The sequence below is a fragment of the Pogona vitticeps genome, chromosome 1 (genome assembly GCF_051106095.1).
Source record: "Pogona vitticeps strain Pit_001003342236 chromosome 1, PviZW2.1, whole genome shotgun sequence".
NCBI classification, from domain to species: Eukaryota; Metazoa; Chordata; class Lepidosauria; order Squamata; family Agamidae; genus Pogona; species Pogona vitticeps.
In genome coordinates this window covers 217422980-217487784 of record NC_135783.1, presented here as the reverse complement: position 1 = coordinate 217487784, position 64805 = coordinate 217422980, and the positions used below count along the sequence as shown (strand labels likewise).

General features: G+C 41.6%; 1 long non-coding RNA gene across 1 annotated transcript; it reads right to left on the bottom strand.

Moving 5' to 3' along the window:
• Window positions 1–4661: 4661 nt before the first annotated feature.
• On the bottom strand, window positions 4662–57064 carry LOC144583307 (uncharacterized). Its single transcript, XR_013537028.1, has 2 exons — window positions 35748–57064; window positions 4662–33680 (listed from the first exon to the last, which is right to left on the bottom strand). It is a non-coding gene; the product is annotated as an uncharacterized LOC144583307 (long non-coding RNA).
• Between the last annotated feature and the right edge of the window lie 7741 nt (window positions 57065–64805).

Sequence of the window (64805 nt, the reverse complement as noted above, 5' to 3'; positions counted from 1 at the left end):
GCCTTGGCATTGCCTATCAAGAGGAGACATACAGATCATCTGGTCACAATGTCCTCCCCACCCATTCTCGCCACTGAATAGCTGTGTATTTCTATTTGAACAAAAATAGTTGGCTAGAAATCCAGTTGATGTTTTGTGCTTGTGTAAGTGAAAATGCATAAATGGCAGCAGCACATGGCTCTAATTAACTAGGTGCTGGTTGTGTTCCTGCGCATGGACAGTGGTGTGTTTCCTTATTTGGGTGACAAGACAAGGAGCCATCTGAGAGAAAAAAACCTCTTTGTCAAATACAGTGCTCATTCATGTTCAGTCGCCTTCACATAAGTTGCTGGCAAGAGGTAGGATGGGTGCAATAACAGGGCTGTAAACTCATTTCTAATTAAGGAGTTTGATAAGTGAAATGTATTTTGACTGCCGTAAAGGAACGAAGTAGTGTAGGAGTACATTAAACAGTGCAGAGCAGGCTTATAAGCAAAAGCAACAGGGGAAAAAAATCTAAGTGTTTCTTTATCAGGGGAGATGCTTCCTAATTACCCAGCCATCAGAATTTGCTTGCTTTCCAGCCCACATAATTGAGTCATGGATTCCTTTCCTCACACTGAAATCATATATTTTGCATAACACCCAAACACTTTTTCATCTCCTCTAATGTTTGCTGACTTTTTCTCTCTGGATCTTTCTCAAAGTTTAGAGGGAAAACCATCTTTTTGGACTGCATTTCCAAGAATCTACAGGCCACCATGGCCACTGCTAGAAGTACAGCCTTCCAGAGGCTGTTCAGCTACAACACCAAACAACCCTAGGCAAAAGAGCCAATGTGTTGGAAGAGGCAGTACAACTACCTCTAGAAGCCTGTACTTTGCCAATTCTTAATGAAATCGCCTCTTGCAGGGAGCTTTCAACACGAGGGTCCTACTCCTATAGGACACAGAGCCTGGCAAAAGCCAAACTAGGGGACTGAAAATAAAACAGCTAACATAATAATGCCATTGTACAAAATGCTGGTAAGTCCAAACCTGGAGTATTGAATACAGTTCTGGTCACTGCAGCTCAAAAAAGACACAGTGGAACTGGAAAAGGTGCAGAAGAGGGCAACTAAAATGATGACCGGGCTGGGGCACCTCCCTCATGAGGAAAGGCTACAGCGTTTGGGTCTCTTTAGTCTAGAGAAAAGGCACCTGAGAGGGGAAATGATTGAAATGTATAAAATGATGCAGGAAATGGATAAAGTGGATAGAGAGAACCTCTTTTTCCTCGCACGCAATACCAGAACCAGGGGACATCCACTCCAATTGAGTGTTGGGAAAGTGAGGACAGACCAAAGAAAATATTTCTTTACCCAGAGTGTTGTTAGTCTGTGGAACTTCTTGCCACAGGATGTGGTGATGGAATCTAACATAGATGCATTTAAAAGGGGACTACACGATTTCTGGAGGAAAAATCCATCACAGGTTACAAGCCATGTTGGAGATGTATAATCTCTGGGTTTAAAAGGAAGGTACCTCGAAATGCCAGATGCAGGGGAGTAGTATCAGGAGACAGGCATCTAGTTGTCTCATGTGCTCCCAGAGGCATCTGGTGGGGCCACTGTGAGATACAGGAAGCTGGACTAAATGGGCCCTTGGCCTGATCCAGCAGAGCTCTTCTTATGTTCTTATGTAGATCCCTTTCAACCTTATTGGGCCAGTAAATCAACTGGGCATTCAGAAAATAAGGATCTTGTGAATATGTAGGTGGCTTCTGACCAAGTTCACCCCTGAAATTTGGGTGTAAGCACGCTCCCCTTCAGGCCATCAGCCACCCATACATGAATAGCCCCAATTCACCATTGCTATGAGTAAGATGTGAGTATATCTATTCAAAACAGTCCTTTTCCCTTGGGCATCCTCAAACAGTACTCATCCCCAAGGAAAGGATATGCCTCTTTTGATGACAAGATTTTCAGTTGAGAAAACCACTTTGCTAATACTGACCAATCTCATCGACCTGTTCTTGACCTTTTTGTTTACCTTCCATGGCCCTCTTTGTATTTGTAAGAAATAGGTGTCTAGGGATAGTGGCACATTTCCCTTCAGGAAGTACATATGCACTGCTCTAATACATTTTTAAAGGCATTTCCTTGGCCCCTCCACAGAGGAGCTGAACAAATGTTTAATTTGCCAGTATCCTGAAGTGGCTCTCTTCTTAAGCCACTTCAGGATACTGGCAAATTGACAGAAGACTAAATAGAGTTGGTTGAGGCCCATATGCCATTTGGATACCAGATTGCACCAAATGACGTACCAAACCTCCTAGTCTCCCTATTAGGCCAATCCAGCCAGCTCTAAAATGAGTATATGGACAAACCCTAATAAGACTCAATAGCACCCAATATTTTTTCCCAAGAAAATGTATATTTAAAGCTCTCAAATACTTTCTGAGGCTTGTTTCCTTACAGCTTATAACCTTTCTCCTCTATGCCCTCTTCTTGAGGTGCATGTGTGTTTTGGGACAGTCTGGGTCTGTTCTCAAGCCAATTTGCAGACAGTAATCCATTCACTTAGTGAAGCTAGAACGTATCCCTTTGACTTGGCATCAATGCAAGATGTTTGTCCATGTTCATTTTCATATCATACAAATAATTCTTGGCTATACAATTTCCATATCCATAAACATAGATTAATAGCAATTTGAATGATGGTTCATTATAAATTACATATAGATTTTGGAGTAATGTCAAAATAAATTCATCAGAACTGTTCACAGACAGCAATAGAAGCCATGTAGATTATATTCTAACACAAAGATTTAATTTGGATTGTGTTGATTTTATCACAAGGAGCAGGACAGGTTTATGCAGGTTTTCTCAGATATATGGTCACTCTTGGCCTCCAAAAATTACCATTCTGAGTCACTCTGCAAAGGTGATGTTTCCGGTTGGTGAACCACTGTGAGCGAGCATCTAGTGCCATGGGAATTGGACTGATAGCTGTGACTTCCCTGTTCATTGCAGACAGCCAGGATGAGAACAGTGAGGTAATAACAACAGGTTTCTCTGCCTGTCTCTATTGGGTCAGGCAGAGAACCACTGCCTGACCCAACAGAGTATCCGAAAGCCAGAGGCAAGAGACGCCCCATCCACATCTCCAGCAGCACAAGGGAGGGCGCCAGAGGGGGTGACCCAGAAGGTCTGGGGGGTGGGGAAGGGAAAGCAGAATGGGAGCCAGCTGAGGAGCATTCATAGTCACGAGCGCTCCTGGTCTTCAAGGAGAAGGCCCTGCATGTTGGACAGGTCGTAGGGTATTCAGTGCCCACCCAACAGGACTGAGGATGGCAATTGCCTGGCATGTGGTCTCCTGTAATGATAAGCCCCATCACCCACAGTGTACTTTCCGTAGCATACTCCAGGGTGCACATGTTATGGTCCTGCAAGAAGAACTCTTTAAGTAGGGAGGTTGAGGGCAAGCTTCCCTATTAACCACGTGTCTGCTCAAGCTCCTCAATAAGTTATTCCTTTTTCTTGACAAACTGAGTGGTGTGCTTTCACGCCTAACTCCACTGGCTATTTTGACACTCCACAAAGGCCCAGAGGGAAGGAAATCACTTTTGTGAAACGGCTCAGCAAGTGTTTCATGAAACAGCCAAGAAGCAAGTTCTGTGCAGTGACCTGGTGACCAGGCCAAGGGGAGAATTGTACAGAGTGAAAAGATCTAGTGAAAGACAACTTTGTCTTCAATCCTATACACAATCCTGAATGTACATGAGGCTTTCTTCTGAGCAGACATACAGTATATGGGATTGCATAGTTAGTCATATGACTAACCTTTGCTACTTTCTCATTTTCTTGGTTTGTGCTGCAAGACTCCACACCCTTGCTCAGGAGCACATTCCACTTATCTTTAATTGTGTTGTAACCCTAATCCACCTCTTGCCAACTTGTTACTATCCATAGGCACCCAGCCCACACATAATTATGTTCATCACACTTGAAACCTTGTCATAAATGATGCCTAAAATACTTATGGGTGAGCTGTAACCTTTTGTTCACACAAATAAGCAAGTCTGTAAAATATCAGATACGCAAGAATGTGTATAGCACCCACAGGATCTATGGGAAACTACCTTGATAACTAAGGCGAGTAAATCTACACAATTGGTGAAAACTGATTTGTATTATTTTCTGTTGACTACACAACGTATAAGTCAATGTGAATCAATCCAGAGTTTTTCTTCTCAATCTAAACCTCTCCCCCTCACTGCTGGGGTTTCTACCTTTTTCTCAAATTGAATGGAATTTGCATTGGTTCAGGCAGTGTGATTTCTTGAGCTGATGCTAAATGGATAAACAGAAGCTGGCTCTCCCAGTTTCCAAGCTGAAGGAGGGAAGAGGGACACACCCCTCAACCAAGTGCCCCTTGTTTCCAAAACATTTTTTTAATGGCTTGATGCAACCACTGGTGTGCTAGGACACCTAGATACCAAAGGGGAGAAAAAAGATCAAGGAGTCAGCAAAGAACAAGAAGGAAACCATTGCTAATCAACAAATTATTAAGGCAGCTCTTGCTAAGTGGCAGCATGTTAAAGTAGATCTGATATGGCCATGCCTCCTGCAAATCTAGACAGCTACAGCAGAGCTACCTTAACAAGTTGCAAACAAGGTGGATTGCTAATTTCGCTCTCTCTCTCTCTCTTCTTTCTGCTGACTTCTCTGTGGTTGGCTAAAGAGAATTCACCCAAGGAAACCTAACTTCATGGGTGTGACCTCACAGCAGACCCATTCTCATTTTTTCCTGCTAAATAGTTGCACCCTAAATCTATTGATTTATGAGGATTTATATGTATGTTGGAACATTTATTCTATTATGTTTGAACTGTGCTCTTTCATATTTCCACACAGAATTTACTTCTGGCATGTAAGACTCATGAAAGCTTTCCTTGGTACCTGTTATGTTTCTGTGCCCACAACCTTTCGGTATAGCTCACAGAACTAGTGAAAGGAATCTTTGGATTCCCGGAATCCCCCAGGAGAAACACAACTTTTCCAAGCTCTAGATTGGCCTTACAGCCTGTCTTCAGATGGTTCCTTTTTCTTTTCCTGCTATCAAGGGTCACCTCAAAAGGAACAGCAATTAACATCTGCCAAAGGGGTAGCTCAGCAATGCAGCATACCTACTATCTACCACCCAATATTATTATTATTACCCCTCTGTCTGTAATGATGAGAATGGAAAGCCCACCTTTACCATTAGCTAGCCAAAATATGGTCAGGAGGAGAAACAAATTCATTTCCTTGGCTATCATTGTATTGTTCCAAAAAAAAAAAAAATCCTGTGGAATTGATGTCAGATACACAATGTAAGTAAACAAATTCTCTCCAAAGTTATATTTACCCAGAGAGGGTATGCTGTAATGCTCAATTCACAAATGCTGTAGCTTGAAAGAGTATCTAGCTCATGAGAGCAAGAGGAACAGTCAAACGAATGCACCGGTATCACATTATGCCATGTCTGCAGCCGCCTTCCAACTCCATCCCTTCAAGATGCCTCTATTTTAATACCACTGCTCATTTTACAGTGACCAAGCTTCACTGAAACCTGTTTATGTGCCAAGGGTAAGCCACAGTTTTCCAATCAAGAGGCAAAATGAGGACAGTTTAAGCTGTGATCGAGGTGAGGGATGAATGGAGAAACTTCTTGAAGAGAAAGAGAGAAAAAATGAAATATCAGAAGCATGGTTTGGAGGAGTCTTCATTGGACAAGAGTTAGGCCCTGGTCACACAAGGAAAATGTTCTCTAGTTCTTCCAATACTTTCCATACCTGTGCTGCACTCATTCTCAGTCATGTGGTGTATATATACCCGGGTGAATATCCCAAAAACATTTAGTGGTAATGATTTATTTCCTCCTATTTGAGCCATTAAGGCCAGCTACGTCATTATATTAGTTTATTCTCTCTCTTGCTTCAAGGGGCAATACAGCCCCTTGATTTATGATAGATTAGATAGATAGATAGATAGATAGATAGATAGATAGATAGATAGATAGATAGATAGATAGATAGATAGATAGATAGATAGATAGATAGATAGATAGATAGATAGATAGATAGATAGATAGATAGATAGATAGATAGATAGATAGATAGATAAAGAAGAGATATCTGTTTGAGAATACGTCCTCTATTATGCTGGCACCCCTCTGCAACTGTCTCCTCACAATGACTGGTGAAAAGCGGCATGTCAAAATGCAGGTACTGCAGCAGTGGCTCAAATTGCTCTGTGACATACTTTTACCAATGTACTGATGTACTGGCCACAAAAAAATATTTTAAAAATTATATGGGTGCCAAAATAATGGCAGCCCCCTTCCTAGCTTCGATTCTGAAAGGAAGTAGGGCACATCATGCACACAGGCAATTCTGATAAGGAAGGCACCAACACAACAGAGGTACAAAATAACACAACCCTCCCAGGCAGTGGGAAATAAACTGCACCGCTGCCATGGAAAATGACTGTGCATTGTGTGATCAGAAGAAAGAGAAAAAAAAGCAATGATCTAACTGGGGAATCACTAGAGAATATTTCCCTCATGTGACCAGGGCCTTAAAGGAGAAATAAGAGACTCACAGGTTTAGAGTTTCTCTAGATATTTTTATATCAGAGACTTAGGTTTAGCATTCACCTTCTTCACATCAGTTGGGCCTGCTGGCAAACTTTTTACCACCAAAGGCATGAAGGACAGAGATGGCCTAGAATGAACTTGAACTGAGATGGCCAAAATAGGTATTTCAAGTCCTAAAGGAAAACACGTCCATGGTATGTTAGCAAGCGACTCTTTTTAAATCTCAGAATGTTTTGGAAATGAAGCAAATTTCCATCATGGCTACTTTTCCAGACAAGGTTGGTAGTAAATCAAAGGCCAGCCGCCCATCAGTTAAATCCAGAAGCTAGCCAAGTCAAGTGTTCTGGGTTGCATCAGCTGAGAACTAGGGACTGAAAAGAATGGAGTGGCAAAGAATAGGAGGCATCCCTTGGCATATGGAAGGTATTTTGCTGCCTGACTCTGTCATTACGCAACATGCTTTTCCTGGCATTGGGGAGCCCGAGACAAGCTGGACATTCTTCGGCATAAGTGGGCCTCCTACAACACACATATAGCTCTTGTGCTAAATACCTGAACTAGTTGCCAGCTAAAAACTGAGCCAGGTTCAGTGTTACTTTGAGTTTATAAGGCCCTGTACATTTAGGACCAGAATGTGTGAGAGTCATATACAAGCAGTGGTTCTCAATCTTGGATTCCCCAGATGTTCTTGGACTGCAATTCCCAGAAGCCTTCACCACTAGCTGTGCTGGCCAGGATTTCTGGGAGTTGTAGTCCAAGAACATCTGGGGACCCAAGGTTGGGAGCGACTGATATAAAGCAATGTAGGATTCATTAAGTGACTGGCATGCCATCCCTTTGTCTGTGGAGGAAGGGAGAACGTCAATTGACTCTATATCCCCTGAAGTGAAACCTGATCTTACCAACATGCCTCAGATTAATTTTTTTTTTCAATCTTTATTTCAGAACTTCAGTTTAACTGTAATTCTAAAGTTTCAACATCTAGCCAAGATGATTTTTGGACTTTCCTGTCATTACAGTTCCAATGAAGTCCTGAGGTAGAGATTAAAAAAATTAATCTGAGGCATGTTGGTAACATCAGGTTTCACTTCAGGGGATATAGAGTCAACTGACGTTCTCCTTTGGGTCACCACACCAGTCACTCACAGCCTCCCAGTTTCTGAAAGCCCAGCTTCAGGATTCCGCAGCTTGCCTGCTTATGATATCTTAGTAAAAGTATTATCCAACTCTATGTTTGAAACTGAACTGAGAAGCCTCGATCCCCCAGATTGCCCACCTTCTGTTCGACTTGCTCTATTGACCTATATCAAAGTGCAGCCTCTAGGAAAGAAAGTGTTTTCATCACCATATCTTGGGTCCTGAGCCATACAGCGTCTTATAAGGCAGAACTAGCACCCAGAACTAAACCAGAACTTGGTCCTGCAGAGAAGTGCTACTATTTAAATGGATAGAAAGAAGCATATCAAAGAAAAGAGAGAAAGATCCGGTCCTAGCGCTGTCTGACTTCTCCAGGCTTGCAAGCAACATTAAAAACATGAACGCATTGTTGTTGCCTTTATTCACTGCCAGAGAAGGAAAGGGCCCATCTATTAACCTTGCCACTCCTTGACACAGCTCTTGCTGAGACTCTCCCAGAGCTATCGTCCTCTGCATCCCCTACACACAATCACATGCACACAGATACACACACCTTCGCAGCTGCCTTGGAGCATAAAAGGTACATGATCTAATAATGTCAAAACCCATACTGAAGAATTGGGTTTCCAGTCCCCTTCCAAAGAAAAGGAATGACTAGAATAAAGATCTTCATTCTCCCAAGCCCTTGTCCTCTTGGTACGTGGTCTCCCACTCAAAGTAAGTAAGTTGCGCATTAGCTCCGAGTACTTAATCACATCAGGTTGAACGATCTGTACTGAATTAAGGAGGAAAGTGTTCTCTGTGTGGAGCAGTGGAAAGGGCATCCATGACAGATTCCAGCTGAAGGTGCCTCTGAGACATCGGCAGAATGGATAATTGTGTACTCTGGGGAAGGGACTGAGTGTTGTTGCTACAATCCAATGTCAGGAGGGCACATGCTGAACATCCAAGGGCCTCAGCCGTAACGTTCCTCTCTCTTTGTCTTTCTCATTCTTCTGAAGGCAAAGCACACACAGCAGAAGCACAACTCAATGGCACACACATGCACACGCACACACACAGAGAGAGAGGTGGGGTACAGTGGGAGGGCGTCTGTTGCTTGCTGCTCCCTGAGGTGAGACAAGCCGTGGTACCATTCCACTGATTGGCTGAGACATGGCCAAGGGACTCAAGGAAGCACTCATAACAGTGTCATCTCTGCACAGGGGACAAGATCCAAATTTCCCATCCAGTTTCCATCTTTAATATCAGTAGACTGTAGACTGTGTAAGCTCCTGCTATAGTAAAGTTATTTCTCTTTTGAGGTGCCACACAACTCCTTATTCTTTTTTGACAACTATCTCCTGCCCCTCTACAGGACCAAGGTAGGTCTTCCATCTTAGCAGTGTTTCCAACTACAGAGAATCCCAGGATTTATCTATGTTCCAGTGGAATTGTTGGGAGCCCCCCCCAAAAAAAAAAACAGGTCTTAATACTACATATATTTCAAACTGATATTTCTTCCCTCATGTCCGAGTAGTTTGGCATGTAGTTTATTCAGCAAATAAAAATCTGAGGCACATGGAACTCTTTCAAACATAGCCAGGCATATATAAAATAGTCTCTTGATTCAATAGAGATCCAGCATCCAAGCAGCAGTGGTTGATGCCCATTATGGTTGGTAGGGTGTAAAACAGCCTACCATTTGCAGGCAGAACAAGGGGTGTCAGGCAGTGGTGAAGTGGAACCACGGTTCACAGGATTGAAGCCCTGAGATTTTCTGAAGTGCAGGGATGATGACACCAGTTGCCAACCCCCAGGCTTTCCTAAGAAATTGATTTCCTAGGAACAGTTTATTGCTTCAAGCACTCCCTGTTGTCAGGCAAACTATTTGAGAATGGGTTGGTCTTGAGTGGCCCATTATGGCTTTACAAAAGATCCCCTCTTGTAGAAACCTAAATTGCTAGAATTCTTTTGTTGATATAGAGCTATACAGCTGTCATTTTTGGACTTTCTTTGGGGGGGGGGCTAGCTAAGACACACAAACAGCCAGGTAGACAGGAAACATTCAACAAAAGAGCAAGAAGGTAACACATTTGCCCTAATGGACCAGCTTTCACTCCATCCAAGTGGCAAAATTGATGCTCTCATGTAGTTTTGGGGATTTTTTAATTCTGCTGTTGTGTGTTTAGCAACCAATACAATACATGCCATGATCTTTCAGGGGGGCCCTTATCTTACACCATGCCTTAACATGGGATACTCACGTGACCATGACTGCATCTGGATTCCTCAAGGACATGGTCCATTATAGTCTAAAAATATATAATCTGCAGAAAATCCTGATGATTCAAGGAAAGTCTTAAAAGAAAAGCGAAAATTTGGTGTCTTTTTCTATTTAGAACAATCCACAGTTTGCATTTTTCTGTGGTCTGTCTTTCTCTCCCCCCCTTCCCATCTTTGTTGCAAGGGCCCTCTTTCATATTTAAAGAACCCCAGATTGTTCAGGCTTCTGTATGTTTTTCATGAAACTATCCACACCTGCTGGCTAGGCTATAAAAGTGTGGTTTCAAATGTGATGCAATAAAGTTCTGCAATTAACTTAAGAGTAGGCCCACTATTCTAGTTATAGCCTAAATTCACACAGTGACAACAGTCCTGCCATAAAGCCCAGGCTGATTTTTTTAAAAAAATTATATTTATAAAGCACATTTTAAACCAGCGATCCATCCCCTCCTCCTTTCCCCTTCCTCACACACCCAAATGTCCTATTTTCCTTCAACTCTTCTTTGCTAAATTCCATATACACTAGATGCATAGTGTTGCTAAATGTAGACCCTGTGATGAGCCAGGCTTCACAAATCTAGCTTCCATTTTGAAATGGGCAATACTTCATTTGGAAAGGGGGGGGGGGGGAGAGAGCTACTTTTCCCAAATGAACCTTGTGCAGGTTTAACTTCCTGTAATTATATACAGCTGGAATCTCTAGCTGTAATATTAATGAAATTTAAGAGCAGATGTAATTGCTGTGCCATGATCTCATCTTACATATAACTGTCATTGTTTTGTGTGAAATGGGTTCTATAAGGACAAAGAAACACACAGCCATAGTCACCACGTTCTGTATACAACAGACCTTTTGGACTAGAGTTCTAAAACAAAGGTGTACAGTGATAGACACCTTTTAGTCGTCATGTGGCTACTTCTTCAAATATGCATGCGGGGGGAGAGGGATTGTTTGTGTGTCATACCGGAGTGACAGCTAGATCAGGCCCACGGCCTGAGGAAGCATGGTTTGGATAGTTTCTAACCAAACTGTGGAGAGAGCCACATGCATGTTCACAATGCAATGGAGGATTACATTGGTGTTAATGGGAGCTTTCCTCTCATTGTAAAAGGGACGAGGAAGACAAGAAGCCTGATCCGGACTGTGGGACCATGAGTGGGTCAATGGTTTACAGCCCTTGTTGTCCTCAGGCTATGGGCTTGCTCCAACTCAGCTCACTCTCAAACCAGGCCAGCAATTTAGTTTTGAAATGATAAGCCACACAAAACTTTAAAAAAAAAAAAAGTACACACCATCACATCTATTTTGGCCTTAAGAGTCCTGGCAGAAACGGAAAATTCTAGGAAAAGCAATAACAACTGATAATACTAACGTTGGAGAATCTGCCAAAAAAAAGAAAGAAACAAAGAAAGAAAGTCTGTTTCATCCATACAAAAAAACAAAACACCACATTGCAATCTCAGAATCCCTATGGTCAAATTATACATTAGAGGTATCCCATCATTAAAACAAGGAATTCCTTAAGTGTGGGAAAGCATCTGATTGTCAGTGGTAGAATTTTTCCAACTGCCTGCAGTTTATAAATGAGCTTGCTTTGTTTTGTGGTGGGTCATCAGATTAACACTGGCTTTGTTTACAAGTATGATTGCTCAGTCACAACGGCCTAAAACACTAATACACTTCAACCTCTAAAGCCAGGCTATCCATAACATACAACTTGACCTCTAATGTTATACTTCTAAAATGCATACATAGAAATATATACATAAACTTGTTTCTCTTATGAGCAAACTCTTGTCAGCTTATTATGCTCTTCACATTACACTAATGTTCAGTTTCTATGAGCAACCAACTGGGAAGCTTTTTTGGCTCATTCTATGTCTTGAAATTTGATAGACTGAATCAAATACATTAATTTCAATTAGCTGTTTCTACTTGAGTGTGTTGATGCCAACAGCATCGATCCTAGAATTGAATAGCTCATGGAACAGAACAAAATAATACATGAGACTTAGCCAGGAGAAGAGTAGAAAGTAAGTATAACTCATATTTACCATTCAGTGATAGTCTCTGGTCCAGCAAACCAAGTATTTTTACAGAGCAGTCTCATCATTCAGCTGGAGGGAGAGGGCTAATGGCAACATAATGACTAGAATCCTATTACTGTATGCAGTTATGCACATAGCGTAATTTGTAGTGGTGAATTGTCTTAAGTTAAGAAATCTCTGTAGGCCTTATCTGTTGCATGCCAAAGTTTTTTAACATACTGAAAATCTTCTCTAACCATTATACCATTTGCAAAGCTATCAGTAATGGTATCGTTAGGATATAATGAACTCATCGTCATCGTTTAGTCGTGTCCGACTCTTTGTGACCCCATGGACCAGAGCACACCAGGCCCTCCTGTCTTCCACTGTCTCCTGGAATTGGGTTAAATTCATGTTGGTCACTTCGATGACACTGTTCAACCATCTCATCCTCTGTTGTCCCCTTCTCCTCTTGCCTTCACACTTTCCCAACATCAAGGTCTTTTCCAAGAAGTCTTCTCTTCTCATGAGATGGCCAAACTATTGGAGCCTCTGCTTCAGTATCTGTCCTTCCAGTGAGCACTCAGGGCTGATTTCCTTTAGAATTGATAGGTTTGTTCTCCTTGCAGTCTAGGGGACATTCAAGAGTTTCCTCCAGCACCACAATTCAAAGGCATCAATTCTCCGGCAGTCAGCTTTCTTTATGGTCCATCTCTCACTTCCATATATCACTACAGGAAAAACCATAGCTTTGACTATTTGGACTTTTGTTGGCAAGGTGATGTCTCTGCTTTTTAAGAGACATCACCTTGCCAACAAGGTGCAAAAAAAAAAAACAGTCTGAAATTCAACATAAAAAAACTAATATCATGACCACTGGTCCCATCATCTCCTGGGAAAAAAAGGGGAAGATATGGAGGCAGTGACAGATTTTACTTTCTTGGGCTCCATGATCACCGCAGATGGAGACAGCAGCCACGAAATTAAAAGATGCCTGCTTCTTGGGAGGAAAGTTATGACAAACCTTGACAGCATCTTACAAATGAACTCATAGAGGTTGATAACTTCAGTTTTGGAAGGGTAACGAATCAGCTTCAGTTTTTAATCGAATACTTTAGGAGCTATCCAAAGTGCTGAATCCTGCCTTCAAAACAGGGCTCGGCACTGTTTAGCTCTGTTAAAGTTCAGTTGAAAACCACAGTGGACCCACCACCCCAGTAACACTGGTGTCACCAGTCTTCACTACTATAAAGTGCCAGCAGAAAAAGGGGAAGCAGAATGATGTGCCTTCAAATAAAAGTGAAAGGGACCATGGAACGTTAGCAAATATATTCAGAAAGGTTGTAGCAGTATTTTTGTCCTCGTTACATAAAAGGAGTCTATCAACACACAGGAATTCCAGGATGAATTTATTTTTCATTTATCAGCCCTACCGATGTTGGACTTCGACCTCTATGATCCCTGACGTCTACTATGCTGGCTAGGGATCATGGGAGTTGCGGTCCAACATCTAGTTGGCCATAAGCTCTTCACTCCTATTAACACACTTACCTACTGCTTTCTGCTGGCCAAGCCATCTCTGTTGGGACAGAGATGTTCCACCAATGACAGCCAGATTGTCATGAAAACAGAACAGCTCAGCCAATGGTAATCCAAGGGCTTTTTGTGATATACTTCTCCTGTGACAGCCAGACAGGCTGTCGAGCCAAACTCTATCATAGGCTCATATAACCAGCACAGAAGTCTTTCACACCGCCTCCCACATCAAAGCAACCACAGTGGGAACTTCTGGCAGAACATATCCTAAGACAAAGCTTGATAGACAACTGCCCAGATTTGCTTTCTCCACCTTAAGAGTCTGAAAGTGGATTAGTAACATCTTACAGACTATTTAGTGTAGCTTTTAAAAACATATGATATCTTCACCATAACTGAGCATATGATGGTAACTGGCCTGACGGTGTTTGGAAACCTTATTAAACACATAACCCATGGGTACAACATTGTTTTCTAGCTCCTTCATGGGAGGCTAATTAATGGCCTCACTGTAGTCTGTGTTGCCTCCATTTACAAAAACTTGACAGATGCCATCCTCTTTAGGCTTACACTCCACCTCTAATTGAAAAAGCAATTAAACACATAGGAAAGAGATGGAACATGAGGGAAACTTAGTAAGAGTGCCTTTATAGAAACAGTAGCCTTGATCCCCAAAGTACTCCTCTGACACATTTTCTGCTGAAGTGCTCTAAAAACTGGCTTGGTTGCGGTTGATCTGTATCCACTTGATGAGAGGTGCTCTTTAAGGCCAAGTAAAGACATTACCAACTCAATCTTTATGCTTTTATTTGACTAGTTCCTGCAGTTTTGAACAAGAAAAAAGAATTGGAGAACTCTAGTGTAACATTTATATAAGCACCATTCCACCCTGAAATATAACCTCTTTACCACTCTTGATTCTGGAAGCTAAGCAGAGTTGGGTTTAGTCAGTATTTGATCACAAGGGCTAGGAGGAAAAATTGCCTGGAATCCAAGAAAGAGAGAGAGGGGGCCACTGCCAGTCAGTGTTGACAATATAGGACTTGATAGACCAGTAGTCTGACTGCCTGTGTGCCTACGCTGTTTGCTCAAACACGGTGAAGCTCCTGAATCTGAGCCTTTAGCATTTGGCAGCAAAGATTTAATGTTCATGGGTCTGTCCATTTATATACTGTCTTTTCTCCAGTGACTTCGAGGCAGGGGAGATGGCTCTTGCTTCCTCCCTTTGCCCTCACAATTACCTTGTGAGGCAACTCTGGCTAAAAGAGTGTCTAGACCAACATTATGTACTAGGATTGGTGGTTCACAGAGTAAAATCTGAACACTCTGTGTCCCAGTCCAAAATCTAAGTAGTACACTTTGCCACATCTGACAGCAGGTAAATTACTACTCCACAACACATACAAGGTTGCCACAACAGCTATGGAGCCTACACATGGTTAGTTAGGTTAGGCATCCTTCAGTCTCGAAAGACTATGGTAATGTGCTCTGTGTGGAGGACTTGGAACAGCGTCTAGTGTGGCTGAGAAGGCCAATTCGAGAGTGACAATCCCTTCCACACTGAAGACAAATCCAATCTGTCCCCATGGTTACCTTCTAATTAATTATTGATATAATTTTAATTAATTATTGGCCAAAATCTTATTGTGTAACTACATGCAGCTTGAGGTAGTTACTATAGTTCTGAGGCAGAAGTGCAATCCATGAAGTACTTCTGCCAACACATTGCACAATTAGTTGTGCTGGGGACACGTAGCTGATTGTCCAACCAAATAGCACCATTCCTCGTTGCAAGGCAGAGTGTCAGCATGAACTGGATTTTGCCCTTTGGAATAAAAACAGATATAAAATGTGCATCATAAACAAATTGCTAATTTCAAATATTATAAATAATATCAACAATTTTAGAAGAAAAATCATCCAAAGGATTGGGGGGTGGGAATACTTTCTATCCACCGATACAGAAAGGAAAATTTATCAGCCAAGTTGGGACATTGCTCTATTTATTTTATTTATTTACTCACAATATTTTCAACCTAGCTTTCTCCTTAAAAAGGACCCAAGGTGCCTAACAATTAAAAGACAGTATTTAAGTTAATAACAATGAGTATAGTATACTAAAAGAATCAATGAATACAATACCAAAAACATAACATAACCAAAACACCTTCAATGCAGTAAGATGCAATAATGCATTTTAAAAACCCCACTCAGCAGCCATTCACTCAGGGGAAGCTTTCCTGAAAGGGCTTTCGCCTGCTTGCAAATGGACAATAAAGATGGGGCCAGCCTGGCCTCCTGTGGGAGGGAGTCCCATGTCCACAATATGGGATAAGCAACAGAGAAGGCTCTCTCCTGTGTCCCTACCAAATGCACCTGTGAAGGTGGCGGGACCGAGAGGAAGGCCTCTCCTGATGATCTTAACACTCAAGCAGGCACATAAAGGGAGATGCACTCCTTGAGATAGTTTGGACCATGCCATTTAGGGCTCTTATAGGTTAGGACCATCACTTTGAATTCTGCCTGGAAATGGATGCAATTCTCAGGGGACCAGAGAGCAGGGTGTGGGGATGGGGGACAGAGAAACAATATCAGGGCAAGTGTCCTTCAAAATACAGATGGCCTAATTTTTGTTTGTGAGGTGGCTTTAAAATCTTGTGTTTACCTACTCCCAGATAGGGCTCACAGGCTCAATGCAAATATGTTTTTATGGGTTCCGTTTCCATGCAATGTTATCATCATCATCATCATCATCATCATCATCATCATCATCATCATTTTAAAAAGCCAGGAGGGAAGAGTGGTGGTGATAGAGTGGCAGCCTGTGAACCTTCTTGTTGCCACGTCCTGGCAGCACCAGAACAGAGTTTGGAGGAGGAAGACGTACTCCCAAAGGACTGATCATAGACCTTTCGCTGGTTCCATTTGTACAAACTCCCTACATATTGTGTGTGCTCTTGGTAAGACTGTACAGAATGTGAATCCTCACAGGACGGCTGGCAACAGCTGGATATATTTTTCTATCTACCCACCTGCCAGAGAATTCAGGGGGACGGTAGAGTGTTTCCCTTAAATGTGCATTGCCAGCGACCTGATGAGGAGAGGAGAAACAGTCTTTAACTGTTGCCTTAAAGCTGGCAAAATTGGTGCTTCACTGAGGATGAAAAGAATGAGGGGGCTACCAGAGAAGAAAAAAAGGCTCACTGTCTCATTGCCACTCTCCAGGCAGCAACCAGAAGCGGTACAGTGAGAAGAGTCTGGTGGTGGCTGCTTTCACGAAACCACAGCGGACACTAAAAACCTGGTTTGTCCAGGTTTGGAAACAAACGATATTTATTTGAAAACAGAGGCAAAAGCTTCAAATGTCTTTATCACAAAGATGCCAGGCAAGGATTGAAGAGGGGAACTAGAAAAGCCCAAGCCTCACACACACAAAGCTAAACTATGGTTATGCCTTAGCTGGCTGGCTGGCTCAAGGAGTTAGGTATCTGGCTGTGGAGGCGTAACTTGGGAGTTCAATTCCCCCACTGTGCATCCCAGAAGAGCCAGCCCGTCTGGCCTTGGGCAAGCTGCACAGTCCCAGGATGCCCCCCAGAGGAAGGTAATACCCTGTTTTCCCAAAAATAAGACCTAACCTGAAAATAAGACCTAGTATGGTTTTTCAAGATGCTCGTAATATAAGCCCTACCCAAAAAAAACAAGCCCTAGTTAAGTGAAACCTTGCCCTCCACCATTGTGCAGCAACCAGAAGATGACATGACTGTAAAAGTAAACATCCCCTGAAAATAAGCCCTGATGTGTTTTGGGGGGCAAAAATTAATATAAGATCCTGTCTTATTTTCAGGCAAACACAGTAGTAAAGTACTTCTGAGTCTTCTCTACCTAGAAGACCCCGAAATGGGTCACCGTAAGTCAGAATTGACTTGATGGCACACAGTTATTATTATGGTTATAGCTTAGGTGCGAACATGGCTGCTCACAAGGACAGGGCAGCCATGGATGCAAATCAGTAACAATTTCTATTCCAAACTGCATGGAGTTAAGGCTTCCTTAGGACTAAATTCCACTGAATGGAATGGAACTTGAGAAGGGGCTGTGCGTACAGTATCTCCTAAGTAAACCAGAATAACTGCACAGTCTTAGCAGGAGAAACAAGTAGTCAAAACATGCATAAATTCAAGATTTAGAAGAAAAATATGCTATTAACTTGGAGGGCGACCAGACGGGCATATGGCTCACTACAGGGTATTTGGTTCACTTCTGGTGTGGTTTGGTTCACCCTATTTTCTGACAGCCTCATGTGTTTGCAATAAGAGCAATCCATCCCACCCCTTTTACAAGCTGTCTGGCTTTCTCTTCTGGCACAGCACTAGGGCTGTAGTTTATTTGGTACAATTGAGAGCGCTCCTGATTATCTTGTTCTGTAGCCCATGCTGTCGGTTAGTTTGCACCCAAATAGAGCTGCGGGTGGTGTTATCTGAGGTGACAAGCCTGTGATGTATTCAGTGGGTTATGATATTAAAAAGGAGAATGGACAACCCCCCTCTATTTTCATCTTCATCTATATGTATTGTGCTGCAGTCAGTTTTATCTTGCACTTGAGCTATCCTCCCAATCACATAGGAGATGTTTCTTCTCGTATGAGAAGGATCCAGACAACTGGATAGCTCCAATTAGTCCCCCTTTTGATTACTGATGCCACCAATCCCCACCCCTCTCTTGCCCTTTTTGTGCAGCCATCACTTCATCAGCCATGGCAACATCCCCTTTAAAAATAAAATAAAGCAAGTGACATAGCACTACAGCAATGTATCAACCTAGCACAGTATATAAATTATATATATTGTACCAAAAGATGCCTCCAACATATTAGAATTGTACTGCATGCATGCATGCACCAAAAATAAAAATTTTTTAAGTGCCAACCAGATTGCTCCAACTTCCCCATCTGGTCATGCCTTATTGTATCTCTCTTCTTTTGTGAAAACAATGAGGATTGGGGAAATAGTCATAGTTAACACTGGGAGTTGTAGGGCATTCCAGAGGCACGTATTTTTTTTAACTTACATGCTTCATTTATATATTATTGCATGAGAAATAATTCATAATTAATTTTTGGGGCCGTCCCCCATTCTATTGAGTCAGAGCACTGGAATCAAACATTCCTGTAAATATAAAATATGTCAACTTGTCTTTTTTCTGGCATTTCAACAACACTAATTGCCCTGTCCCCTTTCTCTCCAAATGCTCTTTGCCATATTTCTTAGAAAACAGCAGCTGTGTTTATTCAAATCAGCAACACTCTGATGACCTAACGAGAGGGTAATCTCCACCTATTCCAACTGTGGCAGTCTTGCATGAATCCCTTGAAGGACACTAGACAGCATTATTTAGGTGATAACAAACTCTTGGACAGACTCCAATGGTTTTTCTTCAACTGGATAGTTTTTCCTTTCTTTCTTTCCTTAAGCTGTTTAGTTCGTTGAATTTTTTACTGCGTGCATCTTTTTCTCCTTCCCCTTTGGTTCCTGAGGCGTAATTTCCCCATGCATCATTGTCAAAAAGTAATTCCACAAGATGAACAGTTTCACTCCAATAACTTCTCGGTAAAGGGACTTAAGCATTACTTTGAATTACAATAGAAACCAGGCTCTGCATTCATCTGGGTATCACAGCAAAAAAAAATTAGCATGTTTGTCAGGGCGCCTTATGAAACAATGCACGCTTGAATGCCATAATAACTTAACAGAAAGTGTACATACTATATCAAATGATGCATGAGAAAAGGAAACATATGGATAGTGGCATTCACCATTTACATTTAAAGCACAACTCCTGCAACCTGTAAACCATGCATATAAGCTGGAATAGAAGAGGAATGTTATGATTGAAAAAAGAAATTGTCACTTTTTTTCCTTTGTTCAAAACAGAGGAATAAAGGGTTGTCAAATGTTCACAGATCTCCTGCTCTTGTGCTTTAGCAGCAGCTTTATAAGCAAGAGATAACCATGAGAAAAGTTCCAGACAATCCTCGCGTTTGTGTAGCAGGTAGCTGAGAAACCCAAGAGCAGTCCAGCTGGGGCTTTTTTATGGCCAATTGGGGATCTCACAACAACTGCCTCAGGTAGCTTTTGCTACAGCCTAAAGCAAGATTTTGCTCTCTGTCCTCCCCAGGGTGTGTTCCCTCACAGACATGTTTTATTCACTGTGCGCACCTGAAGTACTGGAAGGGTTCTTTGTTAATTTCAAAAGTGAGTTAGCTGGAAACTTACTTCAGCATAAGATTGCAAGCAGAGGACATGATCACATGGGGAAATAGATCATATCTTGGACTGCCTGTGAAGCTGTCCAAGGCAATCTATTTCCCGGAAATCATGCACTGTACGGGGAATTGCACTCCAGCCTGTCCCCAATCTATGCCCAAACTGGAGTTCTTGGTGCATTTGTAGGGGTGCTGCTTTTGCAGGCTAGGCTGGAGTGATTCCCCCAACAGATGAGTCACTTTAATAATAGTAACAATCATAATCTTAGAACTGTGGAGGTGGAAGGGACTCTATGGATCATCATCTCCAGCCCCTGTCAAGGGGACACAGTGGGGGATCGAACTCCCAACCTCTAAACCACTGAACTATCAAAGTTCATGGGAGATCACTCCCTGCCAAGTGGCCCTTTCCAATGGGATCAGGCACGTGTATTTCCAGCCTTCTGATCACACCCAGAGAATAGCTTAAGAGAGTTAGAGCCTATGTAATAAGGCATGCAGTTCACCCAGCATGTCCATTCCTTTATTTTTCTGTCACTGTTTTGTCTGGGCCATAAGATTTATCTGGGTTCTAAATACCACAAAACTAGCACAACCAGCTAAGGAGAGACCAAAAAAGGACAGAAAGGAAGATGAGGACACCATGGGCAATAGTAGTTCTATCAGTTCAGCAGGTCACTGGAAGCAAGTGACTCCAAGATCACAGGAGATGATGAATCCACTCTGGGCTGAAGTCCAAACTTTTATGGAGTGGTCCGAGGTACTAAAGCTATTTTGCACATGGGCCCGAGCACCTTGGATAGTACACTATAAAGTTTGAATTAAAACCCAGAGTGGACTTACAATTCGACGATATTGGATTCTCCAGCCTCTGTTTGTCTTGGGAGAAGGTGAGAGCCCCCTCTTTGATATCTAGCTACAATTGTTCAAGTCCTCATATTCACATAGCACAATTATACCATTGCTACCAAATTCTACAAACAGTAGGTGAAAAGTTGGAGGTTCCAGTGAAACACAACCATGTCCACATATGCTTGTCCAAAAGAGCATAATTTGACCTTGTCATCAAACCTTTGAATTTTCCTTCTCTATATACCCAGCCGGCTCAGGATCAGCTCTGATGAGGAATCATGACACGTCACAGGAAGAGCTTGAGCCATACCTCACAGGCCCAGAGCATGAAGGCTTGCCCTACATCGATATCTGCCCATTTGCCTAGTCAACCAATATCTCGGAAGGCAGTGAAATTTGACCGCCATGAAAGGAAAAAAAAGAAGCAGAGCTTGGAAACTTTGCTTTTTGAACACTGGCCATGCTCGCTGGGGGATTCTGGGACTTGTATTCCACAGAAGCAGTGTTTTCTGGTTCATAGGAAGAACTAGCAAGATGAACATCCATTGTGCTATTCTGTTTTTGCTCGTTCTGGTCTGGTTCTTTGTTAGTGTGGGCATTTTAAAATGAATATTTCAGAACAGCCTTGCTCATATATATTTGGAAGCAAAGTACCATGATGGTTGTCTGTCTTGCTAACTTCTCAGATGGAAAAGAGGGTTTTTTGGGGGGGAGTTATTATATTCCCCATTTCAAATGAATTTTACCCGCTGTCCTCATTTTGTAGGTTGAAAGACTACTGGTTTACAACAGTCCTGCAGTGTAGTGCACACTATCCTTCATGTCAAGTGCTGCTTGACTTGTAAGAGGGGCATGCAGAGAGAAAATCTGGATTTATGCATAGATCTCTGGATGAAAGGAAGATGATCGGCATGGATTTCTGAATCCCAGCCTCTTAACAGTAAGAACTACATTTACTTTGGCAACTATGCCAATGGAGAAAATTACACTGCTTAAATATGCATTTATATACAGTTTGAAGGTCTGCTGATTCCAGGATTTTAAAGCTCATACATTCTTAATTATGTAGCTTTTCCACTTTAGATATGTGTAATAATTTTATGTACACAATATGCCAAAATTCTTAGATCCAAACAGAAAATATATAGGCCAGAAATACCAATGCCCCAGAGCAATAAGAGACTGGGAAGCTGTACTTCCCTGCACCCGAGAAAGGTCTCCACAGTTAATAAAAGACCTCCCTGAGCTTACCCATGAGTAGCTACATGGAACTTGCTGCCTTGCTCCTTGCTAGAAGAACATAGCTTTGGCTATGAGTTGCCCAGGGAATAGAGAACCAACGAGAATTACACTCTGGACCGCTAGCAGCTTGTTGTTGTTTAGTCGTTAAGTAATGTCCAATGTTTCATGACCCTATGGACCAAAGCACACCAGGCCCTCCGGTCTTCCACTGCCTCCCGGAGATGGGTCAAATTCATGTTGGTTGCTTCAGAGATGCTGTCCAACCATCTTGTCCTCTGTCGTCCCCTTCTCCTCTTCATACTTCCCCAATATCAGGGACTTTTCCAGGGAGTCTTCTCTTCTCATGAGATGGCCAAAGTATTGGAGTCTCAGAATCTGTCCTTCCAGTGAGCACTCAGGGTTGATTTCATTCAAAATGGATAGGCTTGATCTCTTTGCAGTCCAGGGGACTCTCAAGAGTCTCCTCCAGCACCACAATTCAAAAGCATCAATTCTTTGGTGGTCAGCCTTCTTTATGGTCCAGCTCTCACTTCCATATACCGCTACTGGAAAAACCATAGCTTTGACTATGCGGGCCTTTGTTGGCAAGGTGATGTCTCTGCTTTTTAAGATGCTGTCTAGGTTTGTTATTGCTTTCCTCCCAAGAAACAGACGTCTTTTAATTTCGTGGCTGCTGTCACCATCTGCAGTGATCATGGAGCCCAAGAAAGTAAAATCTGTCACCGCCCTCCATATCTTCCCCTTCTATTTACCAGGAGGTGATGGGGCCAGTGGCCATCATCTTAGTTTTTTGGATGTTGAGCAGCTTAGTCATCAGTTATCTTGAGACTGGACAGAAATCTCCTAAATCAACAAGCTATTTTAACATAGCTTCAGATTCTCTGAATTCTTCTGCAGAATCCTAGCCACTCACATCCACAAAAATCCCTTTCAGACTTACTACTTCTCTGCTTTTTCCTGCCTATCCAGTAGCTTTCCTCTTGTTTCCCAGGGCAGTAACAAACAAGACTCCCACTTTATAATAAAAGAACTGCCTTAAGAGTTAAAGGAGTTTGTTTTTTTCGTACCATGAGGTTTCACAGCTCTGCACATTGCAAATTAGTTTGCTTTGTTGTTGTTGTTCAGGGGAAATAAACAGGCTGCAAACTGATTTGGCAGACTCCGAAGATTTGAAAAATAAATGCATCTTTGGAGGGATAATGTTTCATTGCCCTTTAATTCCGGTGACTAAAGAGAGGCTGTTGTACTTTGGGCACATCATGAGAAGGAAGGACTCCCTGGCAAAGTCAAGAATGCTTTCCCCTTTGAAGGAAGACCAAACATGAAAGAGAAAGGAAGGATGGCCTTGAGTTTGTAAGACCTGAGCAGAGCTGTTAATGGTGAGACCACTTGGAAGGCACTAATTCATTGGGTTCATATAAGTCAAAAGTGACTTGACAGCACATAACGATAACAATTACAAAGCTCCCAGCCACATTTTATCGGCGTTTCTCCCTATCTCCTCACACATCTTCAATTCTGTTTGCTGTTTCCATGCATAATCTAGCCAGGAGGAAATAAGGCTCAGAAGCCACAATTTTGGTACAGAAGTGCTTATACGTGTATGTGGGTGTACATGTGTTTGTGCACATGCGCACTCACGCAAACCATCTTATTCCACTGATTTACTACAGCCATGGGGAATGTCTGGGATGGACCCAGCTCCACATCTAGCTCTCCAGTCTCCCCCTAGACCCTTGTACCTTTCACCAGTACAATGGGAAAAGGAACAGAAGGGCCCATGGATAGAGAGACCACTCTTTCCCTCTGTAGCCAGAGATCATGGTGGGCATAGGATTCTGGGACTGTCAATCCAAAAGAAGCAACTTTCCCAAGTTCCATTTTGAACAAGAGTTGTTCCCGTTTGTGCTTCATGAATGGAATGGAGCCATGGTTCCACATCCAGACACATCTGAAGGGACCCACTTTCTCCTCCTCCGCATGTAATCCTAGGAACAGAGAGCAAAGGCTCCTTTTTTTTTAAAGGCACATCATCTGCGGCTTGCATTTTTGACCTCCATGGAGACATACGCTCTGTGCTTCCTCCCTCCTTTCCTCAGCTAGACATTACTATCCCTTTTACAGAGGTTCCTTACCAGGCAAGTTCATCCTGGTTTAGGACTGGCTGCTTTATAGGCATTTATGAGGAACCACACCACATGTCTTCACGTCAGTGCATTAATGCTGACCTTTGACCTATCTTCGGGAAGAACAGCAGCAATGGTATCTTGGCAGCTGTAAGTCTTCAGCTAATTTATGACAATGGAGTTTTGTTTAATAAAAGGTCTTCATACGGAAATGCTTACACAGAACAGCAGCATTCTTTTAATTTTTATTTATTTATTTATTGCAGCCCGCAAGCCTTAACGCTGTGCTCCTTTTTATTATGATGATTAAACCCATTTGTTTCACTTGGATGAATGGGGGGAAAATGTACAAAAACAATCTCATCTGTGTTTCCCTTCCTTGTATCGACTTCAGACAGCTATAATTTACTAAGCAACCACCCCGGCTCCACCGGACAAGTTCTATGTCTATGCCTTTCCATTACTGCTTAGCTGAGAAAGTATTTTAGGTATGCCAAATGTGTATAGGTGGAGGGATCAATAGGGAGATGGGGGATGGGGGAGTAAGGAGGGACAAATTAATCAAAAGCCTTGTAGCAAGGTACCCAGAAATTAACTGGATGTAATCCCTACCTATTACTGCTAGTTCTAATCTGGTGCTATCCAGGTGTTTACAACCTCTTTTGTGTTAGCCTCATGTGACCCGAGTCTGATTTAATTGCTTAGCAAATGTAATTTTATTAAAGAGATAAAGATATAGCGAAGGCTAATAAGCTGCCTTTGAAATATAGAAGGCCTTTCACGATTGGATTTTTAGTTAGCTTGTTCCTCTTTCTTTAGAGACTAATTGATTTTCTTGACATCTCTTTAGCCTGGCAAACTGCCCGCCTAAGTACTTTACCTGACCTTCGGGCAGCCTGCCAGCTATTGATCCCCTATCTATAACGACGACGTTGTTGTAGCCGCTCTTCCAACTTTGATAAGAGCTAATGTACCAGGGTCGTCAAGACAGGAAGTCAATGATTACAAAATTTTCTATCATTCTGCCTCTGCACACTGCCTCCTTTATGGATTGAGTCCCAACAAGAGCTTTCAACATATATGGCTCATTTTGTGTGTGTGTCAAAGGATATAAAGGCAAAGAGGAAAATAACTTCCTCAGTGGGAGAACCCTAGGAAAAAAAATATTTCATTTTCAGTGCCAAAGTATGCACCCCATCCGCATAAGGACCAGAAAAGAATACAATTCTATGGTTACTGGGAATGTTACAGTTGGACTACAAAATGGCCAACTGACCTGTCACACCTGATCAAAAATTCAAGAACTGCAGAAGTAGATGGGCATGTGCTATGGGTGTGGGCCATATGCTTCACTAAAGGCAGCTCCAGTATCCCATGTTGCAAGGGAAAAAGCTTGTGACACTGAGAACAATTTCCAAATCGATTTGTCAAATAGGATGATGTCATATGGCACAGTGCCCAAGTTTTTCTAAAATAGTTTTGTGGGGGTTTTTTTGTTTTGTTTTGTTTTAAAACCTGACCATTAAATCTCCCTCAACAAGGGAAGCTGGGAGCTAGCTGGATGTAGAACATCTTTCTTTACAAATATATAATAATCATAATAATAAAGTCCTGGCATTTCAAGGAAGGAATGAAGGAATCCTATATACCATTGGGAAAGACAGTATAGAAGATCCTGTATGGGACTGGAAAAGATCATATAGAAGACCCTGAATAGGATTGGAAAAGACCAGTGGCAGAGATTATAAAGCAGAGTGGATAGACTTCAGGCTTCTCTGTTTCTCACCACCACAGAATCACAAGATTTATCCAACCGAATGAGGTGCAAAAACATCCATTTAGAATGTTAAAAGGGGGCACTTCTGAGAGCCTATTCAGAGACCAAGAGTTTTGTTTTTGATACCAGAACTGAACTCTGCTCATAGTTGTTTCATATCTAACTCTACTCCTGGTTCCTATGCAAGCTTACTTCCATTCTAGAAAGTTTTGTTAATTCACCTAATTTATATAATGAAATAGATTTTACTGCTGGAATTGTAAAACAACTGGGAATTGGAAACACTTTCAGATCTACAGCAGATCACCCAAGATCTAGCACAGGATCTTGCTCAACCTCCCACCTATCCTTCTGTGGAGAACTGCTGTGGAGAGTAAGGGTAGATATTACACCAGGTTGAGAGACAGAAGGCTTCTAAATCTAAGACGGCAATGGCTGGGTTTGGTTTTAGTTTTCTTTGGGGGGGGAGGCAGAAATTAGCCAAATTGGTGGCCATCTTCACACAATATTATAGTTCAAAAAGGTAACATTTCCAAGCTTTATCCAAAGTACCAGTTCCTGGAGAGCAACATAGAAGAGAAAGATGGCATCCATGTCTTCTTTGTAGACTTTTCAGAGGCAGCTGATTAGCTTCAGTCGGAAACAGGATGCGGGACTAGTCGGGTTTTGGTTTGAGCAAGGAGGGCACTTTTTATGTTACTGCTCTCTAACTATTCATGCTTTAGTAGTAGTAGTAGTAGTAGTAGTAGTAGTAGTAGTAGTAGTAGTATCAGCAGCAGCAGCAGCAGCAGCAGTAGCCGCCATGTGATTAGCAAATTGCTAAACCTATTTTACTATGTGACTGCTTACCCTGTGACTGCAGATTATCACTCCGGAAATTGTTTGCATCAATGCTCTTGTTAGAAAAATACAGATCAAACATTGTGACACCTTGCAAACTAACAGGAAAATAACTAATATGTTCACAAGATTTTTCACTGAACCATTGGTTTTAAATGGGTAATTGTACAGTACAAATGTACTGAAATCATGTGAAACTCACCAAAGTTCCTCATAACAATGGGCGTTTTCAAAAATTCCTAGATCGCAAAATCAAGCTGCCGTAGCCAACACAATGACAAAGGCACTGTTTGTATTGCTCAGCATTTTCAGTCAATAAGAGTTAAGAAAATAGCATCTCTTGAAACTGTGCTGCCCTTAAGAGAGAATAAGGTGGTCTTTGGGAAACCCAGAGATTTGTGTCTGCTTCCACAGGCTGATAAAATATATTAGCAATCTAATATCCAAGTGATTTTTGATCAGTGTTTCATTTTGGTAAGGTGTTGTTCTTGTTAAAAGCAATGTTCTATTATTTGTTCCTGAACTGCTGCACCACTCTTTGAATGAAATACACTTGGCAGTGGAATTAAGCAGCAGGACCACTGGGAAACATGCATCAGACCAGCCAGTAATTGCTGCCTTTAGAAACAGTCCTCCATAAATTCATTTCTTTGTCACTCTTTCATATTTTTGTCTTTGTTTGTTTAATAGCCTACCTTTTCAAAAGACTGCCACCCAAGATAGCTTACAATATAATATATCCAGAAGTAACCCTTGTTGTGTTTGTCGAGAATTACTTTCTGCTGCTGTATTTCAGCCTGATGCTTTGCCCAACTATCTGACATATTTATTAATTGTATATTGGTGGGCCTGACATGAACAAAGAAAGACAGCATGAAAGTCCACACTGCTCCCACAGAATGCGAAGGGGCTCCTATATACATAGGAAGCTCATGAATGAAGTGGGAATGGGTACCTTCCAAAATTCAGAGCTCAGGTGCACCCTGTCCTAGGCCCCACACACCTGGCCATGCAGATTTTATACACTCTGTTTTCTATAACTACACTATAACAGTACTGCAGTGAAAACTCTGTTCATGATATGAGTTTGATCCCGGGCTCAACTTTTCTCTCTTTCAAAGGTGGTAAATGGTATACCCAGCCCATGGGGGGTGTGGCAATGAGTAGCCTAATTAAATTGTAAGCCACCTGGAGTGCTTTATGCACACTTTTTAAAACAAGAAACCAAAGGACTTGGAAAAGTCTTTTCCCCTGCCGTTCCCCCAAATTTGCTAAGCTAAGCTAGCTGGGAAGATTTTGGAAGCTGTACTAAAGAGAAGGCAAAAAGATTCTCCCAGCTCAGTTTGAGATCAGCAATACATGTGCATCAGTGTCCCTATAGATTGTTCCCTAGGTCTAGCAAAAGGGTGGTGATGTATAAGAACCCACCCTACTGAAACTCACCATCTAAAAAAAAAAAAGGAACAGAGTAAGAAAGAAATGATACTTCTGGAGCAGTTTCAACAAAACAAGACTCAACGTTTGAAAGGATGGCCTCCCTTTCCATTTGACAAAGCAGGGTGGGTGTTCTCAGTCTCCTGATTTTAGCTTCCATGGAAGAGAAGCAAATTGTTAGTTACTAGAGTAGGAAGAGGAGTGCTTATAGGATTCTTGGTCTCCAAGGTCAAAAATCTTTACCTGTCTTGCCTCAAGTACTACCTGGCTCGCCTGGAGGAGGGAGTACTGTCTGTTAAACTCCTATAGAAAGGAGAATATTGTTTGCCAGCCCTGAGATAATTTATGCTTGCCCAAAGGTGTTATGGATAAAATATATATATATATATTCCACAAGAATGAGTGTTGGTTAACAAGGCACTCAGACTGGAGGAGCAAACTGACAAGAAATACAGAATCATAGCATAATGGAGCTGGAGGGGGGCCTACAAGGCCATTGATCCCAACCTGCTACTCAATGTAGGGACACTACTACTTGAGTGGAAAGCATAGCTAGCGCTTGGAAAAGTTGTCATTGATTACTACAATTCCAGAAGCTGGATGAATAGCTCAGTGTCGCTGTGACTATGCTGCCAAGCTGAATCCAAGCAATTTGGCTTTGCTACAGCTTGAGCCACAAATTATTTTACACTTCTATTTGAACTACGTGATTGCACAGAAACTGCAGATTGTCTCGGTACCAATGGCCCCTCAATCTGATGTGGTCTAATCCACACCACAGCCCCCCCCCACATCTTTGATCCTGCCCTCTGCTGATACCTGGATCTCCTTTTATGGTTCATTGTAAAGCAGGTGGATGGTTTAAAGTGTTACATGCTGTTGGAGAAAAGGACAGCTTTCCTAAGTTCTTCATAACATACAGACATATACCACAAAGACACAGTAGTCCACCGTAATTCATCGGAGTTGTTTCTAATGCATATCGATGTTTAACTTCTCTCTTTTTTGTCCCTGCAGAAATGACCTAGGACTATACTTATATATCAATGTAGTGATAACGTGATCTGGTGCTAAGCTCGGTAGCTTATTTATAAAAATATTTTACAAATTTAAAAAACTTTTTAGAGTGACCAAAGAGAAAGTTTGCAGGGGTGGGTGTACGTCATCAGAACACCACCCACAGTCACGTGGCCTGTCCTTTTGGAGAATTAAATAACTCATGACAAAGAGAAAAGGCCATTTAAACTGCTCCAGCTTGAAAAAAAGTAGAAGCCTACAGCAGCAAGGGGGCGGGGGTAAACTCCACTGCAGAAGCATAAAGTGCCTGGCTGTGTCATGTGTTTGATATAAAAAATTAGAATGCATCCATTTTACTTCCACAGTAAACCCCACAGTATTTACCTGTGTAGTCACAGCCTTAGTTTGGTTTCTGCCTGCTGAGCCAGAACTTGGGAGTTTGATTCCCTACTGTACATCCCAGGAGAAGAGCCAGGTGGTGTAGCTTTGAGCAAGCTGCACCATTGCAGAGCAACCCCAGAGGAAAAGTAAACCACTCCTGAGTACTCCCTACCTAGAAAATCCTACAAAAGGTTGCCTAGTAGTAGTAGAAGCAGCAGCAGCAGCAGTAGTAGTATTTCAGAATCCCCTGGTCAATCAGCAGTCATTCTTGGGAGAGCATTCTGCAAGTCACAGCCACAAAAGTAACTTTTCTAAATTCTGATACAGCCCAACTTCTTCATCCAGCTTCAAACAAGGTAAATCCATGCACATTGATGCCCATTTTTTTCCCTGCAGAAACCTGCCTTCCTGTAAAAAGGCATCCTGGTCACACAACACAGAGTCAAAAATGCAACATTTTCTTGGCTAGCGATGTTACTGCAGAACATTCCCCCATTGCCAGGAGGGTTATGTTATTTGTACCTTTGTTGCACAAGTGCATTCCTTACCAGGATTGTCTCTGTGAATGACCTCTTCCCAATTATTTTCAGAATTGAAGGCAGGAAGGCGGCCACCATTACTGCAGCTCACACCTTTTTTTTTAAAAGATGTTGTGCCCAATACATTGATACATTGGCAAAAATATGTCACCAGAGGGGCTGCCGCCATTGTATTACTGGGAAGTACTAAATTTTTTTCCTGTGGGAAGATACAGTGCAACGTTGGTATGCCCGTATCATGGGAGAGGTGTGACTGCCGGTACTGCTGCGTGGCTATCCCAAGTCTGCTGTGTGCAGGAGCAGCCAGTGCAACAGAGGGACACTCTCCTAGACAGAACCCCCTTCCTGATCAAGGTTCCCTCAAATTTCCACCCACTCCTCTGTGTGCAAGTCCATCTACCCACGTGGGGTTCTGTTGCAATCAGAAACAATAGCTGTGGGTAAATGAGGGAGCAGGAAAGCTGTGTGGAGGGGGAGAAGGGAGACTTGTTTCTGATATATTGATGGGGAGACAGAGAGACAGAGACAGAGAGAGAGAGAGAGAGAGAGAGAGAGAGAGAATAACCCAGTTAACATGGTGTTGCCAGCCATAATGATACAAATAGAAGGAAATAAATCAGTACTGCTAAAAGTTATTGGGAATAAACATCCTGGGATATAAACCACGTGACCATGATTTCAGTACAACAGAGGTATGGAAAGTATTGGAAGAACCAGAAAACATTTGCCTCGTGTGACAAGGGCCTAAGCTGCCCTTTCTAAATGGGTACCCGATGGAACAGCTCCTTCTTTCCCTGTCTAAGGACAAGGCAGGGGAAAGATGGGCTTCACTTGTTTCAAAGCCGCCTTTTGAACGTTGCTTTTTGAAAGTTCTGGCCGATGCCTTTGCAGGCTTCCTCTTCTGCCCACCTGCATTCCAGCATTAATGCTATCTCCCCTTCTCCCACACAGGCACTCATGTCAAAAGATGTACTTGATTATGCAGCAGGAAAGGGGGAAGGGAAACTCTTTTCCACCCATAGGTTGGAAATGTTGCTGTAACTGTCTGATCTGGATTCGTCTCCAGCTGAAATGTCTCTGGCCTCGTGGAAATGCTGCAGTGAAGCCTCAGACATAAGTAGAAGTGGAAGACGCCTCTCAGACTATTTGGCCCTGGCCCAGATAACCATCAGCAAACAGACAAGCTCACAGAGAAGCAAGGGAAGAGCTGTGATTTGACTAAGTCTGGCTGTGGTTCTGCTTTATAAAGAGAAATGCCTCTGACAGCAAAGTCATCAGCCGAGAACAGAAAAGCTAACTGAAGCACTGAGGGGCAAGAGGTCCAACATCCATTCTTGAACTCCCAGGTTTCAAAAGCAAGCTGATCCTCTTATAAGAACCCCTTCTCAACATTTCCCATTTCAGGAACTTATTTTTGTGAAACTCACAAATGCCCCCCCCCTGTGGTATTCAAGTTACTTTTTCTGGACTATAACTTCCAGAATCCCGCAGCCATTATGGTCCTTAGAATGGCTGTGGGAATCTGCCTTCTCTGCTGGCCAGAAAATTCTTTCCCAGGCATCTGAGAAGAAGCCTGCAAGACTGAGAGCCATCCCAACATTCTGCTTTCACTGTCACTTGCTTTCTTCACGTAGTGTCAGCATTTTAAAACAAACACTTCAAAACCACCTTACTAATTCAAATGCTGATGATAGTCCCCACTTCACATGGCTGGTTGGGAGATTTTGGGAAATCATGCCATGTCAATAAGTAACTTTTCCAAGTTCTGATTGAAGAGCATTTGCACAGAGGATGAAGCCATCTTTCCTTCTCGGCTAAACCTGATAAATCTTAGGGCTTGGGAATTCCTAGACACCACCCCATGCCTTACACTCAGACATTTTTTTTCTTTGCTACCCAATACCTGTAACAAGCTGTCTCATATCCTGATAAAGTGTCATAAGCAGAGTGCCAGGCCAAGCACATCATGCCAAAGGGGTGTGCAGGAGAGGGAGATACACAGCTGGGACCTGTTTTGAGTTACTCCCAGTCCCTCCAGCCTCTATGAGCTTCAGTTTTCCAGTCCCCAACAACCCTATGGGGTACGTCACTCCTGGCTGGAATCTGCTGCAGGACTCAGAACGAAATGAATGAGACTCCCTTCTGAATAAACACGGTTAGGGTTGCAGCCAGGAATAACAATCCTTGACTAAAGGCAGCTGGCTGCTCCCTGTTCTACTGCTGACTGGACCTTGACTTACCGTAACTGAGCCGAGAGAAGTGATCCTTCCAGCTCCAAAGACTCATCATGCCAGCGAAAGGCAATGGCGTCTCTAGAGTGGGGAGGCAGCAGGCAGCTTGTTTACCTCCTCTGAAAGCCATTCTGATTGACTAGCCTTGTCAGAGTCAGCAATGGTCTCCCTCAGGAAAAGAGTGCTGAAAGTGTGGGATGACCCGGGACATGGAAGTCACCAGTTACAAGTGACAGAGTTACCTGTTACTGGCTGTTTTCTGAAGTAGCTAGAGTGTGGCAAAGTTACATTCCAGAAGTAATGCAATAAGTAGGAACAAAATCACATTATTGGTACAACGGGAACTGCTTTCTAGTTATTTTCAAAAGTTACTTTTAAGGGGCATTTTATGGCATTTTGGAGGCATTTTGACAATAATTTTTATTTGAGGCCATTTACTTACTAAGGTTTTTCTCTCTAAAGAAAATAACAAAACAATGAACAGCACAACATGTAACACGGAACGTTATTTTTCATCACTGTAACATGTAACAGTAAGTGACTTTCCAAACAAGTTGCAAGAAGCAACAGCAATAAATAGCTTTTTAAAAATAAGGCTTCCTAATGTTGTCATGACCCTGTTTTAGCCATAACATTCTGAAGTGTTCATTTCATGGATTTACCATTAGCAGCTCAGTAAATCAGAGCACCCCAAAGTGTAGTCAGACGTCAGGACTTTGAATTCCCCACCTGGCTTCCCAGGAGAGGAACCAGCCTGTGTAGCTTTGGACAAATTGCACAGTCCCAGAATAGCCCCAGCAGAAGGAATGGTAAATAACCTCTGACTATCCTATGCCTAGAAGGGGTTGTCAAAAGTCAGCTTCAACTCAGCGGCATGCAATTATTACTGAAGGATGCCCACTCTCGGGCTTGGCAACAGGCAGTGTCCAGCAAAAGGAATGGATTCTCACAATCTTTGAAAGGAGGGCTGGGAGATCCATGGGTCAAATGATGGGAGCTACAGCAATCTTTCAGCTAATGTGTAACAGGTAGACCAGCACTTAGGTCAGAAAAATGGGATATATCACCGGCTCCATCATGCAGGGGTTAATGAACCAGTCTCTTTGGCTCACTTAGAAGGGTGTACCTCGTCCTGCCTCTCTAACATTGCTTTCTTCACCTGATGACAGGAAGGGATTTCCACTTGCCTGTAGCTTCCACATGCCAGCGAGAACCCTGGAAGATCTGCATTGTTGTTCATGGAGAGCATCTACATCCAAGCAGGAATTTCTCTTCAGGCTCCTTCATCATTGCATTGACAGGGAGCAGGGCTAGGAGCTCTCCTCTAAGCCCGGTTAACAGACAAGATTCATCAGTCCCTGAATAGTGTTACCTTGACATGGAGATACACAATCAGTTGATAGGTGTTTCCAATCTAGTTGGCCCAAGAAATAAATCCCATAGAACAATACAAAAAGAAGCAGATGGATGATTAGTGCTTGGCTCATGAAAGCAGGGACCATTTGTTTTGTAAAATAATTTGAAATAGAAGCTCTCAACATATAAGAACTTGACTGACAAAAGTATTGGTCAAGTTTGGAAAAAGACATATTGGGTCCACTTTCTGGAGAAACTTTCTTGGCACCTACCCGCAGTGCAGCTGCCCTGAAGTTTCTTTTCTCTCTCTCTCTCTCTTTTTTTTTTTTGCCAAAACTGAAAGTCCCTTGAAAGCAATTTCATTCATAACAGAGCTGTTTCAATCATCATTAGATCAATGAGACAATTGTAATATCCATTTAAAAACTAACATGAAACCATTTGCCGGATATGAAGTCCTTTTTAGTTTTAATTATATATCACTCTCACTCAAATCTTCTCTCTCTCTCATTCATACACACATACACATACACATACACACACGCACACACACACACACACACACACACACAGACACACACACACACACACACACACACACACACACCAACACAATCTTATTATTATTTAAATTTTCAGCTTGGTAACTCACTCAGAAGTTGCCAGGATAATACGATGGTAAAAGCATTTTGCCACCTTTGCCAATGCTTCACTAAATTCATAAGGCTGGCCAATATTTAAAAGATGTAACTACACCAGAAATAAGTCATTTAATGGTGGTTCCTGGTAAAATTAGCTGTAGTAAAAGGAGATGCCTGCAAAGGGTTCAGTTTTCAAACCACTTACTAACTATAGTCCAGTTTTGTTGACAGTGAGTGGAAGTGTTAGGCCATAAATGCTGTAAGAGCGTTGCTGCCCGGTTGGTAGAGTCAATGTTGTTGTTTTTCACCCTTGTCAACATCATGCATTCTCTGGGTTGAACCAATGATTGCTAGATGAGTTATAATTCAGAGGAAACAAAGTAGCAGTTTGTGACGGCGTCTAGTTTCACTACTAGCTGATCCACAAACAAGCAAGCATGTGCACCAGATATATTTTCCTCTAGTTGTCCAGTTACTGTTACTGCTGTGCAAAAATTGTTTTATATATATGTATTGTTATTTTATGTTGTTAGCCGCCTAGAGTGGTCCTAATCTGACCAGATAGAAGGGATATAAATAAATAAATAAAATAAAATGAATAAATGAATAAATGAATGAATGAATGAATAAATAAATAAAATACTGATCTAGTATTATTTATTTATTTATTTATTTATTTATTTATTTATTTAACTTATATGCCGCCCACTTTACCCAAGGTCTCTGGGCGGCTTACCACAATTAAAATACAATTAAAACACAATAAAAGATAAAATGATTAAAATACAATTAAAATATCCATCAGGACCCACGGTACTAACTACTGATTCCTTCTTTGGGTTCCCATCAAGGAAGTTATACAGTATTCCCATTAATAATTAGCTGGCATGCAGCAGACCAACAGTGTTTTCAACCTGATACAGTACACTGTTACTACGGATAGGATTTTTGGATTGTTGTAAAAAAAAAAAAAAAAACCTACAAATCCCATAATTCTCAATTCTGGGAGTGGAACTGAGGCTATGAGGCCTAATTGGGCTGAGCTCCACCCAAGCTTCTGGCTTCTGCTCCAGTGGCAGTGGGAGCTTTCTTTCTGAACAGGAAGCTAGGTCGAGCTACGGCTAGCTAGGCCTCAAAGCTGTCCGGTTTAGTGCTTTCCCCCAGGCCAGTGATATTTTGGTGTTTGTAAGGTGACTGTTTGTCTGGAGGCAACTTCCTGAATGGAGAATTATAGGATTTGTACTCAGAAAATCCAAAATTCCCATCCCTTAGCTGTTAAATTTCAGGGAGAGTTACACAATGATATTTGTCAAATACAAAACTGGTAATGGCTCAGCTTTCTGAGAAATAAAAAACTATGTTCACTTCTTTTCTTAGGGGAAATTAAGTGAAATATGCAATCATGCATGATTTCCCCTCAAAGATAAGCTAATCAACACAAATAAAGCTGTTATTGCTCAACTTTCTCAACTTTGCCTGTGTACCTGGGCTTCCATGGAATCCTATGGGCCCTCAGCCATCACAACTCAAGGAAAGCATTGTGTCCTTAAATGGTTTTGGTGGGGAATTTAATAAACCCTTCATGCCTAGATAAGAGAGAAAGTGAAAATCAATATCAAGAATCGATTATTTTCTCATTAGCCATCTTTATATATCTCTGTGCCATGGTTTTACTAGACAGTTTACTGGCATTATACAAGTCGCAGAAGACCTGCTTAGCCTTGCCAAACAAGGCAATCCTTCTTAAAGTCCTCTTTTCCTTTCTTCTCTCTGCCAAAGCTTCGTTATACCACTGGCAAAGCAAATGCAGGTGAAACTTCACTCTGTCATTTAAAGGCTTCTGACAGAAAAGAAAAGACATGAAGCTTCTCATGATCTTTCCCAGCCTGTCTGTACTTACATTTTCTCATCAAGAAGACACTCTCTGGGAGACAGCATACATATTTAAACAATGGGAAGCAAGCACGAGATCTCAGGGGGCTGCATGAGAGCGACTTCTGAAATTATCACAATTATCATTCCATTATTACAAGACAAACAACCTCATTTATTATGCTGGGCTGCAGCTAAGCTGTGGATTCCTTCCTGTTCGGTTACACAGCTGGTAACTTAGGTATGCCGTACAAGCAGCATCTGAGTGCTTTATTTATATATAAATATACATACCGTACGTATACGGAGGTTATTCCATGGAAGTGAGTCTTAGGCAGTTTCCCAATTCAGCTAAATAAATGAGCTTAACGCATTTGTCAGCCTTACTGGTGTGTGTTTTTTCTTTAAGAAAAATCTTTTTCTTTCTTCCCTTTCTTCCGCCCTTTTTTTAAAAAGGAGATCTGTTTTAAAAACTACTTAACATAAATGAATAAAAGCACTCAGCTTTAAAAAGAAGCTGAACATGATATCTCTGCAGGGAACAGGCTGGTTCGGTGACCCTCAAAGAGATCAGATGTGAAAATGGACATAGGGACAAATGAACATGTTAACATTCAGTAAAAGAGTTTGGACTTATTTTCATGAATAGAACGAAGAATGGCAGGGCGCCAGTAGATGGGTATTTGTCCTGCGCCTTGTGCTTTCTCACTGTTCCTTTCATTATTAATTCTACCGACTACAAAATGTTAGTGCTAACTGCAAGTAGCTCTCGTCTCCTGGTATGCATACGTTGTATATTTTGCTCAGCCAGCAGGGCTCTGGATTTGGTTTTGGGTTCTTTGCAGCACCTCCAGTTGCATTATTTTGTCTTGCCTTTGGCTTTTGGGATCATCTATTTCATTTATTTGGGGCAGATGCTGAGCATGTCCAGTTGATATCACTGATAATGATCAGAGTGGGGCGTGGTGAATCCTACTCCTTTTGCCTGACTTCTCACAACAGCAACAGCTGCAACTACAATGGAATTTGTAATTTGTATTTCTTTTAAAAAGTAAATTTCCTAATACTATAGTGCTAAACTGATACAGCGCTAATTCGTGCCTACCATGTCTTGTTAATGCAGTGCTATTTCACTCACAGCACTGGGAGGGGGGATTCAGTGCAGGCAAAAGCATAAAAGAGTGGTGATAAAGGCAGAGAAGGCTGAGAGAGAAGGGATGTGTGTGGCCTGAAATGCAATTCCCAGGATTTGTAAACATTTATCTGTTAATGGTGACAGTAATTTAAACGCCAGGGTGCACTAGGGTCACACCAACCCAGGACAAACTTCTGTGTGGTCATACCTCCATTGAAATTGTGGGTCCAGTTTTAGGAAAAGGCACTTGAGACCATATTGCAAATAACGGCTGGCTATTGGAGCGAACCAAAGAATTTTAGAAGAAGCTCAGTCTATGCTTCATAGATGACAACAAAGCCTTTGACTGTGTGGATTATGAGAAACTCTGGGTTGTTCTGAAGGAAATGGGTGTGCCTCAGCACTTGATTGTCCTGATGTGTGACCTGTGTTGTGGAAAACAAACTACCGTTAGGATTGAATATGGAGAGACAGAATGGTTTCTTATAGGCAAAGGTGTCAGACAACGGTGTGTGTTGTGCCCTGATCTGTTCAGTCTTTATGCAGAACATATTATAAGGAAAGCCAGACTAGATTCAGATGAAAAGGGAATGAAAATTGGTGGAAGAGCTGTTAATATTTTAAGACATGCAGATGGCATCCTCTTACTGACAGAAAGCAGCAATGACGTGAAACGACTTCTAATGAATGTGAAAGAAGAAAGTGCCAGAGCAGGACTGTGGTTGAGTGTTAAGAAGACCAAAGTCATGACTACAGAAGAACTACACAAGTCTTAGAGTGAAGCATTTGCAAGAGCAGAGCAGGACTGTTACAGACAAAACATTTTGGAGATCACTCATCCATAGGGTCACCATAAGTCGAAGGCAACTTGATAGCAAATAACAACAGTGTTATGACAGTAATGTAGAATGGGTTTTATATCAATTCTTCCAGTCCTGTTTTGCTTCCTTTATCCACCAACATTAAACTAAATCCTCTGATACATAGGAGGATTCATATTCTTGCTCACTTAATGTTTAATGAAACTCATGTTTCATTAAACATTAGTTTCATTAAACATTAAGGAAGCAAAAATGTGAATCCTCCTATCAGAAAGGTTGGTCAAGTAGCTTCTTCTTTTGCTGCACATTAAATATATAAAGGAATATCAGAAGTTATGTTTACTCATCATGAGTAAACGCAATGACATAGAACTCTTGTAGAGAAATTCTAACTGTTGCCCTAAGGGAGTCATTGTTGAAATGGGTCCACTGAAGGTGTGTTTGAACGACCTGATTCTTCTTCAGGCCCCAACCTAGGCATTACTTTGGCTTGTACCCTGGCATATAAGAAACACTAACAAAATACAAAGCAAAAGGTCTCCACAAAGAACAATATTCTTCAAAAACTATTGGGAACCAGTTGAAGCAAACAACCACAAATACCGAAAACTACAGCCTTGGCCCTATACTACTTTGCAGACAAATATGTAGTATATTTAAGCCCTTGTAAAATAGGCAGACATGCAATTCAGTGATAGCTGGAGAATCATTATTGGATGCATGAAGCCAAACGCTATTAATAAAAATCAACTGCCTAGCAGGCATTGTGCCCAGTGACATATGGAGAAAGGTAACAGCTGATATTGAAAGACTCAAAGTATCTATATCAAATGCACAACCACTTTTCAGCTACCATCCCACCCCTCCCAGGTTGAAATCAAGGAAAAGGTTTTTCAACATGTCCATGAATTCTGACAGAACAGCAGAGTATATCAGGACTATAACATGAAAGAAAGAACTATCCACCTCTTACACTGGATGGAACCCCAGGAAAGTGTACCGACCACCATCACCACACAGAGAACTGGGATACTTGGATGTCACTTAATAGGCTATGGACTAGAGTTGGTAGAAACAAGATAAATCTAAGAAAATGGAGGTTTCACGCCAACACTGTGAGTGTGGAAAAGAACATGCAACTTCACACCTATGTCAATGTATTTATGTCCTTCAACATGTGCCTTTGAAGTTTTGATGCCCCGAAAGCTCTTCATGTTGCCCGTTAATTGATGAAATTTTTCTGATGTATTTAGGAACTCAACCTTGGACCTTTGGATGCAAAGCAGGTGCGCTGTAACTGAGCTATGGCCCTTTCCATGAGCAGTAAACACCTAAAACACCAGAGCAGTCACAAGGCTCCTTAGACACAATGTCAATGAGTTTCAACACTGATTATAGATTATCAGAAGTAGTAATATGCAATACTGTATATATGGCTTCACATTGTGTCTAATGCAATACAATACAATACAATCTACCATCATACTGCTGACTGAGAGAGTCTTGTGGCATAGCACAGCAGGGCCAGAAAGAAGAACATGTTAAGGAGGCCGACCAGCCACAGAATCCCAGCAGAGTAGGATTAAGGAAGTTGGTCACATCTACTTCCTCAGACCAATTATGCTGTGATTCTGCAACCAGTGACATCTACCTCCTTCCTGAAAAGCAGCACAAGAAGAGGAGAGGAGACCACAACTTATAAAAGTATTTATAAATCTGTTGTAGGGTTTCCTTATTTGCTTGTTGTTTAGCTGCTACGCTGATGACTAGTTTTATGAATATGCACATCACATTTTTCCATTGAAGAAACACAGTAAAACCAGATGACATGATGTGTACTTGAACCATCCAATGTACCTGCAGGCTTTTTACCATGCACACTGAAATGTATTGCCATGTATTACCATATTAACATGGTTCTGCATTGTATGCCATGACAATAAAACAAACTGCTTACTCTAATGCCCTTTGTGGTACAGAGTGTTTTGTAAAATGTAAAGGTCTGTCTTGATATTTTATTGTTGGTCCTTTTCACAGAAAACCTTTTAGCTCATCGCTCTATATGGAAGAACTTAATGTTCCAGTAATTAAATAAACAGCTTTGATCACTGCCCTAGAGTCTGTCTCTGTCTTCCTGTCAGACTAATGTCTCAAAAAGCAATCCATGTGAAAAGGAAGCATCCACTCCTGTCTGTCCAAATGCTAACAGTTCTCCAGTTCTAATGCAAGAGTGAATGCAATGAAAAGAGATGATCTAGATTCTGTATGTTGTGGTATAGTGTATGGACCATATCTGGCCTGCACATTTTGCACCAGGGCAGTCCAGGCTCAGTAAAAATGCTGATTTGAACTGCAACAAGATGGCATTAAATTGCATCAGGCCTTGAGGGGAGGGGCCATGCATTCAACAATCTTAAATCATGTGAATTGCATTGTAACCCTATGAGAAAGGGGTGGGTTCTTGCTTCTCTGATATGTGTAAATAATCTCAAGTCCCAATACCACATTTATTATGTGACACATACAAATATGGACTCACTCTTTTTCTCTCCCCCAGGACACACCCACCCTGCAAATGCAAATTTAAAAGGGACCAGGAAAACAAGTATTTTCTCAGCAAGGAAACACTGAGGGGCCTGGGGTTTATCATCCTATCCTGGGCTCCTCAAGCAATCCAAGGCCTAAAGCTGCCCTCACCTACTCTATAGGCCCATCTTCTCTACAGTAGAGGACCATTCTGCCCATCCATTTTTAGAGTAGTATTTGCAGGGTTGGTGTGGCCTACGGTAACCTCCAGGGAACAGAACTCCACCTGTACCCTTGAGTTTGTTGGTGCTCTACCAAGGATCATCAGAGGCAAACCTCGAACTCTTCCCCGATCCACCCAGCAAAGCAGAGAATCAGGTTATCTCAACACTTACTGATAGAAATAATATTTGCTGAGGAAATTCTCTGCAACCATTATAACAATGTGTGTTAGAAGAAGCTTTTTGTCTGAAAGTGAGGCCAAGATCCTAACAAAGAAGCACTCTGTATTCACGAAGGCTTTGTTCTGAAGGTGGTTTTTCCTAACGTTTCGCCAGTCTCTGTGGCCAGCATCTTCAGAGGACAGCAGTTTGCTGTCCTCTGAAGATGCCGGCCACAGAGACTGGCGAAACGTTAGGAAAAACCACCTTCAGAGCACGGCCAAGAAGCCCGAAAAACCCACAACAACCAAAAGAAGTACTCTGTGCATGGGGGCTTTTAAGCCTCTTCTCCCTATAGCTGGCAGCCCTCCTTGCACCCAAAATAACCCTTCGCAAGACCAGGGATGCCACATTGCGGACATCATGTGCTAAAGAAAACCAAGCTTGGTGTGTTATATCCTCCTATAAAATGCAAACAGATGCATTATGAACAAGAGGAATTGGTTCTCATCTGCCAATTTCAAAATATTGAATACATAAGGCAGAATGTTACTGATTAGTCCCACTAGCGTACCTGCAATGGTAGAAATCAAACGGGCATATTGCTACTAATTAGGGAATTGCTGCTTGTATCCCTCCCCATACTCAACTGATGTGACTGGTTGTGAAGGAGAGATAAAGGAAAGTAAGCCATCCTTAGTAATAGAGGCTGTAATTGAGGAGGAAGAGGGTGGTGAGTCACAAATGTCCAAAGGAAAAGAGAGTGTACAAGAAGAGATGGAGAAGGTGGAAGAGAAAAAGGAGAAGGTTGAGATATGTTTGGTGGAGGAGAGGGAAAAGGGGAGGAGCATAGAATGTCAGTATGGGAGGAGGAAGGTATAAATGTGAGAGGAGAACAGTGGTACGGCAGTAAGCTAGAGGAGAGAGAATGAGAAGGAAAGAAGAAAGTGATCAGAATAGAGGTTATGAGAAATCGCGAGAATTGCTGAAGGATTTCCCAAACTTGAGAGTAGGAGGACTGTTGCTGGATCCGGTGCCAAAGAGAGAAGGAGAGGTGGTGGTGGAAACCCAGGAGGGAACCGTCATCATATTCCTAGGCGGGCAAGGGAGAGGAAAGCGAGTAATCTGTCCGGACTCCACTTACAGTCAACCAGCAAAGGAAGGGGACTGGGCTAGACACCCATGTTGTGGAACAATTTGTACGGTGAGGACTGCACCACTCCGGAAGCCCACCGACAAGGAGCGTTTTGGCCCAGCACCCCAATAGGTTATCCAGACTATAGACAAGAGTTTGTGACACCTAGTTATGGCCTTTTGCCAGAGTTATCTTGTTTTGCTCTGCTTGGGATAGTTATAAAGAAGCTGGAAACAAATAAAAGCAAGACCATGAGTTCAGTCAATACGTCTCCGTCTTTATTTCCCGCCAAAAATGAGGAACTGCCCAAAGATTTGAACGAACCCAATCACACTGGTACACAAAGAAGCATGCAAACAGTGACTAGTTAACTTCTGGCAACTTACCACTGCAACTCTACTTAACACCAGCATAACTACCCAAGAGGTTTGTACAATTTTTTACTTACCAGTCCTACAAATATACACAAACACCCCTATTTCTTCTGTACTGAAAGGATAATCATTTTGAAAGATGCATTCTTTATTCTTTGTACATTTGTATAATTATTATGAGGTAAAAACACAATGCCAGAAGCAATTCTATGCTAGAGTCTGTATATTATGTACAGAAAACACATGCTGCCCTATTCAATCTAGCCTGTTTAGATGCTAGTGCGTCATGCTTGGAGGGGTGTTAAGGACATTAATGTCATTTGTTTAAAGCAAGTTTCCAATAGTACTCTAGGTCTAATCTATGGTGTAAATAAATAAGCAAATTTACAAAAAATAACTTCGGGAACACCTTGTCTGCCAAGGACATAAAACATAGCACAATGAAATCAGACTACGAAATGTGAGGCCTAGCTATTTAACAATCATGCAAATTATTTCAGATTATATATGTGTGGCTGGATATGTAAACAGACACGGGTAAAACACAGACGCCATATGCATCTCATAATTATTGTATGAGCGAAGCTTATCACAAATCCTTAGCAATATCAAGCACTTTAACTTCTTGCCTAAGAACAGTTAGATAAATAGACTGGATTTATTTATTTTTTTATTTACTTATTCAGCTTGTACACTGCCCCACAGTGCACTCACTCTCTGGGTGGTCCACAACACATTAGAACACATTAAAAACCACATTATAATGAATGAAACCAAATACCTAGCATAGAAAAAACGTTAACTAGAATAAAATCTTGTCCCTAGCAAAAAAACCTACATTATACAAATTAAACAGGTTTGACCATCTCAGCTGGAAAAGCTCCTAATCTTTTAAAATTTGAATTTTACTAAGTTAAATAATATTGTTTTACTCCTCCATATAAATACGTTGTCTATGAATGTAATAATATTTAACTTGCATCTTTTTAAAAAAAGGAATTTCAGTTTCTTTACATGTTAAAGCAAACATGTGCATCATATGTCTGGTAACTGCATTCTTTTCTGATCCTAAGCATTTCAATGGGATATATAGCTGAGCTTTAGGAGGTACTTTCAGAAGCAAGTTCAGTGGGATGCAAGTAGATATTCAGGCGGTAACCCCATTACCTCTTTGAATTCAGTAGGACCTCTGAGAAAATATTCATAAGATTGGATTGTAAAGCATTTTATTTTTAGGAATATAATATAATATAATCTCCAAAACAGTGTGTAAGACCAAGGATGCCATCTTAATGTTCATAGTCACTACTGTGTGCCGGCAAATCTGGAAACAGATGAGATTGCTATGAGAACCCTCATCTATTTATTTATTTACAATATTTTTAACCTGCCTTTCTCCTTAAAAAAGACCCAAGAGACTTGCATCATCGAAAGATGATGGCACAATGCAGCTCTTCACAGGCAAGGCAGGCGCAAAAAGTTCTGAGGGAGAGCATTTGTGGGACTCCAGTTACGTACAGGTCAGTTTTGAGGGTCACGTTGCTCTTTTTTAAGCTTGGAAAAGGCTGTTTGTGAGCAAACACTGGACATCTCTTTCAATAAACAAAAAACAGCATATTTGTATGTAGTACAAGAGATCAGGAAAGAAGCATATTCCTTACACCTAGAGGTACAATAAGCTCTGCCTTGATTTTATTTTCTTTCCCCTCACTTCCATTTTCTTCCCATCCTTCTTTCATGCTGGCATGCAAGCCTTTGGCTGTTATTGTTTTTCGTTCCTGGGCAGACATTTTTGTTCAACACTTTGGTATGCACTGTTTTTGCAAGGTGTCCACTGTTTTTACTCTGTTCCTCCTTAGCACACACATTTTATATATGAATTTCCAGAGTGTTTTCTGGCACCTTAGAGACTGAACAGGTTTTTATTTTCCATCTGCTTCTGTGGACGGTAGTTCACTTCCTCAGGTGCAGCTTGTGAAATAGGTGTTGTTGTCCACAAAAGCCAATTTCAAATACAACCTGTTAGGCCTATAAATCCTGCCTGTTTCTGCAGAATGTGATGTCCTGCTAGCATAGTGCTCCTGGAGATCTCAGACTTGCTATTAGGCAAACCAAGGACCACTCTGTTTGCTGCTAACAGGTCTTACGCTTGCATATCTCTTTTTGGGCAAGTCTGGAAGAAGTCCAACTGTTTGCTCAACAGAGAGTTTGAGTACACAACATAGTCAAAGAGGATTATGGCCTATCTCTTTATGGTCCTGCAAGACTCCGTTATTTTAATGCATTTTTTCACTGACTAAACAGTGTTTGCATACAGTTTTCAAGGATGCACCCTTTTGAGTTGTGTGTACTTGCTTGCGGAAAGAGACAAAAACTCTGAAACTCATGGTTTCCTCTAGAGGGCAAGAATCAGGACACACATACACACTTTTGTTAATAATCTCACAAATCACATATTAATTACATTTACTAAGAACATTGGTTAATGTGCATTACTTTTCCTCCTCTGCTCAGACCTTGGAGTGGGGGGAAGCTGAAAAGCACACTACGCTGCCATTTTAAAGACCCCTTATTTGGAAACACACTACAGTATTGGCCAGAAGGGATGTTGTTTCTCATGCTGGAGCTACAAGGTCGCTACTGAGCTTGGAGATATACCAAGCAACCTGTGATCCATGGACTCCACCTCAGCTGCAAATCTTGGTCTGCTGAAATTGTTTAAAAGTCCAGATGACCACTGCCAAACTTTGATACAAACTCTCATTTTAAAAATGTATTATCAGCTGGTTTTCAGATTAGTTAATGTTTGCATAGCACTTTCAAAATCGTACAGGATATGTAATTGCCAAGGATTATTGTTTTTATTATTGCAGCAGATGGAACCAATCCATCTGAGTAGATAATATCGCTCATCAATGATTCAGCACTGTGCTTCTAGCTTAAAACTTTTTGCAAATCTAAGAGAATCATTTTGTACTTAGCAATTTGGCCAGTGTTCCAAATTTTACTCACTGTCACCAACTCTCTTGAATAGGATTGTTTCTGAGCCTTCCGAGATTCTATAGATCAGGTCCCATTAGAGCAGTGGTTCCCAATCTTGAGTCCCTAGATGTTATTGGACTAAACTTCCAGAAGCCTTCAACACTGGCTGTGCTGGCCAGGATGTCTAGGAGTTGTAGTCCAAGGACATCAGGGACCACTGCATTAGAAGCACTGAAGTTCTGTCATGGGAACCCACCAATGGGAAACTTTTTTTAAATTTCAGCTTCCAGAACCCCTTGGCAGAATTGTACAATTGGCTGCAGAACTTACGAGTCATGCTCCCAAAAAATTAACCTTTCCTATCTTTGCAGAGACATTAACACTATAGAAGCACAAATTACATATCAGGGCTTCTGTTACACACACATATACAGTACATGTGTAGTCCATAGAAACAGTAAAGGTAAGGTTTATATGACGAGATGATAGCACTTTTCAGATTCTTAAAAAGTAGTCATACAGAGGAGGGGCAGCATCTGTTCCTGATCATCCCAGAGGGCAGGACATGTAATAATGAAGATGAAGAAACAGTTTGGGCTCTTTCATTTACTGAAGTATAATGCACTAACATAAGGAGAATAGAGATCTGTCCTTGATAACACTGACCCTTTGGCAATCATCACCTAGGAATATCTGGAGACAAGGAAAACATGTGCTTCATTGCCACTTTTCAAAAAGTTTTTTTAATTTATTTTAAAATCAGTAATACTGATGTGTGGGCAGAAAGAGACTTCTACCCATTGTGGATGCTCAGATCTCAGAATTTTCAGGGAGAGGGAAGGAAAGAGGGAGGGCAATAAGTAGACATAATTGCTACCCATATCCCAATTGTCTATGTTAAGGCATACACAAGGTAATTTACAATTTTAAAATCCTATAATAAGTAGGGATGCATGCTGTCTTTGGAGAAATGTGAAAATACAGGCTGAATAAGGTGTATTTGTGTGTTTCCAGGGCAACCACAGGGCAAACAAAGAGCTGCCTCATACAGAGAGATCCTTCAGATTGGATCTGGTACTTGTGGGGTTAAAAATATTAAAATTTTAAAAATTGCATACATGGAATGAGAAACTAATGAAGATGCTGAGTCGGTGCCAGTGGCGAAGGAAAGTATGATATTTACTGGAGGAGGAGCTAGAAGTCTCTCAAACTGTTCTGTAGCTTAATAAAGGGTGTACAGAATGGGGCCAACCTGCCCTCTACCTTCTAAGAGGCATTCTGACCCGCTCCAGGTCTCCAATATTATATGGGTATTTGCATATCTTGGTTAAAAAAAACACACAAATGGAAGGTAATGTGTGGGCTATACAACACCGTCAATTTCGGGGAGATGGTACGCCTTAAAATGGCAGGGAGTGTGAAAACCTAGGCTGGTAGAGGAAGCCTGGCTACCCTTAACACTTTGTAAGAGAAGGAAGGAAGGAAGGAAGGAAGGAAGGAAGGAAGGAAGGAAGGAAGGAAGGAAGGAAGGAAGGAAGGAAGGAAGGAAGGAAGGAAGGAAGGAAGGAAGGAAGGAAGGAAGGAAGGAAGGAAGGAAGGAAGGAAGGAATACAACAGGGGTGGGTGGGATGGAACCCAAACTAACATCCTAATTGTCTGTTTTAATCACTCAAAGCCATATACCAATCACAATTGCACATACATGCACTCAATCCTAGTGAGCTGATAATAATTCAGTAAAGTTTAGTAAACTAAACAGTGTAAAAGAACAAAGAAAAAGACAATTTTACCAGAAAACAACAAGGTTATCCAAACAACAATGTACTGTAAGTCTTTCTCTTCATCCTACATTCCAGCAAAAATGGCTGGTAAAGTGGCTACAAGGTGGTATATGTATATATAGACTGACCCGGACTGAGGTCACTATACAATATATATTGTATGGTGACCTCAGTCTGGGCCTTCCTTACCACCGCAGTGGTTGGAATGTCCAGGGGAAGGCCTTGGGTTTTACTAGGTGGACAAGCTTTCATTTACAGTATTTGCCAGCAGCTCAATCTGCTATATTACCTATGCTTCCTGCTTCCCTCATTTCAAACTGCTAGACATCTTTTTAATTCCATGAATGCTGGATCTGTAGTAGTGTTGCTCCACTCTGGAGGTGAACAAGGAGAGGGGAAAGGATCCAGGTTCTCCTCAGTGACCTTGTTGATGATTTCAGAGTTCCTAGCATACTTCCAGTTTAGTTTGACAAAGTCCATTCAATTCAGCTCTCCATGTTCACATGTAACAAGGTGAGCCCACAATAGTCTTTTCGTTCTGCTTATCCAACTGTGAGACAAGCCAAAATTGGGTATAGTGAACAGCAATTTCTTGATTAAATTTGCAAGCTTGTGTAGTTGCTTTCTGACCCATTTCAGGCCTTTTGGTTTAGCACTACAAGCACGGAAGTCAAATGCCGAGCAACCACATTGTGCTGTACCTGAACATTTCAATCGGAGAGTGGCAAAATTACTTCTTCAGACTACTTCTTCCAGAATCTCCTAATCAAGTTGGCCAGTACCCATGCTGGCTGGAGGATTCTGGGAACTGTAGGCCAAAAAGACAACTTCCCCCAGCTCTGGTCTCAATAGAGGACACTGGTTTTAAATTACAGCATGACAGAGTACCAGGTTAGAGAGAACAACCTTTGAGAAGCACACAATCTTTTAAGCAAAACCAGACCATGACATTATATAATGGTTAGTCAATCACAATGCAAGTTCATGATAAGGCACTTACAATTCTTAGGAGAGTGGGTGCTCTTCTAGAAGGAATATAATTGTTTCATTTCACATGGGAGCATTTTGACCTTACATGTTTTGCAATTGATTTCAGAAAGGGAAGCATCTCAGCAGGAGGACATGAGTTACTCCTACTGAAATAATGAATTCCAGCAATTTTTTTCAAGGCAGGTAAACTCAGCTTCTTAAAAAATAACAGGTGGCGTCAACGCTTCCCCATACAACCATAAATGCAGTAGAATATGCCCTGCAATGATCCGTTGCCCTGACAATGACCCGTTCGCTGTGTTCACAGGGAAGAGGAGGGCACTGTACAGAATACCTCAGTCTTGAAAGTTAGTTCTCAGCCCCAAAGGACAAGGTGAAAGATTTGCCCTTGAGTTAAATAGGTCTGGATAGAACCCGCAGCCAAGTCTTGTCTGTAGAAAAAGTACATTCAGAGTTCAGCACATTTGAGAGGAAAAAGTAAGACAACAATGAAGTCAAGGCTGAGCTGCAGACAGTTTCAAAATACAGACATAAAGGACAGTATTGGAAGGCCATGGAAATTTCTCCTAGTTGAAGACTCTTAGTCAATAAGGGAATAACGGCACAAACAATTGTCTGCCTTGAAATAAAACATCATTAAGACTAAATTACTTTTTCGGAGAAAATGTTTTTGCAAAGCAAGAACTAATGGGAACTAGTTTGATAGATAAAAAGATCGACCATATACAAAGGTGCTGAAAAAAAAACTGAATTTAAAAAGTTAAAGTTTCGCAGCTGTAGGCTGAAATCCTGTTTTGCTGTTACGTCAAAGGAGTAACTTTTGGAGCAAACTGCCTCAAGTTCAGAAATGTCACGTTGCACAACCTAGTACGCAACAGATAACACCTATGGAGATGTAGGGCCATTTGCCTCCAAAATGTATGCCTTTTGTGTAAGAGCTCAACAAGATTTCAGCCTTTTTTAAAAAAAAAATAAAGTTTATGCTTTTCCTCTAGTTAAATATCAACAGCCTCATCTGATTTTCTTCCATGGTTGTAGTAAGACTAGAACCTGACCTTGGAAAAGTTCCTTTTTCAGAATATGACTCCCAGTCGGCTCCAATCAGCATGGCTATAGAGGAACCAAGGAGCTTTAGCTCACAGAAGTAACTTTCTCAATCTTTGTCAGAAACTGCTTTCTCCTCCGCTTAGATTTCTGACAAATTGACCCCTGGGCATCACATTGACGCACAATAATAGATCCTGCTGTTGTTGCCAGGAGGACAACTGATGTGAACTTATTAATAACTGGAATTATTATTATTATTAGAAATCTTGTATATTGTTATATATTTATTATATAACATTTGGATTAAATGCTGTATTACTATAGTTATGAAGACCTGTAAACCATAAAGAAAGAAGACACCCAAAGCCATATATTTCAGTATCTTTACATATAGCAGATAGACTGCCTCCTTCTTTTTATGTGTGCTCACATTCTTCTGTTGTCATTAATACTACAGCACAGAGCCATTCTCTCACTCAGCTGACAGTCCCCTAAACACTGACACCTTTTTTTTATTGACAGCCAGGTCACTTTAAAACAGAGGATCACTATGTTTAAAGTCACTTCCTGTTCTACAGTGGTAAGATGCCTTGCATAGTAGTGTAGAACACTGGAGGCTGGTCACTCTGAGGTCAGGGTGATGTATTCCAAAAAGGAAGAGATATTCAAGATAATATAATAAATATCTGCTGGCTACTGGAGAGTTTCAGGAGAAGATCTGTCTATGCTTTGGAGACGACAGCAAAGCCTTTGACTATGTGGATCACTGGAAATTATCGGTTGTTCTTAAAGAAACAGGTGTACCTCAGCACTTGATTGTTCAAATGTGTAACCTGTACTGGAGACCAGAAACTACCATTCGAATAGAATATGGAGAGACAGAATGGTTTCCTACAGGCAAAAATATCAGACAAGGTTGACTTTTATCCCCCTATCTGTTCAATTTGTATGCAGAACATATACAGAAAGCCAGATTGAATTAGGATGAAGGAGGAATGAAAACTGGTGGAAGAATCATTAATATTTTAGGATATGCACATGACATCCTCTTATTGGCAGAAAGCAGCAATGACTCGAAAGGACTTTTAGTGAAAGTGACTGAAGAAAGTGTGAAAGCAGGAGTGCAGATGAACATTAAGAAAACAAAAATATATATAACACCTCCATGCAAGAAGTGGTCCTGATCTAACCTGGGTCCACCTTTGAATGAAAGACCACTATGCTTATAAAAGGGTGTGCATTAATAGCACTTTCTGATGCACTCTACCTAAATGGATGAAGGGCACATATGTTGGAGTTGGTTTCACTGGCACTGGGTGAAGGTGCCTTAACCATGTAGGTGAGGAAAACCATCCCCTCAATGCATGGGGAGTAATGTGAATTCCTTGGTGCACAGATAGTGTGGACCCTCTCAATTGTCAACTCTGACCAAGAAGATTTAACAGACATTTGAAACTCCATTTCCAAAAGTCAGAGACCACTCAATAGAAAGGCATGGGTTAATTGAAGCCCTGTGCAGGCATTCAGAATAGGCTTAAGCTCAGTTTTTTGGTAGAATATCCCCACCCCATTACCTCATTGCTTTCTTCTCACAAGTTGAGATAGTCTAAGGAGAGCCTCTGCTATATGTGAGGCTCTCCAGGTGGAAAATCTTGTTGCCTGATTCTACAGAGAAACTGCACAGAGAATACTCTCCTTTTCGTAATGCTTTCCCCAAGAAGACAGTGATGAAGGAAGGGTGAGGATTACCCTGTTCTTTATGGTGACATGCTCATATTAATCCCACCTTGAATGCCTGAACAGGATTCATGTTTGTTTCCTATCATTTTCCCTTTTTTTAGCTTAAGGCAGTACGCATGGGGAAAGCTGCAGCTACTAACCTAAAGTTTCAGAATGCTTCTTGACAGTGGCAGAGAGCTAGGAACTCTTGAGTATTAGTCTGGATCCAAATTTCCTGTTATTGTAAAACTGCAGGTAGGAAAGTGGAGGAGTCTAAAGACAATCTTGTTACTTTTTGACAGATGGGCTGTTTTATGTCATTTTGAAACTGCAAGAGTAAGTGAGATAACATTTATATAACTTTGAAACTACCAGAAGAAGGGAAACAAAATTAGGTTAGTTCCATTTTGCACTAAAAGGTGCAGGCACTTTACGCTCTGAAGTGAAGGCAACGAAATACATTGTCTATCAGATGGGGAGGGCTTGAAGATTATAAGTGAATTTCTTTGAGGATTGCTTAATTCTTTTTTCCCCTTTTATCAAAATGCTTTCTCTTCATCTGCATTAGTATTATTTGTAACTGATGGGTTTTATACCCTGGAGAAACATGATGGTGAAACCAATAGCAATAAAATGTCCAGGATAAACAAAACAATATTTCTGCATTACAAAAAATATTTATTTTAAGGGAAGCTGGCCAGATTAGAAGTGCAGAAAAGTGAATAAACAACAAGCTTCCATTTCTTTTATTTATTTATTTTTTCTTGAGGAGTACATGAATCACAATTGTCATATCTGTCATAACCATGACTTCCTTGGGGAAAATCAAATGTGGCGGGGAGGGGGTTTCCAGAAAAGAAATTGTCTTCCTCTTTAAAATCTGTTGTCTGAGGAAGATCAGAAATCCTGAAAGTCTCCTTTGGGAAGCTGTTTCTGTCTTACTGGCAAGCAGACTCTTATGTTTGGATACTGAACTCTGAATCTCTCCTATAAGGGCTAATTCAAAATTGGCAGAATAGTGATAAACACCTCAAAAGTATTAACATTAACCATCTTTTAAATTAAATTAAAATATCACAGTTGTTTGCTTTGATTCCATCTATGCTATTCATTTATACTATTTCTTTCCCTTAGTTTGTAAGGGTTTTTCCCCTTACAATTGGAAACAAATATAAATATAACTGTAGCAATTTGTTACTTGCATTTAATCAGTTGGTTGCTGTTGTTTTTAATTATGCAGGCATTCTAAAACAATAGGTCATTTAATGGCTGAAATCCAGTATTAAGTGTCAATGCAAGTAGGCCTGTTGAATCAATGACACTTATAGAGGAGTTGATTCACCAAATTTTCACTGATTCAAGGGACCTACTGTAGTTATTATTGGATTCCAGCTAATGAGGGATGACTTCGATCATTTGGGGACATAAGAAAACTTCTAGTTCCCTTCACACAGTTACAGGGCTGTGGCCTCCCTCCCAAGTCCTTTTAATCTGTACGATGTTGTTTACATTTTAAGCCTGAGAGGACGGACCATCTTCAATTCTGCAAACCACTGAAAGCTTTTTTTTTTCAAAGAGGAGGAGAATGACAAAAAATGCTCTACAAAAAAAACAGATAAATAATATATATATGCCTATTATTTGAAGGCCGCCCTTTTCCTGAAGAGGAGCTGAGGCAGGAGGTGAGCTGTGTTTGGGAGGACATTTTATTTGGTGAGGTATTTTCTTCTAGGCTGACCTTTGTTCTCCCTGACTGCAAGGTCTGAGGGGCGGGGTTTTGGCTTTAAATGTGGGCTGACAGAAGAAATTCTCTGATCTGGTAAATAGGAAAGCGAAATAGCATTGCATACAACTATGGGCCAGGAAAGTTTTGGGGGTAGGATCAGACTTCCTCCCTTTTTTTAATTTACTGACCAATTAATTCACTGTGATCAAAAAAAAACTGGAGGAATTTGCCCAAGCACTAGAGGAAACCCTTCCAGACCTGGCTGATGCAAATGCACCTGAATGATGGGAACATTTCAAGAACACTGTTTATAACACCACCTTGTCCACATTTGGCAAGAAGACCAAAAATATGGAAGACTGGTTCGAAAGCCATTCGGAGGAGTTGATGCCAGCCATCAAGGAAAAGAGGAGAGCTCTAGCAGTATACAAAGCCTGTCCTAGTGAATACAACTTTCAGGTGCTTCGACTTGCTCATAGCAAAGTCCAACAGTCTACCAGGAGATGTTCCAACAATTATTGGCTTCAGTTCTGCTCTCAGATACAGATAGCAGCGGACACAGGTAACATCAAGGGAATGTATGACGGTATCAAGCAAGCTTTAGATCAAATACAGAAGAAATCTGCTCCCTTGAAGCCTGCTACAGGCATGATCATCCAGGACTGAGCGCAGCAGATGGGATACTGGGTGCAGCATTACTCTGAGCTATATTCCAGAGAGAATGTTTTAACCAAAGAAACACTAAATAACATTGAGTGCCTGCCTGTCTTGGAAGAGTTGGGCAGCGAACCAACTTTAGCAGAAATAAAAGTGGCCTTGGATTCCCTCGCCTCCGACAAGGCACCCAGGAAGGATAACGTCCCTGCTAAAGAGATCATCACCACCGAGCTGTATGAAATCTTTTGTCTTTGCTGGAGGGTAGGTGGAGTACCACAGGACATGAAGGATGCAAACATCATCACATTGTATAAGAACAAAGAAGACAGAGGGGACCACAATAACTACTGTGGCGTCTCTCTTCTCAGCATTGCTTGCCCATGTTGTGTTGAAGAGACTCCAGGTACTTGCAGACAGAGTCTATCCAGAATTACAGTGTGGATTTCGAGCTAATAGATCCACCACTGACATGGTATTCTCTCTCAGTTGCAGGAGAAATGTAGGGAACAAAAACAGCCACTCTTTGTGGCATTCATAGATCTCACAAAGGCCTTTGATTTGGTTAGCAAGGATGGCCTTTTTAAAATATTTCCCAAGATTGTATGTCCACCTCAACTCCTTAACATCATCAGGTCCTTTCATGAGAAAATGAAGGGCACTGTAGTTTTTGACTCAACATCAGATCCCTTTGACATCCAAAGCAGAGTGAAACAGGGCTGTGCCCTCGCGCCGACCGTGTTTGGGATCTTTTTTACTGTCATGCTGAAGCACACCTTTGGAACTGCAACAGAAGGTGTCTATCTCTGGACCAGATCAGATGGAAAGCTCTTTAATCTCTCTAGATGAACTTTCACCAAAGACCAGGTGAAATGCACGTGAGACTTCCTCTTCACCGATGATGCAGCTGTTGTTGCCCACTATGCTGAAGACCTCCAACAGTTCATGAATCGTTTTAGCAAGGCATGCCAAGACTTTGGATTAACCTGAAGAAAACACAAGTCATGGGCTAGGGTGTGGACTCACCTCCCTCTATTACCATCTCCACACAAGAATTGGAGGTTGTTCATGACTTTGTGTACCTTGGCTCAACAATCTCTGACACTCTCTCCCTAGATGTTGAGCTGGATAAATGCATTGGCAAAGCAGCTACCATGTTCTCTAGACTCACAGAGTATGGCTTAATAAGAAGATGACAGCATATACCAAGATCCAGGTCTATAGAGCCTGTGTCCTGAGCCCACTCCTGTACTGCAGTGAGTCCTGGACCCTTCGTGCATGGCAAGAAAAGAAGCTGAACATGTTCCATATGCATTGTCTCCAACACATTTTGGGTATCACCTGGCAGGACAAAGTTCCAAATAGAGTAGTCCTGGGATGAGCTGGAATTTCTAGCATGTATACATTACTTAAACAGCGACCAATGTCTATGTTGGCTTGGGCATGTCGTGAGAATGGCTGATGGTCGGATTCCAAAAGATCTCCTGTATGGAGAATCAGTGCAGGGAAAGCACCCCAGAGAGAGACCACAGCTGCAATAGAAGGATATCTGCAAGTGGGATCTGAAGGCCTTAGGAATGGACCTCAACAGATGGGAAACCCTGACATCTGAGCGTTCAGCCTGGAAGCAGGCGGTGCATCATGGCCTCTCCCATTTTGAAGAGACCCTTGTCCAGCATGCTGAAGCAAAGAGGCAGTCTCGAACCCAGCAAAATCAGGGAACTGGACAGGGGACAGATTGTATTTGTCTTCAGTGTGTGTCGTATTGGCCTTTTCAGCCACACTATACTTCAGCCACACTGAGCCTCGTGGCGCAGTGGTTAAACTGCAGCCAAAACTGTGCTCACGACCTGGGTTTCAATCCCAGGTAGCTGGCTCAAGATTGACTTAGCCTTCTATCCTTCTGAGGTCGGTAAAATGAGTACCCACCTTGCCGGGAGGGGGGGCAATGTGTAGCCTGCATAATTAACTTGTAAACCGCCCAGAGAGTGCTTGAAGTGGTATATAAGCAGCACACTTGGCTTTTATACACTGTTCCAAGTTGTCCATACAGAACACATTACCATAGTCTCTCAAGACTGAAAGATGCCTAATCCTAATCCTACTTGAAGGCCTGCATCCCACTGAGCTTCTGCTGAGGGGAAAATCCCACTAGCATGATGACACCGGCTCATGCCCATAAACCAACCACTGGTGGTTATCCCCATGAAGAAAACCTGCCCTCTGTTTGCCAACAACCATGCTTGCACCAATGAGACAATCCTACATTACGACACTGGCAGGACCTCTCTCTCCACTGAAGTTCAATCAGATAACAGGCCAATATGCATGTGGTTGCATTTAACCTTACAGATGGTTAGGGCTGATACTGAGTGAGGGCTTTTTTTTGTACTTATCTCATTTGTGGTTTTAAAAGTTTTCTGTTGCTTTCTCTGTGTGTGATTTTGCAGTGTGAATGACAAATATTATGTGGTATGATACATGTTTCTCTTTTTTTCATGGCTGTGCAAGAATCAGCAAGGAAGTAAACAACATTATTTTCCATTAGATTCATTTCCTCCTTCTTCCTCACCCCACACTGTCCCCTCTCCCTCTTTCTTGGTCTCCTTTGGTATATTTCCAACCCACATGCCACCATTTCTTATGGTGACTTCAAGGTTCTGACACATTCAGAGAAGGGCACATGTAACAATCTGTGACTGGTTTTGTATAAAATATATACATTCCGTACTGTAATTGTGAAGAACAGAATGTCTGTTGAAGTGTTGCACTTAGTGCAAGACATTCAGCAGAACATTTTCCCCCAAAACCTTTGATTAATAATCCACCAGTTAGGTGCCTCAGGCTTATTTATCAGTAGGCCTTTCTGTTCAGAAGGATGAAAGATGATGGGTTATCCTCCTCCATCAGAAGTGTGTTCTACATCAATAAACAGGAAAACATGTATGTCTGGCTGGCTGTTTTAAACTGCCGGCATACTATGCTTATGGTTTTATGGACCAGCTAAAATTTCTCTGTGTTCATGAATACACGTTTTCCACTTTGAAATTTTCCAACGCAGTCTCCAAAAGTTATCAAGGCATGCTCAGGCGCATTCTCAGTTTAGCCGAGGATAATCTGATTCTGTGGCAAAGAGTGTCTGGCCCCATCTCATTGTTGCTGGACTACAATTGCCCTCAGTCAGCATTGCCAATGGTGAGTGATGATGACACCTTCCGTGCAACAACATTTGGAGAGACTCAAGCTGCCCCCTCCCCATGAATTCCTTGGACCCTCTTGTTAGTTCCACCTTATAGTACAACTAACCTTGCAGTATGTTCTGTTACTGAGGGAGTGACCTGACCACAGTTACTTACAAATCTTGCCACTTGTGTCAGTCAGGACAATCCTTTTTGCTACTTGCCTGTTACAGGCCTGTACGGGGCTGCAGCGCGTTGAGGCAGGCAACAGCGACATCCAGGTGGCCCTCCCTTGTTGACGTGCTTTGCACTAACACCCATCCACATCTGGATACACTGGCATGGGTCTAATTCTCTACCATTCAAACCACCTGGACTTAAAATCCATAATTTAAAAGGGAACAACTTTGAAGGGTCTGAGGATAAAATTTTCTGCCCTCAGGGCCTTCAGGATTCATGAAGACTGTCTAAACTGCCTCAAAATGTTAGATACCAGCTTCCTTTTTTTGAAAGATGGACATTTGGGGTATTAAATGGTGTTGCTGCCAATTTTAAAAGGGTAGTGTCCATACTGGAGGTGTCCAAGAGCTGCAATGAATGCCAAACCACCCTTCTTCTTTTTTGGTCAGAAAAAGAGGGTTGGGGTGGTACAGGTCCCAGGGACTGTCCACTAGAGATGGAGGTATTTGTATTCGTATACGAATATCCCCACATAGGTGGCATTAACGAGGATCCAGCCCCATGGGGCCAGACAGTCCACTCACCAATCCGCTGTGAACATGGATGTTGTGAGTCTACCAATAGTTCTGCAGTGCGCGATCCGCTCGCCACTCTTCGACCTTGCAGCGAGACTTGTCTTTCCGCCTCCTGCCAGGAGTGGTGAGTGGATCGCGTGCTGCAAAGCCATTGGTAGAATCACGCCACTTGTGATCTCTGTGGTGGATCGGTGAGTGGACCTTCTGGCCCCATGGGGCTGGACCCACGTTAACACCACCTGTGCGGGGATATTCGTATTCGTATACCCCCATCTCTGCTGCCCGCTCTGATCTATCTGATCCACACTGGACCCTTTCATTGGTTTAAGACTGGAAAGGTCAGGAGAATAAGAAGGCCTTCATCTAGTGCACAAAGGGTCACAATGGATCCTGCTTGTTGAAGAGGATTCCACGAGTGAGAGGGGCCCTCCCTTCAGTGATTACAGCCTCGTGTCATTTGGCAAGGATTCCCTAGGAAGTGACTCTGAAGATGATCTCCCAAGCAATGTGAACAGGAGGTCATAAATGTGTTTAATTTAAGGCTGGAAGTGGATGATTCCAATCTCTGCCTCATGGCTGTGAACTACAAGAGGAAAGGCGAGAGCTTGCAGACCTCAGATCTGAACTGGTTTTTATCTATAAAACTAATCTGTGGTTAGAATTCTGATCAAATCAGGCCTCTGCTTATTTAACAAGAATCCAGTAAAATCACACCATATGAGTAGACATGAGATATTCATACAGTATTCATATCTCTGAGGAATAATATCAGCACCACAGTTGCCAGGAAGTCCACTCTCTCCCCCCGAACCAGCAGGTCCTACTAGTTGCAGCACAGCATGCATGGCCAGTGTCATTCCCATTGAACCAATTGTGGAAGCAGCCCAGCCAATGCTTCCCCACCTCCCCACACAGCTGATCATTCAACAGCTGAAGAAGGAGACTTGTCATCCTGCCTCCTCGCCAGAATGGTGGGCTGCACAGGGAGGCAGGGAAGCACCAGCCAGGCTACTTCCACGATTGGCGTTATGGGGATGACACTGGCCATGTGCACCGTGCAGTAACCAATAATTGGATGTGCTGGCGCAGAGGGGAGGGACTGGACTTCCCAGGCACCTCTGATACCAATATTCTTATTTGTAACCCCAGGGATACAAAAATGAATATCCTATGTCTATTTATGAGCCCTTATTGTCCATTTTCCTGTGTTATATCCCCTCAAATTGCCTCCAACTTATGGTGACCCTATGAATCAGTGATCTCCAAAATGTTCTGTCCTCAACAGCCCTGCTCAACTCTTATAGATTCAAGCCTGTAGCTTCCTTTAGGGAGTCAATCTGTCTCATATTTGGTCTTCCTCTTTTCCTGCTGCCTTCCACCTTTTCCTATCTAGGACTCACTTATATGCATCTCTGGCAATCCAAGCATTCAAAAAGCTCTCCTCCAGCACCATATTTCAAATTAATCTCTCCACCCACACTCCCGGCCAACTTTCTTAACTGTTCAGCTTTCACACCCATACATGGTGATCAGAAATACAAGAGTATGAATGATCTTAGTCATGTTCTCCAGCAACACATATCCCTACACTTGATTATCTTTTCTAATTCCTTTGTTGCTGCCTTTCCTTCTTGTTCATACCAACCTTATTAAAACCAGCAATTGACACATCAGAATGAATTGCAAGTGTGATCAGATTTTTTTAACCATTCTACCTCATTTTCTCTCATTCTTTCCCTTCCCTCCCCTTCTCTTCCAATTCTTCCTCCTCCTCCTCCTCCAAACCCACGCACGTACAGTACTGTCTCTTGCTTTTCTTAGAGTTTTCATTTCTCTGATACCACTGGTTGCAGGACAGGTGAAAGAATTGTTTAAAGAAGGATAATTGGAGAATTAATATTTCAATTATAAAAGCTTTGCACTGTTAGGCTGGCAGCGGCTGTATTTTCAACACACTGTAGAACAGCTGAATGGATGAAGTGCCACTCACTTACATAAATGTACACAATGTCTGTATGCTATGATATTTTACTCCTGTTATCACAGCACACAAAACAAACAATTAAAAGACAAGCTCATCCATTCCCTACATCTCCCCCGGATCAGCATTATAATTACATATGGCATACATAGGAAAGCAAAAATTTCCAGTAACCATTCATCAAAATATACTGGATCCTTTATTTTTGGGAAAGTGTTCTGTATACATTATGTGGTTTTCTTAAAATCTTGTGGACCCATTGCAAACGTTTCCCTCCTCCCTGATTCTGATGTGCATTATGAAAATGTATTCTTTTATGTTGCATGAACAGTGAAAGATTAAATAAAAATACTACTTCCATTCAGAGATCATAATCAAAGTGAACTATGGTACTGTTATTTAGCACAAAGAATTGCACAAGGCATGCTGAAGGAACCGGTGGGTTTAAGTTGCTGTAAACATCCCTTGGCATGCCTGACATTTCTTGGTGGTCGGAGTTCACAGTTTTATATTTCAAAGACCATGAATTGAGACAGCTTTACAGTTGCTCTTGTGTCTTGTTCCTTGAAAGGGCCTCTTTAGCAGCCACCAAAACTAGTCGGCTTCAGAGGTTCAGTGCTGAAATGTCCCCAATATTTTGCAAGAGTCAAATTAATTCCAATTCCAGCCATATATCAAAGAGAAATCATCCCACTTTTTCTAGATATCTCACTCACAGCTGTCTGTGTCAACAAAATTATTTTTGTTCTCCCTGCTGGGCACAAAGTAGGGTCTTCTACTGTTGCCTAAATTCTGCCTTCTACAAAATTAAAAACATGCATGACCTGCTTTCACAATGGTGTGTGAATCTGTACTGAATTTTGTTTCGAGCACTGCAGAACACTGTAAATGGGAAGGTTTCTGAAACATGGTTGTTGTGGGTTTTTCGGGCTCTTTGGCCGTGTTCTGAAGGTTGTTCTTCCTAACATTTCACCAGTCTCTGTGGCCGGCATCTTCAGAGAGCACAGAGTGCTGTCCTCTGAAGATGCTGGCCACAGAGACTGGCGAAACATTAGGAAGAACAACCTTCAGAACACGGCCAAAGAGCCCGAAATACCCACAACAACCATTAGATCCCGTCCTTGAAAGCCTTCGTGAATATATTGAACGTTTCTGAAACAGCTGTCCAGTTTGGCTCAAACCAATTACCTGCTATGCAAACCTGCTCGACCGAAGTCGTTCTGTACAACAACATATTTCTTATAGTTTTAACTGAATGTTTATGTATCGTTAGGAAAGGAAGAAGAAAAGACAAAATCCCACACATCCGCCTTTTCTGACTTCAGCCAAATACCTTTCTGCTGGAGGCCGAGTCAGTCTTGCCAGCCGGGAGAGAGAAACTGAATTAAGTTGAATAAACTGGTTTTCATTTGGGAAAGGACTACCTGGTAAATAATTTTTCATGGGCTATTATTTGTGCCTGATAACATCACTGGGGCCCAAGTCTGTTGACTCAGCACAACAGAAGTTGATATATGCATTTATGAAGTAAATTTAGTCAAGAAGCTGGCGGAGGAAAATTTTCTCAAAGTAGTGCTACTGGAATTTGGGTTGTCAGCTGCTATAGCAAGCTGGGGTTTTTCTCCCTAAACAACTGATTACATCTTTAAAGCATATTTAAAATGTGTCAAGATTTAGTTTCTCTTAGTACCTCTGGAATAGCTGCACACCTCTGAAACAAGGAAGCCGCCAAATGAGTACTGTAATGTGGGACAGTCCGCATGGTGGTCAGTAAAAAGCCTATGCATCACATTCCATATACCATTATGGCCTCTAAATCTGTCACATGCCTCCGAGATCAACTGTTGTAGGAATGCTTAAGGGAGTATATTTTTAAACATACAGTATATTTATTTTTGCCCATCCAGTAGTATAGGGGTACAAATCATGGTTTCCGGAAGAGGCAAGATCTCACAGTATGAGGTGAAAGGAAAAATCACATGTCATCCCCAAGGACAGAGAGGGGGGGGGAAGTTATATATGGCCTTAGCTTGTATAAAAATCTGTAGAGGATCACTCTGGCTGAGAAACTAACAAATAAGGGCAAACAGAAAAGACACCTTATTGGCTCGCTGTCCCCCTCTCTGTGTGCGTGTGCACATATTACATGTAGAAGGAGGATTTCTATGACATTTCATATTTTCTCTGCAACCTATATTTGAACCCATAAGCAAGTTCAAACATGTTTCTCAGTAATCTGGCCTTTTTCACTCAAACACAGGGTTCTGGAAAAAATATGACATGTCATGGAAATTCCTTCCCCCCCCCCAATTATATGTCTTTCATCACCTCTGAAAATATCTATCAGTTTTTATTTCTTCTTAATCTAGTCTGATTTCTTTCCTCAAAATTGCAATGGCCATCATCCAACACTGGCATTAGGGCCATGGAAGCAGCGTCTGTGGACAGAAGCGGGAGCACTGCAATGCTCCCTCCTTTCCTGCAGCTGCCCAAAAAACTTAAAAACACTTAAAAACCTGCAGTGGAGGCAAGGAGAGACAGCGGGTCCCAAATGCCAAATGCTACAGAAAGGCTTAGGTTAAATTTAGGCCAATGTTTTTAATTATTTTTAAACTGTATGTGTGAGAAAGAACGAGAGAAAGAGACAAGAGTGAGCTTCTTTTTCTCTTATAGTGCTGGCACAAAATAATCTCTGATTCAGATCTCAAATATGGCAAGCTATCCCTCACAGATATTTGCAAATTCTTGCTTTTGCATACAGAAATATCTAGGTTTCCCAGAGAGAGGAAGTAATGAATTAAACCATTGAACTAATATAGTTGCTGGTGATACGTTTCTATTTTTGGGGTGGAGGAGAACAGATAACAGCATTACATTTCAAAAGTCATGTAATGAGTGGTAATGGCATTACCTGCTTTATTATAAAGAGGACAATATTTTATTTCTGTGTTGAAGTTATCTTTCCATAGCATTGTTAAGACCTAGGTTAATATTTCCAAGTGCTGTCTCTTTTAAAAACACAAGGCGTTTAAAGGGTGGCTGAACAGCATGCAATTCGTGGGGAGCAGATGAGGGTGGAAAGAGGCATCGCAGATCAGTAGCCAAACTTCACAGCACAAGATGTTAAGTGCCATGTTTAAAGGGTTGCCTTCAACCTAGCTCTTTCCAGATAGGCTACACTTTTCTAGTGGGCTACAAATTCCCCGTGTGGGATTTGTACAGATCTGTAAAGTGCTGGATAGGGAAAGGCAAGTTAAACCTCCAAAAGGACACTGTTGAAATTGCTAATAACAACATATACTTGTGGAGAAATGGTGTCAGCCCAAGTATTTTCTGTATTAACCCCTGTGGTTTCTAACATTATGATCAAATGGCAACATAACATGTTAACAATTCCCCCTGTCCAATAAACAGGTTTTATTTTCCAGCTCAGTAGTGGTTAATGAAATGTGCTAAAACTTTTCTACTAATGTCTCAATCTCTAATCCAGACTGAGGCTGCAAATCTGTATACGCTTAAATGGGATTTGGCCCTATTGAACTAAACTGGGTTTACTTTTGAATACTTTAATTAGTTGAGTTTAATTTCCACTGAGGTTCTACACATGACTTAAGTCATCAGTGGAAATACATTTTTTAAACCACGTGGGAGGACTTCCCCACCCCCGATATTGGAAGGGAGGACAGAAATTTTGAAACAACATTCAGTACTTTTTGTACCTCCTTTGCAAACGTCAAGTCACTTTTAACATTTCGAATTAAAGAGTATTATGCATAACTTGGTTTTCTTATTAAATTGTTATGTTGGGTATATTGCATTTAGATGTAGAGTTTATTTTGAAGGTGATTACGAAATCCATTAATTGGGCACACTTGTAAATGTTCTACTTTTTTTTTGTTGCTGCAAATAGGGCTACAAGCTGATGAAATCCAGCATCTCTTCATTTTCCCCCAGTTTATGAGAAGCAACAAAAAGTTATTAAACCTTCTGTTATTAATCTCCTCTACAATATCAATCAGCCACAGAAAAGCAGTCATTTCCAGAAAAGATGGGGCAAAGGGAGGGAACCGAACACTAACAAAAATAATATTTTTGCAAACACAACTCCAACAGTTTCCAGGAAACATGTTTCTTGGAAACTGTTGGAGTTGCGTTTGCAGCCTCACATGCATGTGATTTGTGTGACTAGGAAAGACTTATCATAGCTGGGCTGATTCTACATCTATCCAGCACTAACCAATAGTTTCTTCTAACCTTTGAATTCAAAGAAATATCCAGCTCTCTGCTGAGTGTTGTTTCCCCCTCTCTTTGTCTGTTGGAGGCAGTTGTTTGTTTGCTGTTGATGTGTTCAGCTGGTTGCTCAATGTGAGCACAGAAAGGAAAGCAGCACACAACTCTGTAATTTCAAGTAACTGTAAATAAAGAAACATTTTAATTCTTTCAACTATACATGTCTCAGAGGGAATTATTGAAACTTTAACTTCCAGTTAATGAGAAAGGAGTGGACTATCTTGGGACCTTGTAGTTATTCCCCTCTGTGGATCTCTGTCCTTCTACTATGTAACAAAAAAGGAACTTTACCAGCAATTCAAAAATTCTGCAACACAAACTTTTGACAGATCTCCCTCCTTTTTCCCTATCATCAGTTATTGCCTCCTGTAACCCTGGTATTTTGGAGGACTGGTAACTCATCTTGTGTTCATATTGCCTTCCCATGTGGACTTATTGCAACCAGAACAAGGATTTCAGGAATCAATCCTTTCTTTCAGAACTCTGTTCATGTATAAAATACTATCTTTAGAAACATATTTTCATCCTGGAATTCCAAATCATCCTATGCTTTGCTTCCTGCTGTGACCTTGTGTAAAAATCACATGGTTTTCATTACTGAACCCAGAGCATGGTTCTGTACAATAAATGGCTCTGAACAAAACTGGCTAAATGAGGACAGCTTTCCCATTTCTTGGTGATTTGAAGTCAAAGAACTCTGTCAGTTTCTCATACCAAAATAAACTGCTTGCTCTTTTAAAGTTATGTTGAGTTACCCTTTAAAACATCTTGCAAATATTATAATTGATTACATTTTTAAATTATACACCTCTTCATATCAAGTTTGCAACTCTTCCAAGCAGCTCCTTTCACTTCAGTCAATTGGGGGAAAAGGTGGTCTCTGTTCCCTGTCTTATTTTTTTAAGAGGGAGTGGGTGCTGTTCAGAGAATATTTGGCTCTTGTTCTGAAGAAAGTTTTCAAACTGTTTTTTACTATGGTAAATTCATTTTTAATTGTTATAATGTAATCTATAGTAATTTGCAGCTTTTGCAAACTCTGCTCCTACTGCCTCTCACACTGGCCTTGCCTTTGTAGGAAAGAATGAAAGGGGGGGAAATCACCTTTTCCCGCTGAAAACAAGGGTGGGCATTATCTTTATTTGACCACTAACACTTCACAAACAGGCACCAGCTTTTGAGTCCTGCAGAACTCTTT